The sequence below is a fragment of the Silene latifolia genome, chromosome X (genome assembly GCF_048544455.1).
Source record: "Silene latifolia isolate original U9 population chromosome X, ASM4854445v1, whole genome shotgun sequence".
Classification (NCBI taxonomy): domain Eukaryota; kingdom Viridiplantae; phylum Streptophyta; class Magnoliopsida; order Caryophyllales; family Caryophyllaceae; genus Silene; species Silene latifolia.
This window is the reverse complement of record NC_133537.1, coordinates 185,552,071-185,624,159: the sequence shown is the minus strand read 5'-3', so window position 1 is coordinate 185,624,159 and position 72,089 is coordinate 185,552,071. Positions and strand designations below refer to the sequence as shown.

Genomic DNA, 72,089 nt, shown 5'->3' with positions numbered 1-72,089 from the left:
TGGACCCACTTTTGGACACCTGGATTTTGTTTTGGGGCTCGAGCCCCCAGTTTGGTGTACATATCCCTTTTTGGTTGTATATATGATGGCCTGAGTGTCTTTGCTGCTGGGTTGCTTTGTTTGTACCTGCAGGTAGCTTTGGACAGGTTTGGTAGATGACGGTTTACGCCGTCATGCTGCCGAAATTTACACAAAAATCACACAGAACATGTATTTGTACATATGGCCTAAATTAGCGCAAAACAATGACTCGAAAATGCAAAAAAAATAACCAGAAATGCAAAAATTTGGTCGGAAATGGCAAAAAGGTGCAAAAATTTGGTCGGAAATGACCGGACGGTAGGGAGGGTTACCCCCTAAAAAAAAAAGAAAATAAAAACGTGTAAGTTTGAAGTGGAGAGTGAAATGATTTCCCCAAAAGGAAAAGAGGTAAAGTTCGAAAAATGATATAATGAATTTAAATACCAAAATGTAAAAAAAGAATAAATGAAATTAAATTGGTGAAATGATTCCCCAAAAAAGAAAATTAAAAAAGGAATGTATAAGTGTGCTAAAATGACGAAAATGTTGATATCGTCTCGAGATGCGTGCCCGCGAGATTAGGAAACACAAAATATGGTAACTTGACGCATTTACCAAAATAATAACCCGTATGAATAGGAAATTATTCGTTGAGGAATTTAGGAAAGATCCAACGCGGAAAATTACAGAAAAACAGCTGAGGAAGAGGCGCAGCAAGAGCTGCGTCCCTTCGAAGAGGCGCATCACCTGCTGCGCCTGTTCCCAGTGCGTCTGTTCTGACGGATTTTAGGAAACAGCTTTTAGTATAAATAGAGACGTCGAAGGAGGTTTTGTTCACATAATTCTTCCGTCTTTCTTCGTCTTATTACACAAAACTCCCAAAATAAGCCTACATCATGAATACTCTTGAAATTCGTCTAAAAGAATGGACAAATGAGTTCTCTAGTGTGGAGAAGTATGACATGGGTGCTTATAATTTTGGAGCCCTTTTGAGCTTGAAGTTGATCAAGGTAGTCAAACCGTTTCTGGATGCTTGTCTTGACTATTGGGACCCTAATCATCACGTATTTGCCTTCCCTGGAGGCGATATTTGCCCATTTCCCGAGGAGATTGATGCGATTGGTGGTTGGGATCCGAGACATTTGCCTGCTATTCCCTCCACTTCTCAAGGGTTTAAGAATAAGTTTAGAGACTTGTTTGGACTGGCCAGAGTTGATGTTGACCGTCTTGTGACTTCTAAAGGAGTGCGACTGTTGGATTTCATCGATCGCTTCATCAACAAGGTCGATCCTCATCATTCTTATGTTGCGAGGCGAAGGGCATTCGGATTACGCTGTTGCATGTATATGTCCTTCAAGGGCATGTTGATGAGGACATGAGGGGCGACCCTCGTCTTTTCGGCTGATTGAGCAAATGGAGTCACGCGGGAGCCCACTTGTCTGTGTTTAGGAGAGATCCTATTGGGCTTGGATAATCGGAAAGCCAATCGCGACCTACCTTATTTGGGAAGTCCCATTATTTTGCAGGTAAAAGAATATTTTTTTTTCTTTTTCTTTTCGTTTTTTTTTTCGTTTTTTGTTTTTTGTTTTTTGTTTTTTGTTTTCGTTTGTTTTTTTGTTTTTTTTCCTTTTTTTCCTTTTTTTTTTCTAATACCCGCTTTTGGTAGGTTTGGCTTATGGAGCATCTTCGATTGATCGAGCCCCCAGCTAATGTTCCTTCTTACCATGCTCGTTCGATTGCAATGAGGACCAGGCTTAACATGGTGGACTTCACTAGAGTGTGCAACTACTGGGAAAACAAGTTGAAAAGTGAAGATGGCCCCTTAATTAGATGGATCGTACCATGGTGAGACCTCAAATCTGTCACTAGAGTATCTTCCCTGGATCCTACCCGAGCTGTTCGCATTCCCGGTTTGGAGTTTATGATATGTATTTTCCTGGAGAGGTTGATGAAGTAGGTTGGATTGAAGCAGATGATCCCAAAGCTTGACACTGTCCCGCAGACTGCCATGGCGCTTACTACGGAGAGTCGAAGAGAATGGGCCATCAAATGGGCTCAGAGGAACATTAGGTTCTTGAATTCTTCTGTCAGTGCTCTATGGGTGTCAGATTCCTATATGCGGTGGAGGAAAGCTGCTACTCCGGAGGAACGCGAGAGACTGAGTAAGCGTGAACCTGTTGACTACAAGGTTTGCGAGGTGGAAAAGGAGAAGGAGAAGCATCTGACTGAGGGAGAGGAAGAAGCCGAGTTTCGAGTTGTTCATCCTTCGAAGAAACCGAAGACATCTCCTGCCATCGAGATGGTGGTTGGCAAGAATGGCAAAGCAAGACCACGAGAGAGACCATTGGTGATTAGGTCGGAAGTGGCGCAAGAGCGTCCGGCTCGAGGTCGCGACAAGAAGTATGATAAAAATGACAAAGGCAAAGGGTAAATGGAAGAGTAGCCTATGTCTTTTATTATTATTTATTATTATTATTATTGTAATAAGAAGGTGGGGTTTTTTTTAGAATCCTAGCCTATTTATTTTTTATTATGATTTTATTATGTAACGTATTATTATTATGAAATAAAAGAGGTTGATTGGTTATGAAACCATTGTGGTTTTCTTTTCATTATTCTTGTCGAATTTCAAATGCATTTGCAAATGTCCTTCTATTTATATTTAAAGCGATTCAGTGGGTTGTATCCCGTGAAGGATTGCCTACGTATTCATTAAAAAAATAAAATCAAACCCTTGCGTGTAGTTGTTCTAAGCAAGAGCTTGTAATGAACTTTAGAAAATAAGCATGTGCTTTACTTACTCCAAAAATGCAATTTAGTTTATTTGATGATATGAGAATGACAAATTGTCAAAATACAAGAGCAAGATGACATTATATTGATTCAGCTTGGCCAGGGGCTGTTTATTTCGTGCCACAAGAGCGACACGTGAGGTTACGCGAGGCGCTCTTTTGCTCCTATTCTAGGCATAATAACGTTTTAATTGGTCAAGGTTTTTTGGGTTGGTAAATTCATTCCCGTCTAGGTCTGTGATCCTAACCATACCCCCTGGAAGTATGGACTTGACTAGGAATGGCCTGGCCCAATTGGGTTTGAATTTTCCTCGTGGATCGACAGGTAAGAGAGTCCTAATGGATTTGAGGACCAATTCTCCTTCTTTGATGTTCCTTGGCTTAACCCTTTTGTTGAAGGCTCGTTTGATACGCACCTGATATGTCTGCACATTATGTAATGCACGTAACCTTCGTTCATCCAGGAGGATGAGCTCTTCATATCTGTCCCTCTTCCAATCGGCTTCGGGTATTTGACTTTCGAGTAAAATACGCAAGGATGGTATTTATAGCTCGACTGGTTGTACGGCTTCCATGCCGTAGGTCAAATAGAAAGGGGTAGCCCCAGTGGGCGTCCTAACAGATGTACGGTATCCCCATAAAGCAAAGGGTATCTTGCTTGACCAGTCTCTGTAGTTGTCAATCATTTTCTTGAGAATTGTGACAACGTTTTTATTCGCTGCCTCTACCGCGCCATTGGTTTGTGGTCTATATGGCGAGGAGTGGTGATGCTTGATTTTGTACTTTGCTAGAAATTGTTCAGTCTCAGCTTGGAAATGTGATCCATTGTCACTGATGATCTCATGTGGGCAACCATATCGACAGATGATATTGGTTTGTATGAACTTTGCCACGTTCTTGGCTGTAAGACTTGTGTAGGACGCCGCTTCTACCCACTTGGTGAAGTAATCGATTGCTACTAGGATGAAACAGTGACCTCTTATTCCGGCTGGAGTGATCTTGCCGATGATGTCAATTCCCCAAGCAGAAAATGGCCAGGGAGATGTCATGGTGTAAAGCAATGAGGGAGGGACATGTTGCACATTCCCGAAGATCTGGCAATTATGGTTATGTCTCACGTATTTGATGCAATCAGATTCCATCGTGGTCCAATAATATCCTAAACGTGTGATTTTCTTTGCCATCATGGGTCTACTCATGTGAGGGCCACATTCTCCATCATGGACTTCTTCCATCACTTTTCGTGCCTGTGAATGATCAAGACAACGTAGGATTACACCAAGAGGTGTTCTTTTGTATAGCTTTCCTTGCTTGAGGACGTATTGGGAAGCTAGCAAACGGATAGCGCGTTGTCCCCTTTTGTCCATTTCCGGTGGATAGGTGCCGTTGAGTTTGAAGTTTAGGATTGCTTGGAACCAAGGCTCCTCCGTAATTTCCTCTTCATCGGTGATTTGGTGCACATAAGCTGGCTCTGATCGTCGTTCGATGCATAAAGGCATTTCTACCATACTATCCGGCATGTTAATCAAAGATGCGAGTTTTGCAAGAGCATCCGCAAATTGATTTTCTTCTCGAGGTAGATGTAAGTAGGTTACTCGATCGAAGAATTAGGCTACTTGGTCTATTCTGGCTTGATAAGGTGCCAGGCTTTCGCTTCGGATTTTCCAAGATCCCGTAACTTGATTGATGATCAAAGAGGAATCCCCATGTATTCGAAGATTCTTGATGCCTAAACTTACTGCCGCTTGAAATCCAATGAGACAGGCTTCGTATTCTGCATCTTTATTTGTCACCTCGAAGTCGAGTTTGACAGAGATATGTGTATGCTCGGCTTCAGGAGAAATGAGCAACACCCCTATTCCAAATCCTCTTAAGTTCGATGCTCCATCAAAATAGAGGTCCCAGGAGTCTACATCTGTTTGGAGTATATCCTCATCCGGAAATGACCAAGTGTCTATCGTTTGTGTATCTTTGATGGGATTCTCTGCGAAGAATTCGGCAACGACGCGCCCCTTTATGACTTTCAAAGGCACATACTTAAGATCGAACTCAGAGAGCATCAATGTCCATCTCGCTAGACGTCCATTGAGAACGGGTTTCTCGAAGAGGTATTTGACATGATCCATTTTTGAGAATATTTTGACGGAGTAGCTAAGCATGTAGTGGCGTAGCTTATTCGTTGCCCACATAAGAGCGAGGCATGTCTTCTCGAGTGGTGTGTATTTGCACTCGTACTCCAAGAACTTCTTACTAAGGTAGTAGATGGCCCTTTCTTCTTTTCCTACGGTTTGAGCTAGCATGGCGCTCATGGCCGTTTCAGTTACCGTGAGATATAAACCAAGAGGTTGATCTCGTTGGGGTGGCATGAGCGCTGGCGGCTTGGCTAGTATTTCCTTGATTCGGTCGAAAGCCTTCTGACAGTCATCATCCCACATGGTGTGATCTGTTTTCTTTAACTTCTTGAATATGGGTTCGCAGATCATGGCGAGTTTCGATATGAATCGACTGATGTATTGTACCTTGCTTAGGAATCCCCTAACTTCTTTCTCTGTTTGAGGTTGCGGCATTTCGATTAAAGATTTGATCTTTGAAGGGTCTATTTCTATATCTCGTTGGCTAACCACGTATCCCAGGAGTTTGCCAGACGTCACTCCGAATACGCATTTCTGAGGATTGAGTCTCATGTTGTACTTCCGTAGCCTTGAGAAGAATTTGCGAAGGTTCGCAATATGTCCCTCTCTTTCCTTGGACTTGACAATCATGTCATCTACGTATACCCCAACTTCTTTATGCATCATGTCATGTAAGAGCGTAGTTGCGGTGCGTTGGTATGTAGCTCCGGCGTTGATTAACCCGAACGGCATGACCGTGTAACAGTAGGTCCCCCATTGAGTGACAAAGGCGGTCTTATGCATGTCCTCTAAGGCCATCTTGATCTGGTTATATCCCGCGTATCCATCCATGAAGGATTGCAACGCGTGATCTTCTGTATTATCCACTAATATGTCGATATGTGGTAGAGGGAAGTCATCCTTAGGGCTTGTTTTGTTTAAGTCTCTAAAGTCAGGGTCAGGGCCATCCTCATCATCATCGTAAACATAATTGCATTCAAGATAACACGAAGAGTAAGCAGAACCTGATTTATTCATATTAAGATTTGATAAAAGATGAAACAAAGAAGCCATCTGATCTGTGGTCAGCGGCGGTAAAGGGACAACAGTTGGGACATTTCCCGAACTACTGTTGCCATTAGACATTAGGCTTGGAGAAACGAGGGGAGTGGGAATGACGACAGGAGGAGACTCTCTAGGAACCTCTCTTGACTCCGACTCTGACTCTGACTCGAATTCATCGTCTTCTGGTTCTCTTTTGAACATCTCTTATTCTCCAGTAGTGAGCTTGAAGAGTCTTCCTTGATTGTTTGTCCACTTGATCGATTTTCTCCATCCTTTCTGCTGATTGGTGTTGATTTCTGTGATTAACGTGGTAGGGTTGAAGTGATCATCTTGAAGTATCCTAGTAATGATCTCGTCCTGCGCGGCTCTAACAAATCGATCTTCTCCAAATAGTAGACTCACGGCTTGTTCGTCTAGGCAAGGTGCTTGACGAGTCTTGACGGTAGGAACCATTTCTGGAGGAATGAAGTAGCAATCGTGAAAGATCTCGATTCCTGCTAACTTCCTTTCGAGATAATGCCAAGGTTCGGGAAATCCATGAAAGAGTTCTTGACTTCCTTCGCAAACTAAGTATCCATTTAGGGTAGGGAGAAAGGGTCGTATTTGGATTCCCACATTCTTACAGTTTTGAATTTGAGTGAGCATCTCGAGAACTTCCTCTTTGGTGGGTTTGTATCCTAATCTAAGGGGTATTCTTTGTGAATTACCCTCCTTGTAGGGGGAAATGGTGCTCATTCGGATAGGATTCAAAGGCATTCCCGGGAAGTATCCCTGGGTTTTGATTATGTGGTTGACCACTAGGTTAGAGTAGGGATTGAAGTATAATGGTGTCAATTCACTCTCTATGACGTTTATGATATGAAAGCCCCCCAAGCTCATGTACTGGATCTCTAAGGACTTGATTGCTTGACTTCTTTTCGATGATTGCCTTGATGGGCGACGAAGTGATCGTCACGACCTTATAATTTAGTGGGATTTTGATTTTCTGGTGGAGTGTGGATGTTATCGCTTTGGAAGCGTGAATCCAGGGGCTTCCCAGAAGTATGTTGAAGGATGCGTCAATGTCTACTATTTGGAAATTGGCCTTTCGCTCAATTGGCCCTGTGGCTTTGGTTAGGTTAACGAGTCCCACCACCTTTCGTCGTGTTCCATCATATGCGTGAACACCTTGATTGGTAGGAGTCCAATCTGATTCTTTCATGCCCAATTTGTATGCCGTTTTCAAGGGTATGACATTGACTGCGGAGCCATCATCTACTAAGGTCATTGGCACATTCTTCTTTAAGCAAATGACGGTGATATAAAGAGACAAGTTATGACTAGCGCCGAAGGGTGGCAAATACTCATCCGAGAAAGTAATAGGATTACTTAGCTTTGGTGATACTTGGAAGACCAATTTGGCCACGTCGTCGGGTGTGGAGTTATGTGCCACATTTAGTTTGGCCAAAGCTTGCAGTAAAGCTTAGCGATGTGGGAATGAGCTTGACACTAGTTGCCAGACTAAAAGATCAGCCTTTATCTTTTGTAGTTGCTTTAGTAGATGGTCGGTAGAGCCTTCTTCATTATCACTTGGTGTGACTACATTGGTTGGACCGTTAGCTATGGGACCATTTTGAGAAGTATTTTGGTATGGGCGTCCTGAACGAGTGAGGTGATCTACATCTTGATCTTCACAATTCTGGATTATTTCCTCACTGATTTTGACTAAGTAGTGTTCAGTGAGATACAGATCTTCGTCATCATCGACCCATATTCCATTGATATTAGCAAGCTCCCTCATTCTTATGATTTCAGCTTCTAATTGGATAATTTGGTCGACTAGTTCATCAACCATGGCTACTAGTTCTTGCATTGTAGTGTTTTGAGATAAAACTAGTGGTGCACATTCTCTAGGTGTGGCGTTGGGGCCACGTAAGGTTGCCACTGCACTCTCTAGTCCCGAGACTTGCCTATCCACACTTTTTGCCCATGCGATGAAATCAGTGATGTTTGTAGAAATGGTGGAGTAGTTCCCTTCATTTTCTATTGCATGAACTTCATCTTCGACTGGGGAAATGAGATGTGAACAATCTATGGTAGATTCTTCATTTGTAATCACTAGAACTCCAAGAGGATTCTAAGTGTTGTTAGGCTTACCTCCGGGCGGTATTGGTAGGCGACCGTCTTCAATCATGTCTTGAAATACATTTTTCAATTTGTAGCATTTCTCTGTATCATGTCCCTTACCTCTATGGTATTCGCAGTACGAATTCTCATCCCAGAACTTGGATTTCTTTCCTGGTTCAGGCGTAGGGCCTATGGGTTGAAGTATCCTGAGTTTCATCAATCTTTTCAGAGCGTTGGAATACGTGTCCCCTAGATTTGTGAATTTCCTTGGAGGGGTACTCTTCTCAGATGGCTCAAGGAAGTTAACTTCATCAGTCTTGCTAGTAGAGCCGTAAGAACGACTTGTTGAGCCTTGGTATCCACGACCTATCGTTTTGGACAAGAGCCCTTTACGAATGTCATCTTCGATCCTTGTCCCCAGTACGGTCAAATCTTTGAAAGTCTTGATGTTTTGATACCTCAAATGATTTGCATAGATGGGTTTTAGGTTGTCCACGAATTTCTCCACAAGGGTAGCCTCATCCGGACAGTCAATAAGTTGAGTACTAGTCTTCCTCCACCGACTTAGGAAATCGGTGAAACCTTCTTTGTCATTTTGGGTAAGAACCTCTAAAGTGTGCATGTTGACTTGGATTTCGGCATTATCCGCATATTGTTTAGCAAACTCGATTGCGGCATCGTCCCAAGTAGCGATTTTCTTGTGATCTAGTGAATCGAACCATTATTTTGGGATGGTGCCAAGAGATGAAGGAAAGATTCTTAAGAACATCTCGGGTTTAATGCCTTTGATAGACATGTAATCCTTGAAGGCACGGATATGGTTCAAAGGGTTTTCATGCCCCTTGAATTTAGGGATATCCGTCATGTTGAAGTTGGTTGGCAACTTGGAACATACAGCCTCATACTTGCGGTTATTCTCCCTATAAATGTCACCCCCTTTAAGATACATCAATTGCTCCTCTAAGTATTGGAGTCGTTTCTCAGCTGCAGTCATACCCATGGGAGGGTTTTCATCCCCGAAGTCATTCACGAAGTCATCAACGATTTCACTTTCTCGAGGAGGCATCCTCGTTTCCACGGCATATATTCGGCCCTCAATGGTGTCAAGGCGATCATACACTTGGTCTTGAGTAACTTGTAGATGAGCAAGCGCGGTTAGGATTTGATCATTACTATCCTGGAGTTGATTGAAGTTCACGTCGCTTGTTCCAGGCATCTTAGAAACTGAATAAGAGACCGACGATGAATCAAAACACGATCGACCACTCTAGCACGCTTACTTGAAAAGAAATATTTTGACTCGTGAAGTGGGTGTGTGCCACTTGTGTCAGTGAGTTTTGAGGAAATGACAAAGTTTGAAAAATGTTGGTCCTAGTCAACTTTAGTGTAGTTGTAGGAGTGGACTCGAAGTGAGGTTTTGAAATGGGTTTTGAGGCCCGAATTTTGACTCGACAATTGGACAGAGTTTCGGCTTGTTTTGCGCTAACATTAGGCCTGAGTTCAAAATATTACATGTTAAAGAAGGATTTTGAACTTTACAAAAATCGTCATGGTTTTGTTTAGAAAAGGGTGATCACGTATGGTACAAACAATATACAAGAATTATAACGGGATGCTGAGTGCAATTAAATGGGTTTTGGTTTAAAGGGTGGGTTGCGATACCGAACAATCAAACCCGAAGTCTGTGGAGAGGCTCGTACCAAACAAGAGTAAGGCCGATTCCTAGTCCATTTCCTCAAGTAGTGAAAGTCTTTGATACAAACAAGAGTAAGTACCATGGTATAGATGACGTCAGTCGCTATCCATCCTTAGGCCCAAATAAGAATTAGGACCGTTTAGACGGGACGATTGGTCGAATGGGTTGGGTTGGGCCTAGGAAGGCCAAATGAAACGATCTAGGAAGACCGAGTTATGAAAACCGATAATTGTCTTGTACAAAATATTCCCTAACCGTGTTCAAGTTTCACCCTTTTGGCTACACGTAAGTGTATTATCCCCAGCGGAGTCGCTAAACTGTGGACAATGGGCCACGGGGGCGCTTGGGAAACTAGCGTTTTCATTTGTGGAGTCGCCACCAATTTATTGTGGAAAATTGGAAACCGTTCGAATACCTCGTGCCATGTCAGGACACAAAGTAGTGACATGAACACCAAGAACTCGTTGCCCCCTTTTTTTTGATGACGAGGAGTTGAGTCCCCCCCCCCCCCCCCGGGCCCATGCGTTCCCGTACCACCACATGGACCATGTAAGCCACCCCTTCGGGGGCTGCAGTGGCCAAGTGATCATCGCCCCAGCTGGTAGTCGAACCTGGGACCTCTCAACTCCTGCATTTCTGCAAGCTTCAAGGTTTAACCCAGCTACCACTGGACTAACACCACTTGGTTAAACTCGTTACCCTTAGCATTCTATGTCTAGAATGACTCTCGTGGATGCCAATGAACACGAATGTTCACAGAGATTTGGAGTAAGGGGTGAGGGTACGTATTAGGAAGCTCTTTTGATCGAACACCTAATCCCGCCCGCCTCGATAGCGGCCTCTACTAATGATTAGGGAAATTGTGTATACTCGATATATTGTCGATTATATGCATGCAATGCAACATTCATTAGATTAATCCTAACATGTGAGAATTAATACTAAGTCGGTGAAACATGTAGTTTAGCATACAATTGGGTCGAATCGGGATTTAAGTTCAATTACATGTGAAAGGATACAAGTGATACAAAGGTACAATGATAAATACAATAAAGGGAATTACAATAATGAAAATTACAATAATTACATCGGGTTTGATGATTTATGTCGAAAATACTCCTAACACGGATAATTTGAGAAATTAGGGTGATAATACGATTAATAGTAGATTAATTACGTAATTATTAAACTAAGTCTAGGCAACACGGGAGTTCAGAGACAGAAGTCAGCCAGGAACAGGCGCAGCAGAGCTGCGCCCTCTGGAAGAGGCACATCAGTCGCTGCGTCTGTTCCTTGGCTCAGTTCTGGCTGTGAAGCCGGAATTGCAAGTCGTTAATGTTCGTTGGTGATTTTAATGATTGATTAATAATATTTACTCGGATGAAAGTGATTAACAGATTAGTTACATATGATTAACGGTCATAAAAAACGATAAAACACGGGTGAAGACTAATTAGGACGAATTATACAAGATTAAAGAGGATTAATTAACAAATTAAGGATTAAACCAATAAGTAGGTTAAATACGATGAATTAATGACGGACTAATAATGAACATGATAGTAAACATGTGAACATATATCAAAGATCGAATTCCAGAAACCCAATATGAATGAATCGAATTTCTACAACCCGGTTTGACTTTAATGACTAAAACTCGCAAATATTAATTACTTGGGATTTAAGTCGGGAATTAATGAGATGAACTAATTACTAATGGTGATGAACAATTTATATGTTGGAATTATTATGTTCAGATTGTTGTATTAAAACAAGGAACAAATGAAAACAAAAGAAAAAGAACGAACGAATTATCGAAAGACGAAGGAAGAAGAAAGGAAGCGAGGAACCGCGGCCCTCATGAAGAGCGCGGTGATCGCATCCCTTCAAGAGGCGCAACAGCTTCTTGCGTCCTTTCTCGACGGTTGTCCTCTGATAATCCGTAAAAAGGGTTTTAAACAAAGGGTTTTAGAAATCGGTTTTAATTGTATTTTCGACATAAATCTTACAATATGATTACAAAAAATGAATAACAATAAATAAAAGAGAGATTTACACCCTCAGACTTACATGTTTGACGAAACGAGATGAACTAAGTTAACGATTAGTGATGCTCGACTCGAATGTAACGAAAGTGCCCTCGTAAGAGGAAAACGATTAAGATTGATTAAAGTTGATTATGGTGGAGTTGGTCAAATTGGTCGGTCATGCAAAACGAGGCTGGTACTCAGAAGGATCCGAGCTTACGTGGTCGAAAGTTCAAGCACGTAGATGCCAAAAAGTAAGAACGTGGTCTAGAATGGAAAGGGAGAAGAGAAGGGCGGACACTCGCGTGAGAAATATGTTAGACCGAAGGTCTCTATTTATACTAATCACGTGGAGGAAGTAGGGTTTTTCGGAGAAACTTTGGAAGTGAATCTCGAAAAGATACGAAAAAATACGCAGAAAAGGACATGGGAAGAGGCGCAGCAGGCACTGCGTCTATTGGAAGAGGCGCAACACTTGCTGCGTCTATTCCCAAGTGGTTTCCTCCTGCGGAAGAAAGATTTTCGTGTTTAGTTTATGGAATAAGGGAATAATTTGATTTTCCTTAATATTTTGTGTGAATATTACGGGAAATTGTTTACCAAAGACTAAAAGATTTATAAAAGATTTATAAAATATGGAATAGAAATACCCGGAACATTCCAGAACATTCCGACTCGGCATTTTAATGGTTGTCAGAAAATGAAGACGGTTTTAGGCCCGGACTCCAAATGTACTCTAATTCCTGCCAAAACGACCGTATCGGCACGTAGATGACATTTACGAGGTAGACATAAATGTTTGAGCGAGCACTTGACGATAAACTTACGAACTGTCACAAATCGTTACGCGTACCAAACATGCGACCCAATCATCACCGGGTGGTTTGCGGGAGGTGCAGAAATGAGGTATCTACAGCGGCGTACCGAGAGGCACATACTGTCTTACACAACAACCAATCCAACTCGCAAAATACCCGACATTCTCACCATATGGCAGCCCCGTACCTTTATCCCTTTGTAAAGGATTAGGTATCTTTGAATTTATTGCTTCTAGGGAAACCCTGTGGCGCATTCGACATGCAGCGTGTTAAAAATTATTTTCATCACCTGAGTCGTCGCCTGACGCATTTCCATCATTTCTTTTCCGCTTTTCGACCATATCTAAAGCAGAAATTAATAAACAACTAATAACAATGCATACTTATAATAACAAACAAATCTCTAGAGAGGAGGGTTTATTACTTCTTTAAAGAGGAGAATCTGGGTTGAGCTGGGGGAGGGGAAGCTCAGAGTATATATGTGTGAGTAATACAATACTTGCAAGACCTTGTTTAATGGAAAGTAATAAACACGGTATAAGAAAAACCGTTGTATTTTATTTCCAATCAGACAACGATTTTGTAATAAACCGTTATTCATTAGTATTATCTACAACGGGTTAGAAATAACCGTTGTCCTAAAGCTTTTCATTTTGTTTGATTTTACTGCCAAGAAATAAAGCATCACTTTTTATAGATAACAATGGCCTGAACCGTTATAACTGTATACGTCCTGAACAACGGTTTAGGTATAACCGTTGTATTTTATATTTTATTTCGTTTGATTTTACCTCCAAGAAATAAAGCATCATTTGGTACGATTTTTCCCTAACCCGCTGCAACAGCAGAAAAAGTTTACAACATCAGTTTGATATATAAACAGCAAGACAATAATTACACATGACGTAAAATATCTTGTTTGGATTGCTGATATTTTCAGGGCTGTCGGGAACGGTTTTTGGATTTGCTAGTCTCTTCATTAACCCAAATACCTTAATCGTGATCATCTCATGTATATATGTTTGGAATGTTAACATTTTCAACATCATTACCAAATTGCGTTATAACACTGTGATCAAGTCCTTCAAATTCGACATCTTCGTCATCTGGAATTCGGCGATGGCAAGGTAGAACAACTGACCACTTCTTATCCATAGGAACGGTAATATAAAACATTCGTTTTGCTTGTGATCGTCCTTATTTCCAACCTTGTGAAAATTTACTAATGTGAATCCTAAATCATCCTTTCTAACACAATTTTTGTTATCAACCCATTTCCATCGAAATAGAGGTATCTCAAAATCAATATAGTCTAAAACTAATATCTCTTGAATAAGTCCATAATATTGCATTGTACCCAAAATAGGATTTTTATCCTTTGAACTAGCAAAGTATATTGCCTCAGAATCTACACAAACTACACTATTTTGCATTGTGCTCACCTCATCTTGAATGCAGGTGTATAAAGTGTACCCATTGATCGCAAACTGATACGGTTGTCGCAACCCTATCAAAAAATAAACTAACTGACTCTAACTAATGTAGTAGAGGTAAGTCGGGTATCGTATTCCACAGGGAGGCTGCTTGTAGTCTACTTGTCTATCTCGGTCTGTCGATGTCACTGGGTTGTTTGTTTAAAGTACTAAACTAAAACAAAAAGTGAAAGTAATAGATAAACTAAAATCGATGTAAAAGTAAGATGTGATCAAATAAGAGAGAGAAATGCTAGGATTGTCGGTTCACCATGGTTTTTTAGGGATCCAATCCAGGGGCAAAGGTTGGCATAGACTCGGTTTGCAGGGTAGTGAAAAGGTCCTTCCGGTCCGCTATTTACTAATTTAACTTCCGCCCTCATTAGATGGCCCTAATGTTCACTACAGGTCTTACCCCTTCCAATCTTCCGATCTAGGTCAAGGTGTACAAAATCAACCAGCTAAATGCGTCGACTCAAGCAGATAATTATTGTTAAACGCGGTGATTAACAACACAAACCTAATTTGGCCTAGCCTAATCACCTAATCTTAATCTCCCTAATTATCATGGCTCCCCTATGTCCTAGCACAAAGGAATTTAGCTACGTATAACGACAATAAAACTGACAACAATTGATAAAACGATACTAAACATGGTATGAAGATGAAATAACAGACAAGAGAATTAAATGTTTGCAATAGGAAATAATACTATGAATTAAAGAGAGAAAGGAATTACACAAATAGAGTTCCGTGAAATAGCAAAGCAACATTGAACCCTAGTCTCAGATTAATGGAAGATAAAAGGTGTCTAAACCAAATTAAATCTCTCCTATTTATAGGAAAGATATTTATTAACCTAAAAACGTAACTTAAAATATTAAGTAAATAAGTTCACGCATTAAAATCTCGCGTCAGGTCTAAAAGTGTTCGATCGAGCACTATGAAACCACTCGATCGAACATTCTCCAGCCAAAACCTCTCGATCGAGTATATAAACTACTCGATCAAGGACCACCAAAAAGGCACCTCTCGATCGAACACAACAGAGGTTCGATCAGGACTGTTCACCATCCAAAAGGTCTCGATCGAGCATATAGACCAGCAAAAGCTCTCGATCGAGTTAACTGCTACTGAATCAGCCATAGGACGTTTGATTTAGCCTCCAAGATGACTTCATGCATTCCAATGCAGTAGTATTCTCGCTCCAGTTCTTCCATCTCCATAAATGCAAGCTAAAGGAACTGTAAAAGGCTCAATTCTGCTCCTTCCAGGTCCATTCCTGCAATTAAAGCGAAACGAACCAAAGTAGACTATTCGGGGCATTTCGTAGCCTACAACTACGGGAATTGCATAGAAATGCGTGCAAATAAGACTTAAAAAGGTTACATAAAATGCACGCATCAACCCTCCCCAAGCCAAACCTTTGCTTGTCCCCAAGCAAACTATATGCAACTAACTAATGGAACGGAATAAAACTCAGAGCTAGCTACAAATCGTCCACTTAAACCAATTTAATGCAAGCAAACTAACACTTATAGCAAAAACTGTCAAAAGCAAACGAATTATAAGATGTTTATAATAAAGCTGAACCGTCGACCTTGCAAGACCTTTTATAATGGACTCTCACGGGTTGCTCACCTAACTACGACCTACATAAGCATGCATGCAATTTGGTATGATAGAAAATTCTAGCTACCGTACACATACATTCCAACCAAACAAGGTCCCGTCACAGCCGAGTGCTTACAAAAGTTTGAAAAAGTGAGGTAATGGGTAAGAAGGGGCAAAACATTTTGGGAATGTGAGGGTATAAGCCAAGCTAGTATCCTAACAAAACCAATGAACTATATCCGCTTCAAGACCATCAAACTTAAGCACAAATGCCTTTGATTTGCATAAAAACTCACTAAACCGAAACATAACAACTCCTCATAAGATAGAATAAAAACATAGGAGCAAAACCGACATCATTCAAACTTTATCCATTTTTTTTACTTTCTTTTTCTCGGTTTTTTCTGTTTTTTTTCTTCTTCTTTTTCTTTTTCTTTTTTTTCATTTCTCCTTCTCCATAACTACCAACTCCCAACTTCTCTATGCAAACCAAATTTGGCATGATAAATTATATACCCGCAAAAACAAACGAAACTAGCTTGACAAGGCAGGCTATGTTTGTATGTAGCTAAGGGGTCAAAAGGCAAATTTGGCTAAATGTGGAGTGAATGGATAAAATGGAAGAAAAGGGAATTTAAGCACCTCCCTGTATGTGACACCAACCACTAACCTAAATATAAGCAGGCAAAAAGAAATTAAATTTCATACTTATGCAAATTAATGTTATATGTTATGCAAGGAGTAACTACTCACAATCCAACATGAACTGGTCATGGGTGACACCAGTTTTAACGGCTCTAAATCTTAGAAAATATGAGTAGGTTGCCAAAATCTCAGGTCAAGTCTATTTGTTCAGCTAAATTTTAACATAAACTCGTGGACTATACAATAAGACAATGCTAAAGGATATTAGTTTATACAAGGCTTAAGCAAAAGGACTAAATGTAGTGCAATTTCATCATCGAAATACACCATTCCGACTCAACCTATATGCAAAAATAAAGGTGAAATTTTTGAATTTTCGATTTTTTTTATTTTTATAAAAGTAAATAACAATGCATACAAAAATTAAACGTGATAACATAAATGCAATAAGAACAATATGGAGACACAGCTATGGATGCATATACCCTCCCCAAACCAAACCGTACAATGCCCTCATTGTATCCAAAATAGGGAAAGGAAATGCAAACTGAAAAGAAGAGTGTAGCCTTGGAAAACTTACAAGATAACGCGAAGTAGGGACCTCCCCAAACCAGCCAGCAACAAGGGAGGTCGCAAATAGCCACATAACAATGTCACTGGACGCGAATCAAGACAAGCGAACTCGATCGAGAGAACAAAGTACTCGATCGAGTGGAATGGGACTGCGGAAGTGCTCGATCGAGAGCCCCTTGTGCACGAATTCCTAAGCGTCATCTGAAGCACCTGCAGATACGCAAATAGGGACCAAAATACTACCAAAAACCAAGTCAAAACCACGAGTTTAAATTGTTCCGCGGTCTATAGTCGTGAAAACCAAATATTAAACACGCAACAAAAACTGAAATGTTCGAAAATCAACTGAAAAGTTTTAAACTTCGGGTTGCCTCCCGGTCAGCGCTAGTTTCAGATAGGTCCCAGCTCGACCTTCTCCTCATCATCTTCCAAAGTAGATAAATTGTCCACAACAAGGCTTCTGACTGAATGAAGTCCCTTCGGCGTCCATGAACTTGACTTTAGGCCTCCACACCATCGCATCAACCGAAGAACAGCAGCTTCTCACAGCGTCATGGCCTCCACCTTTGGCTTCCTCGCGCGCTTTCTTCTTATGCGGCATAGCCTCTTCCAAACCTCCACCCGGGTCATCAATTCTTACCGTTCCAGTCTACAAATTTAACGTACCATGCCCGCCTCCTAGGTCTTTCAACCTGTCAAGACCTATAAAAGAAGTAACAAAGAGATATTCCTCTAACTTGCTCCCAAACGGGGGCGTAGGTGTCAAGTCAACAACAATATGTGTCGCAACAGAAGGATTTGAAGGAACCCCATCGGGTTCTACATAAGGGATAGCATTACAGGGCATGAGTTGCATGGGTGCCCTGCGTATACTAGACTGGGTAAAAACCAAGTCCTCTCCTCCTACCTGAAAGGTAAGTTTCCTAGCCTCGACATCTACAATTGCATCAGCAGTGTGCAAAAATGGTCTCCCCAAGATAATAGGGGTACGGGTGTCCTCGAGTATATCTAAAACAACAAAGTCGACGGGAATAAAGAACCTCCCGATCCTAACTAATACATCTTCTAAAACTCCTAAAGGCCGTGATAAAGAACGGTCGGCCATCTGAACGGTCATGCTAGTACACTGAAACTTGGTCAAACCTAATCTCTTAGCAAGCGATAAAGGTAAGACACTGACACTAGCACCTAAGTCACATAAAGCATTGTCGATCAGGTGGGTCCCTATATGATATGGTATAGAAAAACTACCCGGGTCAAAAAGCTTAGGAGGGGTTCTATTCTGAAGAAGTGCGCTGTATTCTTCAGTTAAAGCCACCATTTTAAATTCATCTATATTCCTCTTACGTAAAAGAATTTCTTTCATAAATTTTGAGTAAGAGGGTACCTGGGTGAGTAACTCGGCAAACGGCACGTTAACTTTAAGACTTCGCAAAAGATCGGCAAACCTACCAAATTATTGTTCCGTCTTTGTCCTCCGTAGCCTCCCTGGAAATGGAACTCGGGGCCTATAGGGATTACTTTATTCATAGATTTACCGTCCAAATTATATTTAGACGACAAATCATCACTCTTAGCAAGAACGTTGCTCGATCGAGTAACTCTACTACTCGATCGGGAGGTTTCTCAAATATTTTGCTCGATCGAGCAGTTTTGGACACTCAATCGAGAGACTCATTTTCCTCAGTGCTCGATCAAGCACTATTGTCCCCTCGATTGGACACTTCTTCAGCAAACATACTCGATCAACCATCAGAAACTGGTCGATCGAGTACATCACGTGAATCAATTTTTATTTCGTCAAAAGACGCCTTCCCCTGAACAGTAGCATCATCCTCCGAGTCTGAAAATTCAGGACTCTCAATAGGCAACTCAAGTCCTCCATAGGGAGGATCGCTCTCGGTATGAACAACATATACCATCTCAGGTTGCATAAAACTTCGCTTGGCAATTAATTGAGCCAAATGAGTCCCTAGTCTCTTAATAACATCATCTTTACCGTGCATAATCTCTTGCGCTTGCAGCGCAAGTATCTTCACTATAGACGTCAATTTAGCAATCTCTTGATTCTTTTTAGCAGGGGAAGGATTTTGTTGTTGCGTCGGCCAAACAAATGGAGGCTTATGATAGCCTTGTTGCAGAAACGGATGTGGCGGCACATATGTCGGTTATTGCGAAGGTGGGGTAAAGTTTGGTAAGCCCCACTGTGGTTGCCATAGGAATGTCTACCTTGTCTACACTACTTAAACGCATAGACTTCATCGTTCTCCGCCATACAAATAACAACATTGTGCCCCGCAACACGACATCTCACATAGTAGACCACCTGTTGTGCCATAGTATGGAACTGAGGTTGACCACCCCAAGATTGTCTACTCTCTATCTTGTCAGATCTTGCATTCTGAGCTTCAAATTGTGCTATAATTCTGGAGATGTTAGACATCTTGGTAGAAGAATCAAAGGTACTCAGCCTTCCCTTTGACGGTTTTCTCAAAAAATCCTGTCCAAGTAGGACCTGTAGGACCTATTAGAACAAAACTAGAAGAAAAGATAAGAACTGCCTCAAGGGATAAATTCCATGAGACTAAAACAGACTAAAATAAAATAAGTAAATAAACTGGTTGCCTCCCCGGCAACGGCGCTAAAATTCGACACGGCTGTCGCAACCCTATCAAAAATAAACCTAACTGGCTCTAACTAATGTAGTAGAGGTAAGTCGGGTATCGTATTCCACATGGAGGCTGCTTGTAGTCTACTTGTCTATCTCGGTTTGTCGATGTCACTGGGTTGTTTGTTTGTTTGAAGTACTAAACTAAAACATAATATAAAAGCAATAGATAAACTAAAATCGCTGTAAAAGTAGGATGTTATCAAAGAAGAGAGAGAAATGCTAGAATTGTCGGTTCACCATGGTTTTCTAGGGATCTAATCCAGGGTCAAAGGTTGGCATAGACTCGGTTTGCAGGGTAGTAAAAAGGTCCTTTCGGTACGCTATTCGCCCTACAACAATACTAACTTAACTTCCGCCCTCATTAGAATGCCCTAATGTTCACTGCAGGTCTTACCCCTTCCAATCTTCCGATCTAGATCAAGGTGTACCAAATCAACCAGCTAAATGTGTCGACTCAAGCATCTAATTGTTGTTAAACTCGGTGATTAACAAAAAAACCTAATTCAACCTAGCCTAATCACCTAATCTTAATCTCCTTAATTACCATGACTCCCTTATGTCCTAGCACAAAAGAATTTAGCTACGCATAACGACAATAAAACTGACAATAATAGATAAAACTATAAGAAATATGGTATGAAGATGAAATAACAGACAAGAGAATAAAATGTTTGCAAAAGGAAATAATACTATGAATTAAAGAGAGAAAGGAATTACACAAATCGAGTTCCAAGAAATAGCAAAGCAACGTTGAACCCTAGTCTCAGATTAATGGAAGATAAAAGGTGTCTAAACGTAATTAAGTCTCTCCTATTTATAGGAAAGATATTTATTAACCTAAACACGTAACTTAAAATATTAAGTAAATAAGTTCACGCATTAAAATCTCGCGTTAGATTTCAAAGTGGTTGATCGAGCACTATGAAACCACTCGATCGAACCTTCTCCAGCCAAAACCTCTCGATCGAGCATATAAACTACTCGATCGAGGACCACCAAAAAGGCACCTCTCAATCGAACACAGCAGGGGTTCGATCGAGGACTGTTCACCATCCAAAAGGTCTCGATCGAGCATATAGGCCAGCAAAAGCTCTCGATCGACTTAACTGCTACTGAATCAGCCATTGGACGTTTGATTTAGCCTCCAAGACGACTTCACGAATTCCAAAGCAGTAGTATTCTCGCTCCAATTCTTCCATCTCCATAAATGCAAGCTAAAAGGACAGTAAAAGGCACAATTCTGCTCCTTCCAGGTTCATTCCTGCAATTAAAGCCAAACGAACCAGAGTAGACTATTCGGGGCATTTCGTAGCCTACAACTACGGGAATTGCATATAAATCCGTGCAAATAAGACTTTAAAAGACTATATAAAATGCACGCATCACATACTCGCTATAAAAAGTTAAACGAGCATTAGGACCGAAAGTGAAATGTCGTAGGCTGGGTGAGCAATCATCAATTGCGTTCTCATCATCATAAATAGTATCCTTAAACCAGTCAATAAATTGCTTGTTATGCTCATTTGCATACCACCTTTCGTTCTTATGAAGGTGTTTTCCCCTAAGGTAACGCTGAGGTTCCATACTGTAAGGCAGGACATAATCATCGTTAAAAAGAACGTATGTTTGAGCTCTATGTCGCATGTCAGGTGACATATCCTTAGAAACACAACCCCTTACACCTTTTGCATTCATCGAGTCCCTATGACGATTCGTAGGAGCTCCAATTAACTCATCCAAGGAGAAGTACGCGTAACAATATGAAAGAGCTTCATCGATAATTGTTCGCTCAACAATACACCTCTTTGCACGATACCTATTAGATGTGTTATCATTGTAAACTTTCATCAATCGTTCGAACGGGTACTGATATCTCAAATACACTGGCCCGAGATACAAAACCTCCCGGACTAGGTGGACAGTCAAATGAACCATGATAGTTAAAAATGACGGAGGAAAATACATTTCAAACTGACAAAGACTGGTGAAGAGGATGTCCTACAAAGTTTCCGCTTCATCGGGATCAATGACTTTACTCTAGATTGATTTGAAGAAATAGCAAAATCTAATTATAGCATGTCAAACCTTTGGAGGTAGAATGGTACGAACGGCCACGGCTAGTAGTTGTTGCATCAATGTATGATAGTCATGTGACTTTAAACCAATAAGTTTTCGGTCTTGCAACGAAACAAGGCTTCTAATATTAGACGAATAGCCCTCTGGCATTTTAATACCATGCAAGCATTCACAAAGCTCTTTTTTCTCCTTTTTTGAAAGAGTATGAGCTGCAGGCGGCAAAAATGTCCCATTTCCTTTTGTTTTAGCTGCCAACTCGGGCCTAATACCCATATCAACCATATCATCCCTAGTTGCTTGTTGTCTTTTGTCCTACCCGGAACATTCAGCAGACTATTGATTATAATATCAAAAACATTCTTTTCAATGTGCATAAAATATAGGCAATGTCTAACCAGGAGTAGACAACTTAGGCCCCTTCTTCCCATACGTTATCTCAATATCTATTACTTTCTCATACACTTCATGACCATTCAAAATCTTAGGACTCCCATGCTGCTTAGGACACCCATTAAAAGCCTTGTGAAGCTTACAATAATGATGATCATGTTAGAAATCTATATCTCATTTTACAACATATTCATATATATGTTACAATTTAATTTAGTCATAAATTAATTTAGATCTTATGCATGCAAACATAAATAAATATAGAGAAGAAATCGTTTTCCTTACTATAAAATTTCGGATCAAAGGGCACAAGTAAGATCTCCTTCTTACTTGTTCTTGAGCTCTCCTAATATGGATGAACAAATATTCAAGGATAGAATCTCTCCCAAAGATGAATACCCAAAGTAACCCCTTAATAGATTAATATTACTTGATCTAGAATAATAATAATATTACTAAAAATGACCCAAAATATTGTTGGTACTCTTTTTTATTCGGCCAAGAATAAGGAGGAATTTTTGGAGTTTTTCTCTCTTTTGTTTTTCTTAAGATGTTTAGAGAGAAAAGCTATTTCTTACACTAGAAATTAGAAGAGTATGAATGAATAATAAAAACAACCCATTTGATTCTCATAGAAGGAGAAAACCGGTGGGTATGGGAAGGGTGCCCTATGCATGGGCTTGATTCTCTAACCAAGGATATAGGCATGCAAGGCTAGGTGTAGGTTTCATAATTATGTTTTCCACTTATAAATAATCAACATAATTTTTAACCTAATACACTCTCCATTTCGGTAATCACACATAAAATGGATGAGTCCATTTTATTTGTGATTTTGTCAATATGTCACATGTGACACATTACATGATATCTTATAATTAAAATGTATTTTTAACAATTAAAAATCAACATATTAATAAAATATGTCATTTATAAAAATAACATTGTAATTCACAATTACTTGTACCAAAATAGTTTACCAATTTATAAGTCACAACATCTTGTATTTATAATAAATTATTCATTTAGTTTCAATTGTTTCCGTAAACAATAATTTCATCTAAGTAATAAAACAATTCGATCACTTAGACCGTATCTTACATAATCAAATTATAATGAGACACGTAAATATTACTTCCAAAATCATCCGTCAATTTTAAGTAATTTAATTAACTCGTATCGTCATACGATCAATTAAATATTCAATTAAGAGTGTTACCCTTTAGGTATGACCTAAGGGGATCAACTGATCACCACCGTTGCACGACAGTAATGTCAAACTCTAGTCAGCCAATCATTACCGATATTTGTGGACCAGTTAACTGTAAAATATTACATCCCACATGTATTCTTAAAACGAGATTTAAATATGTGATCATCATGATCAACAGTTGTGATCGCATTATTGTCGGAGGACACATACTCCAACAATCTCCCACTTGTCCTCGACAAGTGTGCGTCACCAATTCTCTTGTCCTATTACTATCTCCCACTCAATGCAAGGTGTCTTTCAGGTCGTACTTGCAAGTGATCATATCGAGAGTGGTTTCCTCGATCTGGAGAATAACTGATTGACCGGAATTATCTACCATAGATGCCTTCCGAGCGTGGCCACGCATTTCCAGTTCATTACTCCTCGAGTGGCCCTGAGATATTGTTATAACCCTGACAAGGGGTGGACAATTCCTATTGCACTTATTCCCTTCGACTAGCCACAACCATCATAACCCAAAATATGCCCATTTGACCCCATTTACGAAGGTCGTAGTAACACAAATCAAAGTTAATCAAAATCGTGTCATCTTAGGCGAACAGTCTTTAGTCAAAAGAATCGACTCATTAGAATACTATAGTAGCTCTCGCCACGACCAGGCTATATAAATTTGCCAGAACTCTATAAGCGGTCATAAGGCCCGACAAAGTGTTCCTAACAGTCTGCCTATGTGATCGACTAGTCATCTCACATGACTTCATGGCACTTGAACTTGCCATCAATCGCATCACACTCTAGTCACTTCGAGACGTCACCTCATACAAGTGATTATGGGCGAATACTATGTTAATCCGTGTTCACTTTAACGGGGTTCAATTTGTCACTACAACTCGTTTGGATATAATAATGTATATAAAGAAAAGATAAAAGACAAATGCGATTATGAACATGAACAAAAACAACACTTTTATTTCATTTCAAAATCTAACACAAACTAGGTACACGTTTAAGTCCCATGGACGCAACATGTCCATCATGCTTGGCCTGCGATAAAGGCTTGGTGAGCGGATCGGTTATGTTGTCATCCGTCCAACCTTACATATCGCAATTTCCTTTCTTTCAATGAAATCTCTAATTACATGATATTTTCTAAGTACATGTCTAGATCTATTACTAGACTCTGGCTCTTTAGCTTGGAAGATCGTCCCACTATTATCACAATAAAGAGTGATGGGATCATTGGCGGTAGGTACTACTCTTATACCTTCCGTGAATTGCCTGATCCACACAGCTTCCTTGGCAGCTTCTGATGCTGCAATATACTCAGCTTCCGTTGTTGAATCCGCAGTCACAGCTTCCTTGAAGCTTCTCCAGCTAACGGCACCACCATTGAGCATGAAAACGAAACCAGCTTGTGATTTCATGTCATCTCTATCCGTTTGGAAACTTGAGTCCGTGTAACCATTAACACGGAGCTCGGTGTCTCCTCCAAACACTAAGATAGAATCCTTAGTCCTTCTCAAGTACTTAAGGATGTTCTTGACGGCTATCCAGTGACTCTCACCTGGATTTCCTTGATATCTACTCATCATGCTCAAGGCATACGAGACATCAGGACGTGTGCATATCATGGCGTACATGATTGATCCAACAGCAGAAGCATAAGGGATCATCTTCATGCGTTCAACATCATGGGGTTCGGAGGGAGATTGAGACTTGCTCAATATTGTCCCAGTTACCATAGGTACCAATCCCCTTTTTGATTTGTCCATGCTGAACCGTCGAAGAATCTTATCAACATAAGACTCTTGACTTAGTGCCAATATCCTCTTGAATCTATCTCTATGGATCCGGATACCTAATATGCGTTGTGCCTCTCCTAAATCTTTCATTTGGAAGTGGTTACCTAACCATTTCTTAACAGAAGACAACATCGGAATATCATTTCCAATGAGTAATATGTCATCGACATACAAGATTAGGAACACAACATTGCTCCCACTAAATTTCATGTATAAACATAGTTCCTCAACACTTCAAGTGAAACCATTCTCTTTTATCAGATGATCAAATCGATGATTCCAACTTCAAGATGCTTGCTTAAGACCATAAATGGATCTCTTAAGCTTGCACACTTTGTTAGGATTCTTAGAATCAACAAAACCTTCGGGTTGTATCATGTACATCTCCTCTTCTAAATGCCCATTTAGAAAAGCGGTTTTGACATCCATTTCCCATATTTCATAATCATGAAATGCGGCAATCGCTAACAAAATCCGTATGGATCTTAGCATAGCTACGGGGGCGAAGGTTTCATCATAATGGAGACCTTGGACTTGGGTAAATCCTTTTGCCACTAGCCTAGCTTTGTAGACATCATCATGTCCTTCTATGCCATTCTTGACTTTGGGCTTGCCCCTTTAGGCAAATCCACCAAGTTCCAAACTTGGTTTTCATGCATAGAATCCATTTCGGACTTCATGGCTTCAAGCCATAAGGAGGAATTTGGACTAGAGATTGCGGCCTTGTAGGTGGCGGGCTCGTCACTTTCTAAAAGCAACACATCGATTGTTCCATCTTCTTCGATAAGTCCCACATATTGATCGGGATGGCGAATAACACGGCCCGTTCTTCTAAGTGGAGGAGAGACAACCGCGTTTGATGACGAAGGAACATCTTCTTGCGTCTCTACATCGGTTTGTGGCTCTTGAACTTCATCAAGTTCAAAATTTCTCCCACACTGTCTCTTAGAAATAAATTAACTTTCTAAGAAGACAGCCTCGCAAGACACAAACACTTTGTTCTCTTGAGGTTTGTAGAAGTAGTATCCTCGAGAGGTCAAGGGGTAACCTACAAAGATGCATTTTTTGGATTTTGGGGCAAGCTTGTTGTCGGTCTTTGCCTTGACGTAAGCGTCACATCCCCAAATTTTCATGTAGGATATATTAGGAACTCTTCCCTTCCACATCTCATATGGAGTCTTTTCGGTTGTCTTTGTGGGACTATTATTCAAGGATCTAATTGCGGTTTGAATCGCAAATCCCCAAAACGAGTTTGGTAGCTCGGTTTGACTCATCATTGATCGAACCATATCAAGTAGGGTTCGATTTCTCCTTTCGGCAACACCATTGAATTGTGGTGTTCTTGGTGGAGTTTGTGATATAATACCACAACCTTTCAAGTGTGAATCGAATTCAAGGCTAAGATATTCTCTACCACGATCGGATCGTAGTGCCTTAATCCTTTTGTTCAATTGGTTCTCTACTTTATTTTGAAATTCCTTGAATTTCTCAAAAGTATCACTTTTATGCTTCATTAAATAGATATAGCCATATCTACTCAAGTCATCGGTGAAGGTTATGAAGTAGTCATATTTTCCACGAGCGGTGATACTCATTGGTCCACACACATCGGTATGTATGAGTCCCAATAGTTCACTTGCTCATGTCCCTTTACCACTAAAAGGATTTTGAGTCATTTTGCCAAGAAGGCAATATTCGCATATTCCATATGATTGAAAATCAAATGGTGTAATCACATTAGTCGAAATTAATCTTTTGATGCGATTCTCGTTTATGTGACCTAATCGACAATGCCAAATGAACGATTCATTTGGATCACTTGATTTGAGTTTCTTTGAATGAATGTTGTAGATGTCATTAGTCGGATTCGAGGTTTCTAAAATGTAAATGCCATTAATGGAAGAAGCTTGGCCTATAACCAAAATAGTACAACGATTGTTCTTAATGACAAAACAAAAACCGTCCATGTCTAACATAGCGATTGAAATAATGTTTTTAGAAAGTGTAGGCACATAAAAACAATTATTTAAATACAACTCAAGCCCATTAGGCAAAGCTAATACATAAGTTCCCTTGGATTCGGCCGCTACTCGAGCTCCATTTCCAAGGTGTAGATCCACATCTCCTTTGCTAAGCCTCTTCACGTCTCTTAACCCATGTAAATGATTACAAAGGTGAGAACCACAACCGGTATCCAATACCCATGTTGTAGTGGAAGTATAATTTACATCAATAACATAAATTTCTTTAGGAATTTTACCTTTTGGAACGATGATTCCTTCCCTTATATTTTGCAAATATACGGGACAATTCCTAAGCCAATGTCCCATGCCATAGCAATTATGGCACTCATCTTCAACTTGCTTTAAGTTTTTCCCTTTCTTTCCCTTCTTCTTAAACTTTTTGCCCTTTGAAGCAAGAACTTGATTGCTTGAGCTCCCACTAGTTTTGGCATCTTTCTCTTCCAAAGACAAAGATCCTATAGATTTTATGAGGTGGTCTTCCTAAGACCGGCTCACAAGAGAACTTGTAGGAGGTTTAGAAGAAGTGATAAAGTTTAGGTTTCCATACGAACCTGTCCCAAAATGAAGTTCTCTAGAGTGTCAAAATCATTGTTGAAGCAAACGTCGTCAAAAACATTGTGGCAAGACTCAATAGTTATCGGTGTAGTAGCATTTGATGGATTCATTGTAATGAACTACAAGTTTGGAGGAAAAGGAAATATTAACATATGTCTTTTTAATATCATACTTGTAAATAAATTAACAAGATATGAGCATTTATATAGTGACCTCTACCCAACTATTATAAATGATTCCAAGATCCAAATTCATATCAACTTGGGCACGGTGTGGCCGATGAGTCCCTTATTAATATAACTCGGTGGATTAACTCTTTAATCGATTCTAATTTTAGAACTCTTGGTCGATAAAATTACATTAACATTTATCTTTAGCCCGGAACACATGCAACTACGGTTACGAATACTTCCGTTGAGCTCAAACCAAATTTCGAATAAATGTGTCCATGATCCAAACCCACATTAACTTGGGCACGGTGTGGCCGATGAAACCCTCATCAACATGAATTCGGTGGATAGACATTTATCACCCACTTCCCCTACGTAACAAGGTTTGTACCCCGGTGTGGCCGAGTGCACTCCCTCACGAAATAGGTTTTCATGGTTTCTACTTTTTGGTAAGTCTAAGTCTCAATTGTTTATTTTTAGCGAGAGGTCATGTCAATTTATTATCTATCACGTTTTAAGTGAACTAAAGCGGTGAACTACGATAATTGTAACTGACACGGTCGATAAACTCGATTAAAATGATAATGCATGTTTTAGTTATGACGATTTAGCGATGCCTGCAACATGTAAATAAAAAGCAAAGCATAAATAAAATCCTAGTATGGCCTTCCTAGAATAGTAAATCTAATAAACTATTACAAATTTGGAAACCAACTCCTTTGGTCCCTTGAAGTTCGGTCTTGGCACGCATCTCGAGGTAACACCGTCTTTAATGGATCGCCTTCTCGAGTGGCACCGTCTTCAAGGATCTCCGCAATAAATAAATTACATAACAAATTACATAATTTCCTATTATACATTTGTAATTAAAATAAAAATAAATCTATTGAATTACAAAACGGTGATACGAGATCACAATAAATTACAACCAAATCGATATTCCCATACATTTCGGGTAATATCAATTTAAAACTAAAGCCATACTAACTAAAATTACATAATTCAAAAATTACATAAACTTAAAATATGACAATCATAAATAAAATGCAGCATTATGATATGTATGAACATGCCCAATTTTGTGCTAAATCGCCTTTAATTAAGGAGCCAATATCGTATATTAATCGGTTTTTATGGATTTGCGTGATTTAACCTTTTAAAATCACAATAATTACATAAATTCATATTTATGTACAAGTTAATTACCCTAACCAACTTAGGACTCAAAATTAGTCTCCACTAACATATTGACAGTAATTAACTTATATTTCATATTGTTGTTCATAAATGGACTCAAAATACAAAAATTTGCCATAAACTTCAAATTAAATCATAAAATTTTAAATAAATTCAAAATTCAAAATTTAAACTTATGAACATTCTGTAAAAATACCATGACACTCATAATGTTCAAAAACTTAGGTTAAAAATTTCGAAAATTATCGAGGAAAAACAATGTTGCGGTTTATCGGATTTATCAATAATAACCATAAAAATATGAGAAAAATTAATTTTACTTACTTTTCACATTTAGATATTAAATAGGTGATAAAATGCAACATGTGATATTTTTCCTTAGTCATGAAGTATGTTTTAGCAATTTATATTAATTAAAGTCACTATTTATGTGATTTTTCATCAAAAATTCATAAATCATGCATAAAGACTTCATTATAGCCAAATATTTTACACACATCTTGTAAAATCTCATGTGACAACATACTAAATTTCTATGACCAGAATCGAAAAATAACTCATATTAACCTATTTTTCCATTTAAATTCGATTTTATCTTGAAAAATCCATATTTCGAGCATAAGAACTCATAAAATTATGAAAATTTACAGGTAATCAAGAGATAATATATATGAAAACATATCCAAAAACCACTGTAAAAATCGAAGTTTAGCTAATTTAGTCCAAAAATGACATTTTTATCATAAAATCACATTTTAATGCCATTATTATATAAAATGAACAATAAAAATCCATAAATTAACCAAAATATCCTAAATACATTTTAGGACCAGAAACTTTAACACGCATAATAAATTTCGTGATATATCATAATAAACACAAATTTGTAAGTTTTGTTTGTTAATCGTATAACTCGGAAAAATAATAACCGATTTGCATGCAAACAACCTAAGGCTCATGATACCACTTGTTAGAAACCTATATCTCATTTTACAACATATTCATATATATGTTACAATTTAATTTAGTCATAAAATTAATTTAGATCTTATGCATGCAAACATAAGTAAATATAAAGAAGAAACCGTTTTCCTTACTATAAAATTTCGGATCAAAGGGCACAAGTAAGATCTCCTTCTTACTTGTTCTTGAGCTCTCCTAATATGGATGAATAAAGATTTAAGGATAGAATCTCTCCCAAAGATGAATACCGAAAGTAACCCCTTAATAGACTAATATTACTTGATCTAGAATAATAATAATCTTACTAAAAATTGACCCAAAATATTGTTGGTACTCTTGTTTATTCGGCCAAGAGTAAGGAGGAATTTTTGGAGTTTTTCTCTCTTTTCTTTTTCTTAAGATGTTTAGAGAGAAAGGCTATTTCTTACACTAGAAATTAGAAGAGTATGGATGAATAATAAAAACAACCCATTTGATTCTCATAGAGGGGGAAAACCGGTGGGTGTGGGAAGGGTGCCCTATGCATGGACTTGATTATCTATCGAAGAATATAGGAATGCAAGGCTAGGTGTAGGTTTCATAATTATGTTTTCCACTTATAAATAATCAACATAATTTTTAACCTAATACACTCTCTATTTCGGTATACACATATAAAATGGACGAGTCCATTTTATTTGTGATTTTGTCAATATGTCACATGTGACACATTACATGATATCTTATAATTAAAATGTATTTTTAAAAATTAAAAATCAACATATTAATACAATATGTCATTTATAAAAATAACATTGTAATTCACAATTACTTGTACCAAAATGGTTTACCAATTTATAAATCACAACATCTTGTATTTATAATAAATTATTCATTTAGTTTCAATTGTTTCCGTAAACAATAATTTCATCTAAGTAATAAAACAATTCGATCACTTAGACCGTATCTTACTTAATCAAATTATAATGAGACACGTAAATATTACTTCCAAAATCATCCGTTAATTTTAAGTAATTTAATTAACTCGTATCGTCATACGATCAATTAAATATTCAATTAAGAGTGTTACCCTTTAGGTATGACCTAAGGGGATCAACTGATCACCACCGTCGCACGACAGTAATGTCAAACTCTAGTAAGCCAATCATTACCGATATGTGTGGACCAATTGACTGGAAAATATTACATCCCAAATGTATTCTTAAAACGAGATTTAAACGTGATCATCATGATCAACAGTTGTGATCGCATTATTGTCGAAGGACACATACTCCAACAGATCAGGGCATAACCATCGACGATTTCCCCTGTACACATGCTTGCGAGAATGCTTCAAATATTCTGATTCAACATCTCCCCCTCCCCCCATACACACACTGGGCAAGCCTCTTTCCCATGTAAAGTATGTCCAGAAAGATCGTCGTATGCCAGAAAGTCAGTTATTGTACACAATAACATAACTCTCAGATTGAAACTTTCCTTCCTATAACCATCAAACACTGGTATCCCTCTTTCCCACAGAATCTTCAGATCATCTAGAAGTTGTTCCAAATACACATCTATGTCATTTCCAGGTTGTCGAGGGCCAGATATCAACAAAGACAATATCAGATACTTCCGTTTTATGCAGACCCATGGGGGCAAATTATAGGTGGCCAACACCACTGGCCAAGTACTGTGTTGGGTACTCATGTTTTCATGAGGATTTATTCCATCTGTGGAGAGCGCTAGAAGCAAGTTCCTTGCTTCTTTGGCGAAGTCAGGATATTTAGCGTCAAACTGTTTCCACTGTTCACCATCCGCTGGGTGTCTTAACTTTCCATCTTCAATCCTTCAACTACTATGCCAAGTCAACATTCTTGCATCTTCTTCATTCAAATAAATCCTTATGAATCTTGGTATTATTGAAAAATACCACAACACCTTAGCTGGGATCCCTTCCTTACTCTTATAACGCCATAAAGAGCAGCGCGGATAATTTGATAATTTCTCATAATCATTACGGTACAATATGAAGTCATTGGGACAAGCATGTATTTTTTCATATTCCCTCCCAATTCTCTAATCATTTTTTCAGCCTCATATGTCCGACTCGGAAGAACATTACCGTCAAGAAGCATGTCACATAGCAAAGCTAGAAGATCGGTAAAACTCTTATCACTCCACCCATTTGACCCCTTCAAGTTATATAACTTTACCACCGTGGAGAATTTGGTATACTTCTTACAACCAGTAAATAAAGACATTTTAGATTGACTCAACTTCTCAATTAAATCATCACCATTTATTTCCCCATCACCGGTAACATCAAAATCATCGAATCCATCATCTTCAACAAACTTATCATCTAAAAAAATTTCAGGTGTAGGTGAACGATTGTTTACATACACATCATATCCCCCATCCCCTATATCTAAACCAGTAGCTTTAGGTGTATGATTATTTACCTCTATATCAGATTCCATATCCTTATCCTCTAATTCACCATGAAAAATCCAACGCCTATAATCTCTATTGAAACTATTCTTTTCTAAGTGTATTTTGACATCTGGGATAGGCAAAACCCTAATATTACCACATCTACTACAAGGGCAGAGGATTGATGAGTGGATATGAAAATTTTCACTAACGAAATTGTAAAATTCAGCAATTCCATCATTATAAATGGGATCACCTATTTCACCATCAATCATCCAAGTACGACCCATATATAAGCCATTAGCTATGAAAATGAGATTACCTTTTTTAAGCTATAAAGATTAATGACGGCGACGATGACAAAGATGACTTGTTCACCATCATTCATTCTATTATTAATATCTTTCAAATTTCATTTATTTTTAGAGTTGCATAATCTAACACGGTTCTTATAAGAACCGTTGTAATTGTGCATGCATGCATGAGGTGAATGATGGTCAAACAACTAATAATAATAGGGCATGGCATTGGTAAAATCACAAACGTTTCAGTTTTTAAGTGTATCTGTGTTTACAACGGTTTTAAGAAAAACCGTTGTTTATTGGTGTAATATGACAACGCCTTTGAAATAACCGTTGTTGAAATATGTAATATGATAACGGCTTAACAAAGAACCGTTATTATTTTGTCTTATTATTATTATTATTATTATTATTATTATACCGGTTCCAATTCTTATTATCTTATTATACCGTTATCATTTTGTCTTAACAAAGAACCGTTATCATTTTTTCTTATTATTATTATATCGGTTCCAATTCTTATTATCCATTCTTTTTATTATTATAAGTAGAAAGTCAGTCATTATAATATTTTATTTGGTGGATTTCCTTTGAGTGTAAGGAGTACCGTACTCCCAAAGGACACAAGAATTTTTCTGGTGATATTGTCTCTGAATTCCGGAGGATGGAGTAACAAAAAACGTAACAAATAACATTAATAATTAAACTTTGATTCAAAGAACCACCATAATACAAATACAACTTATAATGCCAGATAATAATTAAAGACTTAATTATTAGAATCTGATGAAGTATTAGGATACTCTTCATGAATTTCGGTATAGATCAAGTCGTAAATCGACTCTTCATCACCAGCGGGCAGCGCAGGTGGAATGGCCTCTTTCTCCCATGACATAGGCACGGTGGCAAGAATGTGATGCCTCCTGTAATGTCTCAGCAGATGATGATCAAGATGGGTCACAACCCATAGATAAGGGCCCTTTTGTCTAGCATCCAAATAAAAGTCCTCTTTTCCCGCATCTTCCCCCGCAAATCTAGCCCCTAATTTTCTTGCCTGACGAAAACTATCATGGCAGTTGGCTTTGTCAAACTCGATAAAAGCGAAGCCTACAAAACCTTGCTTGTTTGTAGACACAGGGTACAGTTTTTTAACCGGAATGAAACCGGGGTCATGAAGCAATTGCGTCAACCACCCAAAATCAGGGTTTAAACCCTTTCCTTTCTCATCATAATGAACCGGGAGATTATGGAGAATGCAAGTAAAAGGTTGTGCGTAACGAGAATGTGATTGTAGCTCCGATACACCAGCCATATTTTATTTAGAGAGAAATTAAAAAGTAAATGTTTGATAATTTAGATTTTGACCTAAAACATTGGGAAGACATATTTATAGAATTATTTTGGTCAAATTGAATATTATTGGTCAAATTGAATATTTATTAAAGTTCTGATAAAGTTTTGCATGAAGTGGTCAAACTGAGAAATCTAATAAATAGTTACGGTTGAATTGAAAAACCGTTCTTTCATAATAGCAAATGATAACGGTTACAAGAAACCCTTAACTATAACATAACAACGGGTACCACAAACCGTTGCTGGTGTTAATTTAGTAACGGTTTTCGAAATGCCGTTTTCTTAAACTGGTAACGGTTGTCTAACAACCGTTTATAAGAGTGATTCTATAATGAGTTTTTGGAAACCGTTAAACGTTTTTTATAACGGGTTGTTATGGAGCCGTTGTCACATAATAATAACAACGGTTTTCGAGGGAAACCGTTATTCTTATTAGCGTGGTCTAGGTTTCCGCCAATATTTGGAAAACGGTAATCTAAGTGTCGTTATTATATGCATTAAACCGTTGTGATACGCTCGTTATTGATGGCCAGATTTGGCGTAGTGATTAGTTGTTTATATATAGGTTGCATCATGGCAAATAGTTGCATTTAGGAATAAAATTTGGATAATGCCTAATTGAGAAACTTGACAAGTGTGCATAGGCCATTGTAGATACTCTTTCTACTTAACACTTTGTTTGCTAGAATTGTAATATCCCAAATATTTTATGTTTAAAGTAATTTATTTACTCTTAAATTTTTACACTCTTTTACCTTAAGGAAAATAAAAAGAATCTTAGAATCTACTTATGTATTTAATTGGGTTTAACTCTTATATTTTTCTTTTATAAACTCAAATAGATTGTTCTCATCAGCCGTCAAACCTAATTCTCCGTTCCCTTGTTTATTGCTAACTTGCCAAGCTTTTCAATCCTTCTCTGCCTACTTTCCTCTAAGATAATAATTATACACCAATTCTCATTGAAGACGGACACTTTTCGTCACAAGTTAAAAACGGGCTAAATGTCGCCATTTTAACGACAAAATGTGACCATTTTAATAACAAATTATTATAGCTTAGGAAATTGTTCTGGTAACTTTTTAGGTAACATGGTTACATTTTCGTCTTAAATGGATCACATTTTACCCGTCTTCAACTTGTGATGAAATGTACCCGTCACAAGCAAGATGCTTTGATAATTATATCATATTCCACTATGACCATCATATCAAATTCTGAACGAAAGCTTTGCCAATTACTACTACGTACTCAAATACTCGTTTTACTGCTCCTTGTCCGTGTATTGCTTTCGCCTTATATTCTTCCCATTCATCTTCTCTAATTTCTTATGGGAAAATGTACGATTTTACCTATCCTAATAATTTTATTATTGTTCAGGGTTATATAAATTGTATGTTAATTGTAATTAACGTGTGGTAATTTATGGGCTGATTCAATTAAGGTGATAAATTATGTGGATTCTTGTATATAGTAGTAATTATGTACTATTATTTATTTTGGTAAATTGGTTGTATGTGTGAGATGGGTGAGTCGTGGAGTATTAAAATATGAAGTAAGGTTACGAGAACGTATTTTGGTATAGCCTTATGCACGATTGAAAGTTGATCAGATAATAATACTCGTCTTTTGGCTAAGGTTAGCATGGACGTAGGATTGATTGTTCAAATGAGGTTGTGAGGAAGATCCTATGTTTATATATGAATTAATGATGATGATACATAACTTAGTATTGCAGTTTAAGTTTGTCAATGGTTCATGGTTGTATACTAAACATGGAGATTTGGCTGTTCTTGTTTTAGTATTGTGTTTTAATTGTCGTATTCTTCGACCTTATAAGTGGGTGAGTAGCTTAGAGTTTTACTCTAAGAGTTGAGCACGGTTCTTTGAACCTTTAACGATATTGATATTGAGATTGAGATTTGTTACTGGTATTGAGTTATGGGGCCTTTGAGCCAAGTTGTGTTTACGGTCCAGTGTGACCATGGTTACTGAGATATTATTTGAGTTTGATATCGATATTGAGATGGAAATATTGTTTCGCAGTTTTGTCCGCCAGTTCACTCACCTCTTATCTTTGGCTTAGGGTCGACGATGAGAATACGATATCTGGTTACCTTGGAGTATTATATTATGAAACAGAGTAATGAGTGTGATGGAGTATTGAGTAGAGATTTGGTTAATTCTCCGGTTGAGAGAGTATATATATATTATATTATGGAAATAAGATGGAGTAGAATAGAGAGCTTGAGTAGTTGAAATTAGTTAACGGGGAGTGTTTTTATTATTCTGGTTGTTTATTTTTATTTTTACTTGTGTATGTTTGAACGCCATGACCATAATTAAGCTGCTTCTATTGAGGTATTATCTGTTACTCGGCTTTCCGGCTGACGTGTTTTCTGCCTTCTGGGCTACTCGTCATGGAGGTAGTTCCTTTTTGTCTTCTGGTTTATTTTCAGGTGACTTCCGCTGCTGTTTAAAAGGATTTTATTTTAAGACAAGATTTTATTTAAAACTTAGTAAAAGTTTTAGGTCATTTTGTATATTTTATTTCAAGAGACATTTTGTACGAAATACTTTGTATTTTGATTATAATATCTCTGTACTTTGGCCAGTTTAATATGTAAAGTTGGTTTTTAATTTAGCCGAAAATCAGGGGTGTTACAATAATAGTCTTAAAACACCCTTTTTAGTGTCATTCTAGTATTGTTCGACCCATGCATAAGAGCCTAGTCAAGAGTAATACCTTGTGGTGTGATAATTCCTTGGCTACCGTTTATTCTAAGGTGACCCTTGATACCATGCAATCGTTCCTTCACTTCTACCATCATCATTTTGTCAACCAAAGGGAATGGGCACTATAATCATCACAAATTGAGTTCGAAATTCAAATCAAAGTCAAAAGTTTTCAATTTTGTCAAAGAAATAAGGAGCACAAAATGGACTCCTATGCTTTTCTATAGTACCCTTGCTACATATGGGGTTACTCTCAATATTCAAATGATAAATCAAAAGCAAAAAGTCAAAGGCCAAGTACCAAATGCCAATCATAAAAAATGGCAAAAAATGTTCTTTAATGTCAAATGCTATGAAAATGGGGGAAAAATAACCCAAATGCAAACTACTATCATGAAACTCATGTATTTCGAAACCCTTTTATCCATTAATAGTCCTATCTTTGTTGCATGGTGGAAAGGGGACGACCCTTCCTTTTGTCTAGGCAAGAGGGGGAATTCCACGATCCTCTAGTGTTTTCTAACGCGATAATTACCTTGCTCTTGACGAAAGCATCTAGTAATTGTGGACGAACATAACTTAGTTTAACACTACTTGGAGGTGATTTATTTCTATCCTTTTAAAACTAGTAGTTTGTAGAAGTAGTATCAAAGATGGAGTATGTGCCCTTAGATCATTTCTCTTTTAGTGCTTCCGCCACTTAGACGAGGAGAGTGTGTATTCCTTTATAGATGCTTGGATGCATCGCCATTTTGGCAAGACCCCACTTGCCTTGCAAAAAGGCATTCTACCTCATGGATGCCTTGTTGTGAGTTAAAGGGGCAGATTGAGACCCTCTAATTGTCTCATGTCGGATATGCTATTTTAGTTTAAATAAAGGTCTTAGTTCTAGTCACCTGTTTACTGGGGACGACTAAAGGTTCGATTTGGGGATATTTGATGTGGCTCATATTTACGCACATTTAGTCCCCTAACTGACCTTATTTTGCATGTTATTACAGTTTTTCATATTCATTTTATTAGTCAATTGCTTCCTATTTGCTTTCCAAGTGCATTTCATATGTCTTGTAGGGAAGAAGGTAAATGAGGCGGAATTCCAGTCTCTCACACACACAACCATAGAGGGATAGCATAAAGAGGAGGCAAGAATGATGACCAAGGATGATGGGTACGAGGGTTAGAACAAAGAAGTGGAAGCCTTGATGTGACACCCCCTTACTCTAAGTGCCTTACCAGGACTACTTAGGTATAAGAACGTCACCATCTCGGTTACCCGAGGCAATGATAATCATAAGACAATGAAGAAACATAATTTAAAAGTAGAGACGGTTTAAGCGATTACACGTTCAAATCCCAAAATTGTTAACTGACATACATCAATTCCAAGACTGTCTACTAATAAAATTGTCACAACTAAAAGACATCGTCTGACACAGCGGAAGACACTTCTAACTACCACATGATGACTCATCCTAGCTATACCATATGCGTCATATCATACCTGCTCAATAACTGTTCACCATCCCCGAATGGATCACCACAGTTTTTAAAACAATTAAACGGGGTCAGTACTAATTACACGATACAAACCACAGTGAAATAAATGCCAAACAGCTCAATCAACACATTAGTCTCCGGTCTCCATAATCAATCTCCACACAACTGACTACACACTAAAGTGTGTAGTCCTGCCAGAGTACCCATCGCAACAAGTACTGCACACCTCCAGTGGGGGACCGCAGTCGTACCCACCAAATCCCCACTCATCAACCACTGAGCGAATAACCCTAGTTTCCTTAATGTGTACATCCCTCCTGTGGCGGGTTCCACAGGAGGCGAACCAAGGGCGTAAAGCCACTCCCGCATGTGACTCCACTCAACTAGGGACGCGCCCCGATTATCACAGACAGTTATACAACAACAATAATCAACGATATAAACCAACAACCGTCACAATCACCAGCAATATAATTAATCAATAATCACAATACAACCACCACACACATCATGTAATTAATACCGATTAGGGAAACCCTACCTGGAAAGCAATCACGAAATCAGACGATCTATGCAGCTACTCAGAATCTCTCCTCAACAAAGCCTCCTTCTATATACACACATATAATCACTACCTTAACCATATAATCATAAAAACCCCCAAATACTCAAGTTAAGGTTTAACCACCATGATACGTGCATTTTATATAGCCTTTTTAGTCTTATTTTGCACGTATTTCTATGCATTTTTAGACCGCTTTGTATTGCAATATGCGCCGAATTGGCTACTTTGGTTTGTTTTGCAGAAATGAACCTGAAAGTGGTGGAACCGTACTATGTTCGTCCTATTTTGCATGCATTTTGAGGATACGGGAATGTTAGAGCGAGAGTTATGCATTGGGATGCGTGAAGGGTGGTCAACAGAGCAGTCAAAGACGATTTTGAAGCTGATTTGGAGGAAGAACAATCGATCGAGAAGCATTCTGGTTCGATCGAGTGGTTTGGGAAGTTGAAGAGGTCGATCGAGTGCTTTGCTGTGCTCGATCGAAATGCTGTTTAGTGGGTTTCCTCGATCGAGTGATCTTTTTACTCGATCGAGAGGATTAGCTGCTAAAGACCTCGATTGAGTGGTTTTATATCACTCGATCGAGAGGTTTTGGATTTTAGACGGGCTTAATTAACCCGTGTTATGTTATTTCGTGATGGACTTAGTTTTCCTATTTAAGCATTCAATAATTAGGTTATTAGGGACGCTGTTTTCTACGCTACTTACACATTATTCATCTCTGAAACTCTTAATCTCTCTTTTACACTTTCTACTGTAAACTCTCTTCTCCTTAATCTTTTGTTTAGTGGATTTGACCTTTACGCCGGAATCGCTTGAGATTGTAATCTCTTTTTTCCTTTTAATCTTAATCTCATTATTTCCTTGCTTTAATCCTTGTTTTATTGTCTTAATTATTCTGCCCTAATTTATTTTATGCATTATTATTGTTATTTCATCACGCCTTCAATTAGTTTATTCATTATTATTCTTATTGACAACATTAGTAATATGAGTAGCTAAATTCTTTCATGTTGGGATTAGGGAATCCATGGTAGGATTGTGATGATGTAGCGAATAGACTAGATTGTTTACTTGTGAGAATCTGTACCCATGGAAATTTAATTATAATACCGACTTAGTTGAGTGCACGCTTCTAAGTTACCTTTAATCTGGTTAAATTTACTCCTGGATGAGAAGATTGGACTAAATAGACCTGCTATGAACAGTAGACTACCCTGACGAGGACAGAAGTTAAGTTAGTGGAAATCTAGGATAGAAAGTGGACCGGAAGGACCTTTCCTGTATCCGTATCATAGTAGATTATCTAGGGTATTTGCAGTTGAGTCGATGGACTACCGTGGTGAACCGAAATCCTGACATGTTCTCTCTCATTTGATCACCTCTATTATATTTTTTGTCTTTTATGGCTCTTTCTTTACTGCTCTTTCCTTTAAGCCTTTATTAGTTTAGAAACCAAATTTAAACCCCCCATTTAGTGACCTAAATAGATGGACCTTAACAGATATCTTGCCTCCCTGTGGAGATCGACCCTGCTTATCACTAGCTTCTCTGTTAGTTTTAATTAGGTTTTTTTTTTGGTACAAAACGACAGTATCAAATTTTGGCGCCGTTGCCGGGGAGGCAATAGCCCTAGCTGTTCTTGTTTTCGTTTATTTTTATCCGTCTCAGGGAATTTTTATTCCATGAGGCAATTCTCATTTATCTCTTTCAGTGATGTGTATGCCCAGGTTGAACAGGTCGGAGTTAGTTCTTGTTAATCCTGAGCCAGAAAGACTATTTCGGCATAGACTCCGTCTGCAAAGAGAACTTCGAAAGGAAGACTTGAGTACTTTCGAGCCCGAGCTACAACACTTTTTATTTGCAGAAAACCAGTCTTTTGAAGAAGATAATCTCATTTCTGCCAACAAGCCTGTAAAGATGCCTAACATTGCAAGTCACTCGGAGCCCAAAGAATCCTCTATTCCTAAAAGTTTCAACTTCCAAACTGAGGACGGTAACACTTTCCATATCCGTCCATCTTACATAAATTTGGTGGAGAGAAATCTGTACTGAGGTGTGGCGGGTGAAGATCCGCGAAAGCATATTGAAGTCTTTACTGATTATTGCTCCACTATTCCCGCTACCAAGGGAGTAACACAAGACAAGATAAAGGAAGTGCCTTTTCCTTTTCTCTCATGACTCACCGTGAATGGTCGATCGATCTTGACCGATGCACATTCTTTGGTATCACCAACTGGGAGACTCTCGCACTTGCCTTCTACAAAAGATACTTCCCTCCACAACGCACTAATCAGCTGAGAGGTAAGATTACTAGTTTCAAGCAGGCACCTGATGAGACTTTCTATGAATCTTAGTGTCGGTTCAAGAAGTTGGTGAGGTCTCTTCCTCACCATGGTTTTGATCTGTGGTTCTTGTGCAACCAGTTGTACAATGGGTTGTACGATGACCACAGAGCTATACTTGATGCCTCATCCAACGGAAGATTTCAAAAGAATATTGATGATGGTAAGGGATGAGGCATTATTGAGGAGACGGGGACCCATTGTGCTGAATATGGGAACCCACAGGATGGTATTCGAACGGTCCATTCGGTTGATAAGGCAGTCGTGGCTCAGCTGGAAGCCATGAATGCTCGGTTTGATAGATTGGAGCTGCAATCTGCTGGAGATCAACAGACGGTTCATCTGTTGACTAGACAGGAAACTGTCATTTGTGAGAGATGTGGAAGCGATGACGGTCATACTGCTATTGACTGTCTTACTGAGAAAGAACAAGTCCTTGCCCTTCAGCAATATAGGCAAGGAGGAGATTCTTATTACAACAATCAAGGGGCAGTCCATCCCAATTTGAGGTGGACAAGTCAAAATGTTCTTAATCCCACTCCTCCACCGTAGCAGCAACAGCAATATGTCCCTCCTCCCAAAGCTCAACAAGGCTTCCAAAAGCCTCCTTCTTTTCCTCCACCGAATCAAGAAGCATCATCTTCAAGTGAGGTATGTGAGCTAGCTTAGTTAAAGACAATGCTTCAGTCATTGACAAAGCAATGGCAACTAATTGACCAACAGAAAGAAGCATCCATCAAGTCACTTGAAACTCAAGTTGCGCAACTCGCCGCCAACCAGGCCACGAGGAAAGCGGGTCATTTACCGTCCCAATCTGAGAAGAATCCACACGAGACGCTAACCTTGATAAATTTGCGTAGTGGTCGTTATTATGAAGGACCAAAATTGTCTGCTGATAAGGACATTTCAGACCTGAGGAAGGCTAATAATGATGACGAGCAGTCAATTGACGCTGAAAATATGCTTACCACGAAGAATATACTCGATCGACTGATCTCTGGTGGTCGATCGAGTAGAATTGATGAAGAAAGCAGAAGGGAAATTCTACTCGATCTAGTGAACTGGATAATCATGGGATCGTTCGAGAGGTGCAAATAACTCGATCGAGTGAAAAATTTGAAGAAACTGTTCGATCGAGTGAAAATTTGCCTCGATCGAATACTGTTGCTATTGAGGAACTTGATCGAGAGCCTGCTATTGCTCGATCGAGTGAAATTTCACCTGGAAAGACTCGATCGAGAGGCAAAAAGTCTCGATCGAGTGAAAAAGAGCTTGAACCTGCTGAGACGTTGGAAGAGAGAAATAAAGGGCTCGAGATTCCCATTACCATGCCCTTCCCGAGGCGATTACAGAGCACGAAAGCCAATCAACAGTTCGGTAAATTTGCCGAGCTCCTGAAAAGCTTACAGGTCACTGTTCCGTTCTCCGAGTTGCTGACACAGGTACCCTCTCATTTAAAGTTTATGAAAGAAATTTTATCACGTAAGAGGCATATCAATGATCATGAGACGGTAGCTTTGACTGAGGTAGGGACCGCCCTAGTTCAAAATAAGCTGCCTCCTAAACAGTCAGACCCGGGTAGTTTCTCAATTCCATGTCACATAGGTACCCATTTGATTGATAATGCGCTATGCGATATTGGTGCTAGCGTGAGCGTCTTACCTTTGTCTCATGCTAAGAGACTTGGTTTGACTAAATTTAATTGCACAAACATGATCGTACTGATGACCGACCATTGTATATCACGGCCGTTAGGAGTAATAGAGGACATACCTGTCAAAATCGGGAGATTCTTTATTCCCGTTGACTTCGTAGTGCTTGATATTCCCGAGAACACCCACACCCCTATTATTTTAGGGAGACTATTTTTATTCACTGCTCGCGCAGTGATAGATGTCAGAGGCAAGACACTAACGTTTTAGGTAGGAGACGAAGAATTAATTTTCCATCAGTCTAAATCTCGTAGGGCTCCCATGCAAGCTCAACCTTGCAATGCCCTTTCCTCTACTGACTCCCATATTGACACTCCAGCTGGAAATGTGGATTTTTGTGCTGCAATTGTGACCCCTCCGCCTCAAACTGAGAGCGAAAAGGAGGAACATTCGTCTGTTTTCCTTGCCACAGGTACAGATAGAATAGATGCAGGAGCTGTCAAAGGTCGTTGTGCAATTAAAGTCAATAAAAAAGGGGATCCTAACGTCAAAGATGATGGGAAAGATAAAGGGACGAGAAAAGTTCGTGCATACGTGGATTTTAACTATTCTCCCCCTACTGGTTCAAATTCAAGCTCGTGGAGAACGAAGAGGGCGGTCAAGGATGCTGAAGGGACCTCCTACAGTCAGAAGCCCTCCGCTGGGCTACTGAATTATTTTGGGAATTGAGCGGGGAATGCCCCGTTGTAACAAATTGTAAAAATTAATTTTAAATTTCCGTTGAATTTCTTTATTGCGTTTTTAAGACTGTTAGAATTTAGACTATTTTTAGCGTAGTTAGAAAGACTATAGACGGTTACTTTGTGATTTGGTATGTTCGGGATATGTTTGCAAGTGTTTTTATATAGGTTTGGGGAAATAATGACGCACTTGGATGAATTACACGAAGAAAAGAACTCGATCGAGTACTTTTTGTACTCGATCGAGAGGAATGCACAGAAAAGGGTTCGATCGAGCAGTTTCCAATTACTCGGTCGAAATGGCTAAAATGAGAAGTTCTCGATCGAGTAGATTTTCACTCGGTTGAGTGAAATGGAGGTTAGACTTCTCGATCGAGTGATTTAAAATCACTCGATCGAGTGAAATTTCATATCACACGTAGGAAGTAACCTTTAAACTTCATCTTTTTCATTATTTTCAATTCTTATTCATTTGTTCTTCTCTTTTGCGATAAAACACCCCAAATCCTTTCTAATTTTTGCCCTTTACCAAATCCAACACCCACAATTTGTTCCTTGTTAATATTTCGACTTTTGCCCTTTAATTTACCTTTCAATCGAGCTCATTTTCACGGTCAATTAAGGATTTAGGGTTTGCGGTTTTTTGTTCAAAATTCCGCCAATTGCTCTTGTTTTGTCGATTATATTTGCTTCTTCTTGTGGGTTTCGTCATCAAGTAAGTTTCCCCTTTACTTTATTGTTGATTAATTGTTTTATTTCGAATGTATGGAGTAATTAGGGGTTAGGGTTTATGTGAAAGTCGAAAATTTCGACTGGAATTTAGGGGTTTTATGCTTAATTTGCTTAATTAATTGTTTCCCCCATTGCTTACTTGATTAGAATGCATAGTAGTTCAATGCCTTCGTCTAGTTCGACTGTAGTTCCGTCCTCTGCTGAGACGGTGGTCCCTGCTGCCACCACCGTCACCACGACTGTTAGTACCGCTGCTACTACCCCCGTGTTACTTGTTACTACTGCTGGTATTGTTGTTACTGCTGCTAGCTCTGTTGCTAGCTCCGCTTACGCTTCCACCTCTGTTTCAGCTACTGTTCTTGCTAGCTCTGCTGCTAGCTTGACTTCTATTTCAGTCTTTGCTGCCTCTACTGTTGCAGCCACAGCTAGCACCTCTGGTACGGTGACCACCCTTGCTGCGTGGTCACCAGCTATCACAGCTGCCTACAGGGCCGCTCTAGTACCTCGTCCCGCTACTGGATTGGCTTCTTCTTCGGGTACTAGAGGGCGGGGTCGCGGACGAGCTACACCCTCTGCTGACCGGTCTGCGCCGTGTCACCATCCACCTGGACGATTCACTTGACTCGCACCCCGATTATCCTGAGGTAATCTTTGTTAATGCTATGCATCGCACTCGATTCTTTGCTTTAGCTAGTTGTGATTTTCTGTCTACTAAGTTTTTGTGCCGTCAGTCACTTGATAGGCTTGGTATTTACGAGCCAGTTGTTGAGATTTTACGGGGTACGGGGATGTCTTGACTAGTCACCATGAGTGCCTTGACCTTCAAGGAGCTGACCCTTGAGTTTTTCAGCTCCTTTACCTTCTCTTCGGGCGCTCACGACACTGACCCGACTTTTGCTTCCGTGTCTTTCCGGTTATTTAACCGAACTTTTTCTTGGACTTTAGAGGAGTTTGGTACTAGGTTAGGTCTTTCCATTACGCGTCCCACTGCCGCCCCTAGGAAGGTCATCCGCATGTTGTGGAAGACCTTGGCACATACTACTTACGAGGAGCGCAAGCTCGCTCAGGTCCACCTTCCCCCGGCCCGTTATTTCTTGCGTCTTATGGGTAGTACCACCTTTTGCCGTAAAGAACCAAACAATGTGAACAACATTGAACTTTCTATTCTGGGCGGGTACCTGAACATTGACAGTGAGGGACCCTTTGTCCTTAACATTGCTTACCTGACCGCCCAGTACTTTCACACTGTGGGGGAGAAGACCACGGGCACCATTGTCTACGGTGGCATAGCCACCTTCCTTGCCCATTCCTCTTCCCCAACTTCCCTCGTGAGTTACCGTACTTAGACACTGATAAGTACCTAGGCATTCCTGCTATGCCGTCCATGTTTTGGCTTGCTTCTGACCACCAGACTTGGAAGATTTCTGGTTCCATGTCTGAGAACTTTCCTTGCACCACCCTACCTCGTCTCGTTCCCCTGCCCACTATTAGGGGCAGGTTACCTCCACCATTGCCCATGTACCACCTACCGCTTAGACCACCTCCTACCATGTCCGCTTCTAGGAAACGGAGGAGACCTCAGACCAGAGAGGGATCCACACCTGCTACGGGTGGCCAGACTTCCACGGCCATTCCTACCCCGATCCCTACTCCTACTCCTGCGCCCGACCAGACACAAACACAGCCGGTTTACCCGGTTAATTTTGTACCTCCTCTACCTTTTGAGGCGTCCACGGTCATGGACCAAGGACGTCGTGGCAGTTTGTTGCATGAGCTTATAGAGAGGTAGGCTCGTATGGAGCGGGACATAGCCCTTACTTTGTTCCCTATATACGAGTACCACATGATGCGACACCGTCCCGTCATTGAGGGTTGGCCACACCCATCTTTCAACCGGTACCCAGCTGAGGGGTACCTAGAGCCACCAAAGGATGACGAGGGAGGAGGACACACGGGAGGCGGCGAGGACTCGGGGCGAGGAGGCGAGGAGGAGAGAGCGCGAGTGGACCGGACTACACGGTCACGGTGGAGGACGAGGAGGCTGACGAGTAGCTACTGGTCTACTCACTTCCCCAGTTTTCAGGCTGGTTTGGGGAAGTTCGTGTTTCGTATGTACATTCTTGCTCTTTTATTTCTTTTGTCTCCATTTTATTTATTGTTTTTCATTCATTTATTGGTTGTATTTTTCCCGTTCCCCCGTATATATCTGCTGGTGTATGCTGGAGGACAACGAGGGCGTTGTCCGTTTTGGTTTGGGGAGAGTAATGCATCCTTTTGAGTCTGCATTTGCATTTGTTTTTGCATTCACGTTTCTATTTTCTGCTTGCATTGTTTTCATTTATTTCAAAAAAATCATAAAAACAAAAAATTAGAAATTTCAAAAATTAATAAAATATTCACGTTTATTTTGCATATAGGTTGAGTCGGAACGGTTGATTTCCGTGATGATATTGCATTGTAACTTGTCATTTTTACTTGAGCCTTGCATCTAATTGACAGTTATTAGCTGAGTCTTACGAATGTCTACGCGTTTTTGTTCAAATTTAGCTAACCGTGTAGACTTGACCTGATAAATTGGCATCCTACTTTACAATTTCTAAGTTTTAGAGCCATATAACTGGTGACATTCATGACCGGTTCATGTAGGAATTGAGAGTAGTACTCCTTGCATAGCATGTTCATCGTTTTGCGCATTTATGACATTCGATTTCTTGTCAATTGCATACATTCGGGTTTGTGGTCGGTGGCACATGCATGGAGGTGCTTGCAAAATTCCCTTTCTTACATCTCTCACCCATTTAGCTCCACTTAAGCCAAATTTTGCCTTTTTGACCCATTAGCTACATCCAAAACTTAGCCTGCCCAGTCAAGCTAGTTTAGTATGTCTTTTGTGGTATGTCGATCCGTTACGAGTTTGTCCCGTCTCTATTGTTTGGAGTTGGTAGAGGAATGAGAAAGGAAGAAGGACAAAAAAAACTTGAAAAAAAAAGAGGAAAACGTGTGATGAAAAAAAAAAGAAAAAAAATGAAAATATTGGAAATCATACGTGAGTGCAGAAGAAGAAGAAAAAGAAAGAAAAGTTTGAAAAATTGAAAAAGTTGATTGGAATTGAAAATTGAGACCGTTTTAAAAAAGGGAATTTTGTGACCGTCTCACTCCTCTGTTCTTATTAATATATTTTTGAGGAGATAGTGTCTTTGGTTAGTGAGATAAGTGCCAAATGAATGGCACTTGTGCTTTATTTTCAGTCGGTTGAAATTGGGACGGTTTTATACGGTCTTGTTTAGGAACTAGCTTGGCGCTTTTACCTCCACATTTCCATAATTTATTTTGCCTTTTCTCACCTGAACCTCACCCACTTTCCATTACTTTTTGTAAGCCCTCGGCTGTGACGGACATTGTCGGTTGTAGTGTATGCATAGTACTTGAATCGTCTATCATTTTTGTTACATGCATGTTATGTAGGTCGCAGTTTAGGTGAGGGACTGTTTCTCTTTCTCTCTTATACATATATAATTCACCCTTTCCTTCATAAGAGAAGAGTGACCACGTGGGAGTCCGATTTTGTTGGTCTTGCAAGGTCGATTGGTCAGCTTTATTTATGGACATCGTATAAATCGTTTGCGTATTGACTGCTGTAGCCGTGACTATTGATTTCTGTTGCATTAAATTGGTTCAAGTAGACAGGTTATAGCTAGCTCTGAGTTTTCATTTCCGTTCCATTAGTTTGCATTTAGTTTACTCGAGGACGAGTAAAAGTTCGGTTTGGGGAGATTTGATACGTGCATTTTATATAGCCTTTTTAGTCTTATTTTGCACGTATTTCTATGCATTTTTATACCGCTTTGTATTGCAATATGCCTCGAATTGGCTACTTTAGTTTGTTTTGTTTGTTTTGCAGAAATGAACCTGAAAGTGGTGGAACCGTACTATTTTCGTTCTATTTTGCATGCATTTTGAGGAGACGGGAATCTTAGAGCGAGAGTTATGCATTGGGATGCGAAAAAGGGTGGTCAACAGAGCAGTCAAAGACGATTTTGAAGCTGACTTGGAGGAAGAACACTCGATCGAGAAGCATTATGGTTCGATCGAGTGGTTTGGGAAGTTGTAGAGGTCGATCGAGTGCTTTGCTGTGCATGATCGAAATGATGTTTAGTGGGTTTCCTCGATCGAGTGATCTTTTTACTCGATCGAGAGGATTAGATGCTGTTTTGTGTGGATTTTGCGCAGGGTGAAATCAGGTCAGGGTGATACTGTGTAGGGTTAACTAGCTCTAGTTAGTCTATTGGTCAGGTTGTCAGGCTTTGATATTGAGCTGTAAATGAAATAATCAACAATAATAAGACAAACAATTTTGTACGTGAAAAACCCTTGAATGGGAAAAAACCACGGGCACCAAGCCAGGAGAGGATTCCACTATGTAATTTGGGAGAATAATTATATGGTAATAACAATGTTTGTATTTCTCTAAGTAATGTGTATATTTCTTCTTGCGTATCAATGGTGTGTTTCCAATATCTTCAAAGTGTCTCTTATATATTTTTCCCATCTTGAACGACTGCATGATCAAGCATTGATGGCTGAATATTCTCCATAATTTCTGGTAATAATTGTTGAATATCTCCCTCTTAATTACCGTATTTACTGCATAATCTTTATACTTAATGCTGCGTATTTATTTCCATTAATATACGCGGATATGATCAAATATCATCCTGATATTTTGACCGTTGTCCTCTCCATGGCCTGGCGCCTATATTCATGTGCCCTGAGAGCCTGGCATCCTGACAGCATGGCAATCATGTTTAGATGAAATGCTGATCAGGGCGGTCTGCGGATTTCCAGGCCTAACAATTGCCCCTTATCTCCTTATTGGTAGTGCCAGGACGAAAAAATGAGGAGATAACTTCAATTTTGATAAGATCACCCAACACTTAAATTTTCCCTGATCAGTTTCCTGTAACGGCTCTTTTACTGCAATTGCTGACGCGTGGTTTATTTACTGCAACTTCCTTAATGATTTTGCGGCTGAAACCCTAATCTTCCTTACTATAAATACTTGTGTGCTTCATTAAGTTGAACTCATCAACGCAATTTCTTCTCATCTTCTTTCTTTAACTTTCTTTTTCTTCAGTTTTCTTAATTCCTAACTTCCCAAATCTTTAATCAATCTTCCATAATTCTTCAAATAATGGCCGCAAAGAAAAAATATACCAGGACAGCGGTTCCTACAACTCCTCCTCCTCAAAATCCTGAGGAAGTTTCTTCTGAAACTTTGCCTGCTTCTTCTGCTGCTCCATCTCCCAGAGTAAATAAGCCGAGTGATCCTCCATTGGAGATGATCTCAATATCTCATGGTGCTTTTCAATTCAAGCCTACCAAGGCTTTAAATGAGGATCAGTCTCCTGCAAACCCTTTGAAGTCTGAGTTTGAGAAGATTTTAAAGGATAAGGGGATTATCCATGCTGATGCTGAAGTCTGGATTCCTGAGGATTCTCCTATCAGGGCTGACTGGGCTTGTCCTGGTTGGTTCTGCATCCACGACTGGGCTTTCAGGGCAAGCTGTAAGCTTCCTTTTTCTCCTCTTATGGCTGAGGTTATTAAGGAGATCAGTGTTCCATCTTATCAATTGACGCCGATGGTGTGGAAGGTTGTATGTTCTATTGAGAACCTCTGTAAAAAACATAATATTTCTTTTTCTCTTGATGATTTAAAGACCTGTTATGCTGTTAAAACAAACAGTCCTGGCCGTATAAGTTTTAAGGTCAGGGCGTTTACTACTCCTCTTCTGAGTAACTTGGACAGCGGCCATGATAAGGGTTGGGTTGCTGGCTATATGTTTGTCTGGACCAATTCTGTGGGTCCTGACCTGGCGTATTTAAATCATGAGGCCTGTGTGGCTGGTGAGTCTTTTGATTTCTTTCTTTAACCTGCATGTTTTTTTCTGTTAGTGAAAAAAAATGAAATGAAAATAATAAGTCATACCTCTTATGTGTGCAGTTGATGACTGGGTTACTGAAACTGAGTATCCTACTCCTAATGTTTTTGCTTTCCTTGCTATTCCTCCTTTGGAGAGGTCCTGGCCTCTTTGTCGTGGGGTTGGTCACCTTCCTCGCTGTTTGAAGGCTGACGGTGTTCCCAGGGCGGCCAAAGCTTCAGGGGCTGCTAGTGCTACTACTTCAGGCAGTGAGTCCATTTTAAACTTTCTTTTCTTTTTATCCGGGCTTCCCGATGATGCTTGGTTTATATTCTTTGATATAGCATTTCGTGTTGCGCTACCGGTCGTCTATTCGGCTTGCCAGGTTTGGTATGGTGACCTCTCGGCCAGTCAAGCTTAGATTAATGAGGAAGGTCCTCAGGGAAGCGGGGATATCGAGCCTGTTATTGACTTGACCGAGCGACTGATGTTGCCAAGGTCAACTGCTGCACTCTTTGTCCTGCTGAAACAAGTTCAGCAGCCCAAAAAAGGAAAATTGAAGATGTTGATATCTCTGCCCCGGTCAGGGAGGTGAGAGCCAGGTTGGATAATATGGAGGCTGCTAGGGTGAAAATCAGGGACTATGCAGCCTCTAAATCGGATGTCATGCTTACCCTTGACCTGCTGAGACCGCTATTCGAGCGATTGCTTGATGAGATCACTCGGTCGACCTCTTGGCTGGTGCCCTGCTGGGCCTTTGTGAGGGAGGTAAGCTGGAATAATTTCTATGTGTGTTTTGTTTTGGTAATTTTCTATTGTCGGTATAAGTTACTCATACTTTTCTTGTTTTTTAATCAGGGTTCTGCGAACTGTCTCCATAATGCCTATCAGGCTACTTCTTTGGTGGCCAAAATTGATCTGATGAGATCAGATTATGATAGGTCAAGTCCGAGGAATTTGCAAGGGCCGACTTGGTCACTAAAATAGCCGACTTGACAAGGGTGAAGGCTGAGAGGGATGCTGCTAAGACTGAGGCAGCTTCAAGCAGGCGGCTGTTGCAGGAGGCCTTGGATAGGAATGAAGAGCTTACCTAGGAGAGGGATGACTTGAAGTTCAAGCTGGATGATGCCTCCCTCTATTTCTATATCAAGGGAAGGGCGGCTGCTATGTCGGAGCCTGTTGAGGCCAGGGCCAAATGGGACCCTGCAGCTGAGATGGCTTTTGCTGCTTCAAAGTATCGTGACCTGCACAATTTGGAGAATGAACAGGAGGTTGACTCTCCAGGGGAGCAGGACGTTGAAGCTGAGCCGGCTAAGAGTGGGGAGCAGGTTGCTGATGCTGCTGCTTCTAAGGAGAAGCAGTAATATATTTTAGTTGGTATTTTGGCCCATCCAGGGGGGATGTTCCTGGACAAACATTTTTTATTTTCCTGTTTTTGGTCAGGGGGACTCTCCCTGGCCTTTATGAATATTTTGGCACCTTTGCCCCAGGGGGTAAAGGTTTATTAATATAGGCATGATGGCCTTCTTTTGGCTGATTTCACTTTTGTCTTTGCTTGATTTGTGAGTTTCATCCTGTTGGACCTGTCAAATGTTTCGTTTGCATGATCTGCACATTATTTTTGTTTCAATTTGTCATGAGTATTTCAACCAAGTATAGTGTTTTGCTATAATGGTTGAAGGGGTGGGAAATCCGGCCTGTCAGGAGGGCATATGTCCCCTGCCTAGCTGGAGGGCTTGGTATTCGGCCTGTCTGTCAGGGGCATTTAGACGATGGTCGGGATAAAACACCCTTGCACTGTCTTGCTGCGTCCAGCCGGTTGTAATAAGTGGCGAACCCTAATCGTCGGCAATTATTTCATGCCTGATTGGTCCTGACTTTTTACTGTATCCGGTGGTGGTTACCAACTCGTTAGGCACGATTAAGTGCGAATTTTTGTTTCAGGAATGTATAATAGAGTAGCCCTCAATCCTGAATATTTATGCATATAATCTTTTATTATGTATAATTGTTCAGGATTCAAAAAGTAAATAGATGGGTTAGTTGAACGGGTATAAAATACAGACAAGGCATGTAAAACATATAGTTCATCACATAGCATGTTGGGTTGAGTAGTGATTGAATTTATACCTGATTGTAGCCTGATCTTTACATATGGAATAGTTTTAAATGAGTTACATTCCAGGATCTTGGGATCATTTCCCCTTCTAGCGTTTGGAGCCTGTATGCTCCTTGTCCAACAATTGAATCAAATAAGTAAGGGCCTTCCCATGTGGGAGCCAGTTTGCCTGCTGATTTTTCTTTTTTATTTGGAAATACTTTGCGTAGGACAAGGTCTCCTTCTTTAAAGACCCCGACCCCCGACGTTTTTATTGTAAGTCCTGGCAACCGCTTGTTGATATGATGACATCCTGATTTTGGCAAAGCGTCTCTTAGTTCTTCTTCCGTCAGGACTAAGTTATCTTGCATCGGTCTTTGTTTGTTTCCAACGTGGTTAGGCGCATCTGGATGTTGGTACTCGTACTTCCGCAGGGAATGACAGCTTCACCAGGCATATACCAGGGAGTAAGGTGTTTGGCCTGTTGCAGTCTTTGGAGTTGTCTGTCTGCCCATAGTACTAATGGAAGTTCTTGACCCATCCGCCTCGTCTTCTTTTCACTTCTTTTTTTAGGGCGACTTATGACTACCTTGTTGCTTGACTCTCGCTGACCATTAGCTTTTGGGTATCCAGGGGTCGATGTTACCAGGTTGATATTCCATTCTTGGCAGAATGCTTGGGTCCTTTTCCCCACGAACTGAGTTCCGTTGTCACATACTATTTCTGATGGGACTCCATATCTGCAAATAATGTTTGTCCTGATGAAGGATATTACTTCTTTTTCAGTTACTTGCATGTAAGAGTCAGCCTCAATCCATTTGGAGAAGTAATCAGTCATGGCTAACATGAAGACTTTTTGTCCTGGAGCTACAGGCAATTTTCCCACAATATCCATGCCTCACTTTATAAATGGCCAGGGCGCGGAAATTGAATAAAGGAGTTCAAATGGCTGATGTATGATTGGTGCATGAATTTGGCAGGCTTCACATTTTGAAGAGTATTCCAGGCGGTCAGCCCTCAGTGTAGGCCAGCAGTAGCCTGTCCTGAGAACTTTGCTTGCCAGGCTCTTTCCTCTTTTATGGTTGCCACAATGTCCATCATGTATCTCTTGAAGTACTAGGTTGGCTTCGTCAGGCTCCAAGCATCTCAAGTAGGGTCCAGCCTGCGATCTCTTGAATAAGGTGTTATTGATGATAGCATAAGTTGAAGCTCTAATTTTAAAGGCCCTTGCCTCATGCCTACCCTGAGGTAGTATTCCTTGGAGAAACCAGTCGTAATAGGGTTTAGTCCAAGACTTATTGTCCTGTTTGACAGGATTGATCTGTTCAGGTCTGCTGATGGTTGGCTCTAAGAAGTGCGCAATTGGTATTTTATCGAAAACAACGAGGGTAAAATTTGAACCTAGGCTGGCCAGAGCATCAGCCTGGGTATTCAGGTCTCTTGATATTTGATCTATATCAAATAAAGCAAATTTAGCGGTAAGGTTTTTTGCATATTCTAAATACGAAATCATTTTTGCATCCTTAGCCGTATAAATTTCCTTTATTTGATTGGCAATTAAGAGTGAATCAGTTTTTACCTTTAGGTTTTGAACACCGAGGTCTAGACATACCTTTAAGCCTGCTATCAGGGCTTCATATTCTACTTCATTGTTGGTAGCTTTGAACTCACAGCTTACAACCTGAGCTATCACATCTCCCTGTGGTGATTTAAGTACTATTCCTAACCCTGTCCCCCTGGCGTTGGATGCCCCATCTATGAATAGGGTCCATTCCTGGTCTGGGGTTTTATTCTCTAGCTGATTGACCTCTTTTATCGTGTCCGTTCTAGGTTAGGGCTAAAATCAGCCACAATGTCCGCTAGGGCTGCGATTTGATTGCCGCTCGGTTCAAAAGAGATGTCATATGTGCTAATCTGTACCGACCATTTGGCCATCCCGCTGAAAGTTCAGCTTACGCAGATGATTTTATGGGTAAGTTGGTCCTGACTATAATTAGGTGACTTTCAAAATAAGGTCTCAGCTTGGTACATGACATAATTAAAGCTAAAACATATTTTTCACGTAGTTCATACCTTAACTCAGCATCTAGCAGGCTTTTACTTACATAGTAGACTGGATGTTGCTGTTCGTCCTGTTCTTTCACCAGATCGCATTTGCCGTGTTAGTGATGAGATAGGTATCTGACAAAGGTTCTCCCTTTTCTAGTTTAGCTTGATGAGGTGGAGATGACAAATAGGATTTTAGGTCCTAAAAGCTGCCTCATGCTCATCCGTCCACTGGAATTGTTTATTTTTTCTGAGGAGGTTATAGAATGTTTTGCATCTTTTAGAAGATCTTGATATAAAGGGGTTCAGGGCAGCTACCCGGCCTGTCAATTTTTGGATATCTTTGACAGAATTGGGTGATTGTAGTTCCAGGATAGCCTTTATCTGTTTAGGGCTTGCTTCTATGCCTCTCTTTGTGACCATATATCCAAGAAATTTGCCTGCAGAGACTCCAAAGTGGCACTTTGCAGGGTTCAGCTTCATGTTATACTTTTCTAATATCTCAAATGCTATTTCTAGGTGCTTCACATGATCTTCTGCATTCTTGGATTTCACCACCATGTCATCTATGTATACTTCCATGATGTCACCTATCTGGTCTTTAAACATCATGTTGACCGGTATTTGGTACGTTGCCCCGCATTCTTCGAGCCGAAAGGCATGGCGATGTAACAAAGATATGCCTCGATCCGTAATAAATGCGATACTCTCCTGGTCGGCGGGGTGCATTTTTATCGATTGAATCCGCCGGAAGCATCCATGAATGTTAGCATCTCGTGGCCTCTTTGTGGCGTCTACCATGGCATCAATATGAGGCGGGGGAATGGATCTTTAGGGCAAGCTTTGTTCGGTCGGTGTAGTCTACACAGACTCTCCACTTCCCATTCTTTTTCTGCACAACAACTACGTTAGCCACCACTCAGGGGTACATTACTTCCCCGATCATCCCCATATCCAAGAGTTTTTCTACTTCTTCATTTATTATGGTGTTTCTTTCAATTTGAAAATTTGCGCCTTTTCTCACTGCATAGGCTTAAAAGATGGGTCAACATTGAGCTTATGAGTAATAATATCAGCGCTAATTCCAGTCATATCAAAATGTGACCAAGCAAACCAAGATGACTTATTTTTAAGGAATTTTACCGATTCGGCCGACACTATCCGGTGCGTCGATCCTATTAAAACATACCTATCAGGGTACTCAGGGTCTAGAATTACCTGATCTGTTTCCATTCTGGGAGGTGCTACATAAGTGTTCCTGACAGGATACTGTAATTGCTATTCCAGGGACTTACCTGCCGTGGAAGGCTTCAAGGCTGTTGTGTAGCACTTCCGGGCTGTCTTGTGATTCCCTTTGATTGTGGCTACGCCCCAGTCTGTTGGTATCTTGATGCACTGGTGATAGGTTGATGGTACGGCCTTGACATTGTGAATCCAGGGTCTGCCCAGGATGGCGTTGTAGGATGACAAGCAGTCAAGGACCCCAAACTTTTCATAGGATGAGACTCCTTCCACATAGGTTGGGAGGTGGATCTCTCCTAAAGTGCTCCTGGTTTCACCACTGAATCCTACTAGGACGCTGGATTTTTTAATAATTTGATCCTCGTTTATCTTCATGGCTTTCAGTACGTCAAGCATGATCAGGTTTACTGAGCTGCCTCCATCTACCAGGATCCTTCTTACTGTGGCTGTTCCAATCTGCATAGAAATGACCAGGCCATCATGATGAACATCAGGGATGCCCACCAGGTCACAATCATTGAAAGTGATTATTGGGACAGGATCCAGCTTGCAGGTTGATACAGTCCTCGGTGTCCTGGCTATCTTTTTTGCTGCTGAACTTGTCAGGCCGCAAATCTCTGAACCGCCAGATATAAATTTTACTTCATAGAGTGGTGGTGGTGGAGGGAGATTACGATCCTGCCTCTGCTCCTGATTTTCCTTATCCTGGTTTGCATTCCTGCCCTTCGTCTTGATCAGGTCTTTCAAGTATCCTGACTTTAGCCGGTAGGCTACTTCCTTCCTCAGGGTGAAACAGTCATCTGTGGTGTGTCCAATATCCATGTGAAATTCGCACCATTTTGATTTGCCTCTCCTGGGATTTGGATTTTCTGATTTCTTGGGCAATCTAACAACTGTTCCCATGTTGTCAAGCCTCTGGATCAATCCTGCAATATCAACACTGAAGTTATGTTTGAAGATAGGTGGATAAACCTTAACCTTACCTTGATATTCACGAGCCAGGTTGACTTCTGACTGATCTGGCCTGGAATATGGAGTAGGCCTATAGTTGTTCCCTTTGTTGCTTTTCCTATTTCTTCTTTTATGATCCCTTGGTCCACTGGGTGATCCAAGTTTGTAGCTTTTATCTTCTTCCAGCCTAATGAAGGCAAGGGTCTTGGCCAGAACATCTTCGAAGGTGTGGCAGGGATACTTAGTGAGTTCACTGTATAAGTCACTATGTGGTAGTAACCCCTGTCTGAATGCCTCCAATGCTGTTCCAACGTCACACCTGGGTATAGATACTTTCTCTTTGTTGAACCTTGCAAGGAATGTCCTGAGAGTTTCATCAGGCTTCTGTGTAACTCGGTAAAGGTCACTGGATCGTTTCTCCAACTCCCTGCTACTTGAAAACTGCTGGTTGAAACTGTTGATCAGGTTGGCAAAGAAATGGATACTGCCAGTAGGCAGGTTGATGTACCATTGCAGAGCAGGAGCAGTCAGGGTCGTTCCAAATCCCTTGTACATGCAAATTGTCTGAACTCGCTGGGAATAGATGCAGCCAACATTTTCTGCTTGTAAAGAGCCACGTGATTTTGTGGATCCGTGGTTCCATCATAGACCCTCATGGATGGTATTGTAAATTTCTTTGGTAGGTCTAGTTTGGCTATTTCGTCTATGAAGGTTGAATCAGCATAGCTGTTAGGGGCAGCTTCTTCCATGCTGGCAGGTACTCCTGGTATTTTATCGAATTTTTCGTCGAGTTTCTTGATCTCTTGAACTACTGCCATCATGATGGCTGCTGCAGATACATCAGGTTTATCATCTTCTTTTGGTTCATCATCACCATCTACGTTAGTGATTTTAGGAGTACTTGGGCTACCAAAGCTGGAAAAATCAATGTTCTTAATGATTGATGAAAACGGGGTTCCTGGTTGAAATCTAGAGCCTGCCCCTTGGGTTTTGTCCAATTTTTGTTTCAGGGCTGACTCAGATTCTTTCAGTTGTAGGATTTCTGCTTCAGTTTGAGCTACTTTTTCTTTCAGGCTTTTTAATTCAGTGATTTTTTGGAGAGCTATATTCAATTGTTCTTCAACGGTGGGTTGGACCATTTTTGTAGGTTTTTGAGTTTTTTTGTAAGATAAGAAAAAAGGATTTAGAGAGCTAGATGCCCCACGGTGGGCGCCAATTGTTTTGTGTGGATTTTGCGCAGGGCGATATCAGGTCAGGGTGATACTGTGTAGGGTTAACTAGCTCTAGTTAGTCTATTGGTCAGGTTGTCAGGCTATGATATTGAGCTGTAAATGAAATAATCAACAATAATAAGACAAACAATTTTGTACGTGGAAAACCCTTGAATGGGAAAAAACCACGGGCACCAAGCCAGGAGAGGATTTCACTATGTAATTTGGGAGAATAATTATATGGTAGTAACAATGTTTGTATTTCTCTAAGTAAAGTGTATATTTCTTCTTGCGTATCAATGATGTGTTTCCAATATCTTCAAAGTGTCTCTTATATAGTTTTCCCATCTTGAACGGCTGCATGATCAAGCATTGAAGGCTGAATATTCTCCATAATTGCTGGTAATAATTGCTGAATATCTCCCTCTTAATTACCGTATTTACTGCATAATCTTTATACTTAATGCTGCGTATTTATTTCCATTAATATACGCGGATATGATCAAATATCATCCTGATATTTTGACCGTTGTCCTCTCTATCGTCTGGCGTCTATCTTCATGTGCCCTGAGAGCCTGGCATCCTGACAGCCTGACAATCATGTTTAGAAGAAATGCTGATCAGGGCGGTCTGCGGATTTACAGGCCTAACAGATGCCGAAGACCTCGATCGAGTTGTTTTATATCACTCGATCGAGAGGTTTTGGATTTTAACCGGGCTTAATTAACCCGTGTTATGTTATTTCGTGATGGACTTAGTTTTCCTATTTAAGCATTCAATAATTAGGTTATTAGGGACGCTGTTTCTACGCTACTTACACATATTCATCTCTGAAATTGTTAATCTCTCTTTTACACTGTCTACTTTAAACTCTCTTCTCCTTAATCTTTTGCTTAGTGGATTTCATCTTTACGCCGGAATCGCTTGAGATTGTTGTGACACCCTCATTTTTAGCGTTAAATAAACACGTAAATTCTACAGAAAAACTGATAGGATATGTTTGTAATTGGTTCAACTAGATAAAACCTGTAATTTTAAAATCTTTTCTAAACCATTCACAAACATTTCCAAAAGAAGAGTGCCAACACCTGCAAATACTAACAAACTAATTTACATAACATCGCTAAAGTCGCGAGAATAAAGTGATACAAACCAAAGTAAAAGAGGGAGACATATGTCCCTCCAAAATATAACACAACCATATGTTTAAAGGTTTACTAAAAAATATAACCAAACTAGGTCCAAGGTTCTTTTGCTCGCTAGCTCGTCCATGTACCCCATCTAAACATCATCAACCTGTCAATCGCATTTTATACAAACACGAAAGCCACAATTCAGTGGGGAGTAACTTCGAGTCCTCCTAGCCACGAAATGTCATGTTTAATGTAACATATAAACAACATCATAAATAATCCAATTATCGAGTATTCTAACATATGAACACTAAACTGACCAATTTATACTATCATGTGAAACATATAACAAACAGTAATCCAAACTTTATCAATTGTAACAGGCTTGCATCTCACCTATTACAATTCATAAAATCACCATACAAGAAAGGACAATATATCAAAGACAGGCATAAGTTCTTAGCACGGTCAATAGTCACTCAGAATCGAGTCTATACCACGAGGTAGGGAAGGTAATCGAACCGGTATCCTGGCTCAGAGGTTCTATCAAAACATGGCCAAGACACAACACAACCCTAGTCCTAAATCACAAGCAGACCTAGACATGCGGATACACACCACCGCACCCAAGACCCACAATTTTATAAAACCATGTGAGTACCCTAAGGAGTCCACCAAAGGGTTGGCTAGTACTTAAGATGGCCACTTACTCTCAAAATAAGTAACGAGGTCATGCCCCAACTTGGATATAAACCCACCAAGTCAGGAACACAAAGGCTATTAAGCAGTGAACATACACTCGTCAAAGACTATAAAGACCTATCTATGACAAACACAACAATACCATACGTATAAGCAGCTGACCAACAACACAATCCCCAATATTAATGGTACTCATAACCTTTATATATTCTATTACCCAAATTACATGAATGAGAAACCAACCTGCAAGAAGTATTCAATACCAGTTCCATTTCAAGCAATATTAACAATATTAAAGGTTTCAGGGAATCTAGGGCCGTTTTTACAATATAAGAAACCATCCAAATCAACCAACAACACATGTGAAATAAAAACATAATAAATGGCCTAAAACAAGAATAAGGCCAATTATCCAATTCACACAATAATTTCATCCAACCGAATTTTTACCCGCAACCCCAACCCTGCGACAAGTACGGGTTAAATCGCGGCTGACCAATCACACAATTGACTGACATCGACTAAGGGCTCAGTTTTCGGCATAATCATCCAAACATTGCAATTATTGCTATAAAATTCTTTTCAAGCATATTCATTACAATTTCATATCATAACCTATCCTAACATGTGCAAACTACCAATATAAGCATAATTTTACCATCAACATTATATTTACTACTAACATTATTCATTTCAAAAGATTGCCCATATGTTACTTATACTAAATATAACATTAATAAACCCGAAACGACGAACAACGCATGAAAAATCGCGGAAACAAGCAACGGGCCGACCCGGGCCAACACAGGGCTGCCGTAGGCCTGCACGGGCCTGCCGGGCAACTGGGCCGCCACCCCAATCCCTCCGTTTCTCCATTTTTGTTCATTTTAACATCGTTTTAAGCATCAATTAATCATTCCCATTTCATTTCCATACTAATATGTGAACTTATACTTACAAAAGACGTGAATTCAACCCATATTTTTATGTGAAATAAACCACTCAAATAACATTCACAAAATCATACAAAAAGCAAAGAATGTGACATTTATTCGTCGAGTAACTCGAAATATGTTACCTTACGCTAGCAAAGAGACAAGTAATAACTTGAGAAAGCTTCTAAAACCCAAAATTACTCTTCATCTTCAACCACATATGAGTCACCTAAAATAATTATGTGAAAGGACGATATTAACGAATTATCGTTATATAAAATATGAGACGTAAATTAATTTAATAATTTTTTTTTAAATAAACCAAACTAGCGTCAAAACAATTTATAGATACGGCCCAAACTCGCGACTTAGCCAGGCCACTGCCTAGGCCACGGCCAGGCCACGGCCAAAGCCACGGCTAGGCCACACGCCCGATCAAGCTAGGCTACAACAGGCCACGGCCAGCTACGAAGAAAGCCACGGCCAGGCCGCTGCTAGGCCAACATCCCAACGACAACAACCCATATAAGTGAATGTACATGTATTTGTATAAGAATGAGACGGACATTCAAATAATTTCAATGACCGAAATTGCGCCATGGGCAAACTAATACTATGACTCAAGACCCAAAACACGGCCCAACCAACCATCATACGGGGTTAACACAACCACAAACACGTACCTAAACTAACTCCCCATACCCGCTCAACACAACCCGAACAACCGTGATATCATGATTATACGCTCAAAGTCGACGCCAACATTATAATAGTCACTCTCGTCCCAATAATTAATTCAATCTCAACTCTCTACTCCATCTCTCTCATTACTCCGTCCTACTCATTACTCCGTCTCATAATATAATACTCCATAGTAACCAGATTTCCATCTCAATTTCAATATCGATATTGTCAAATATTCCATTAAAGGAATTGCTCAACACTTAGAGTATAACTCTAAGCTACTCACTCACGAGTCAAGGTCGAATGAAACGACGATAAGAATAAGAACAGGGTACAACACCATATTTCTATACCATTCCAATAATGAACCACGTAGTACTTCTTACCATGATCATACTCCAAAGTAATAATGATGATGCTACATTTCATCATGTATATGTTATACCATCCCGCATTAACTAAGCATAATACCAACCATATCCAATCATCCGCCCGTATGATTTGTTTGCCAGCAATTTCTTATTCTAATCACAACCTTCAAAGCCTTAAATTCAATACTAGCAGACCCAAAATCCGTAAAACACACAAATAATAAAATTATCTTATCAATAGAAAATATTAAATATCAATACAAATAACAATTACTAGTAGTACAACTCAAATAAGCATACAAAATGAGGAAAAGTATAAAGACTCGAGCTGTCTTTTAAGACGACCTTTTTGAAAATTCAATAAAAACTCAAACTTTATTACCTTAAAAGAACGAGGAAAGGACGAGGAAGCTAATGGTACAAAAATAATAGAGTTTGGTTGAGAAATGAAGGCGGGATCTGGGTTTTTAGATCGGACAGAATGGCGTACTGATGTTGTTGCTGTTGTTGCTGCAGGTAGAAACGAAAAAAGAGAAGGGGAAAAGAAGGGGATGCGTGAGAAAATGAGGGAGCAGCTAGATAGCTAGCTATTAATTATATGTACGTTTCTTCATCGTTAAGTAATTTCGCTCGTTTTTAAAACCGTCTCGAGTTATTAAAATCGGTTTTAGTAAAAGTTTCAGTAATAAAACGGAATCAATAATAAATAAATTTAATGAGTGAAAATAAAATAAACTCAGCTAGTTAACGTAAATAATACAATATCAGCTTGAATCGGAATTATTAGCGATTTTTACAAAACTAACGGATATTAATAAAAATTGCTAATTTAGTGAAATAAGCTCAAAATAGCTAATTGGACGGTTTTGTTCCCAAAATCCATCTCGGGTTCACTTAAAACAACTTTCATAAGGACTCGTAAAGAAACGGAAATTATTAAATAAATAAACTCGAACTAACTTCAATAAACTCGAACTAACTTTAAATAAACTTATTAATGATTATTAAAATTAACGTATCGAATTATGATGAAATTAATTAATTAGCTAAGCATATATATATAAATCGTTAAATGATGTAATTAAATTCAAAATAGCAATTAAAAGAATTTTATCCAACTTAATAAAATACGGGTGTTACAATCACCCCATCTTTTAAAAAGTTTCGTCCTCGAAACTTGAAAGTATAAATGAAAGGTTATAAAAATAAAACCTGAATTGGAATCGGTAACCAAAACATTTTAAAGGTTATTTATCGTAAGAATCAAAATTCTTTCAAAAGTTTCAAATAAAATTTTCCGACGAACCGATTCTCATCAAGGGAACGAAAGTGTTCTCGTTACGTATTCAAGAACATCACATTCCAAATCAAAGATAAGGTCAAAAGGCAAATCATTTGTATAAATCAAAAATCAAAAGACCTTCAAAAACATTAATGAAGAGTTTTCAAAAATATAAGTCTCATTCATGGAACGGAATTGCTCTTGTCGTGCACACAAGAACGCTAACTTTCCAAGTCAGAGACAAATTTAAAACAAAAACTATTCGCCGACAAGCGTAGAACAAGTTATCAAACGTCTCCAATAACTAGTTCTAACATCCGATCAACGTTAAAATCACAATAAGAGAAAGGTAATCTACTCAAATTTTCTTTTGCAAAAAGCCAAAATAGAAATAAAGGTTTCACTTTTAAACCCAAATGGGGGTCAAATCCCTGAAAATGTAACATTAAACTTTGACAAAGAAGTCATAAATAGATCAAAGTTAACAGAAATTGGATAAAATTTAAAGAAATCTCGGGTTTAGCGATTAAAATCATGATAAAGAAGTCTATACTCAAGGAACAAATATGGAATTAAATCAAATTTTCATTTTCAAATCTTTAAAAATAGGTTAGGTTTGCAGAAGTGACATAAACTTTTAAGAATGAATCGAAACTGGTAGCTTGAAAGTTTAGAAATTGTACAAAAAGGAAAGTAACTTAGATAGCATAAAAACAAAGTATGTTAAGAGAGCTCAAACTTAACCAACAAGAGAGCTATAATGACTTTCATAGGGTAAAAATTGAAGTCAAAATTACAAGGATGTCAAAGATAGAGTTTCACAAGATACGAGTGTCAAACTTAAAGGAGGATCAAGATGAAGCGAGGAAATGAGGTATGAACGGTAACGCTTATGATCAAGGAGAAAGGGAAATTAGACAACAAGGAAACGTCAGATACTCAAATCTCAAACAACAATGTCATCACCCCACTAAGGAAACAAAGGGTAATAACCAGGTCAGGAAATGATAGGAAATTTAAAAAGGGATATATGAACATGTCAAGATGTGAGACTAAAAGAGTCGATTCATAAAGATAACTAGTTAACAACCAGTAAGAGATATTAGAATTAGGGAGGTATTCAAGACAAGGAAATAACGAGTAAACTTTTATACTTAAAAATCAAATCCAACCAAGGTCAACATTCCTCAAAAGAAAGTGTTCTATCAAATGGCGTTAAGGGAGGATAACTGGATAAGCAAGGAACAAAGGACAAGTTAGGAGTACAAGCGTAGCTTTTAAAGTAAAACAAAAGGGAGTTTAGAAGAAGGATAAGCACCAAGAGATTAAGAATAAGGCGAGATACAAAAAGAACGAGAAACATCTTCAAGGAAGTAGAAACATTCTTCAAAGGTTGAACAAATCTTCAATCCTCAACAATAGGCACTAAATCTTGATCTTCTTAAAATATAAGTGTCCTTTCAATGGAACGGAGATACTCTTGGCGATCACTCAAGAACATCAATATTCCAATTCAAAGACATAAAAAAATACATTTTTATACCAACAAATGATAAAACTAATTATCAGACGTCTCCAATAAAAAGCTTTAACACTAATTGACGTTAAAACCAGTGAAAAACATTAAAATATTTTCAAAACCTTTAGTTCAAATTTTTTTTTTTTATAATAAGGGTAATAACTCCATTAGCTATAGATAAGCTCACGGTCATTGATCCAAGAACGCAACAATTATTAAATGACAATCAACAAACATGTTAGTACCTAACAAAGAGCAAACACAAAGAGACTACAACATAAGGTCCTAAGTCTACCCATCTTACCCATCTCTCAAGTTTATTATTTTAAGGTCAAGTTATTTATATTGGGGTGCACAAACGTGCGTCGGGAGCAAATATGCTCTGATACCAACTGTGACACCCTCATTTTTAGCGTTAAATAAACACGTAAATTCTACAGAAAAACTGACAGGATATGTTTGTAATTGGTTCAACTAGATAAAACCTGTAATTTTAAAAACTTTTCTAAACCATTCACAAACATTTCCAAAAGAAGAGTGCCAACACCTGCAAATACTAACAAACTAATTTACATAACATCGCTAAAGTCGCGAGAATAAAGTGATACAAACCAAAGTAAACGAGGGAGACATATGTCCCTCCAAAATATAACACAACCATATGTTTAAAGGTTTACTACAAAATATAACCAAACTAGGTCCAAGGTTCTTTTGCTCGCTAGCTCGTCCATGTACCCCATCTGTACCCCATCTAAACATCATCAACCTGTCAATCGCATTTTATACAAACACGAAAGCCACAATTCAGTGGGGAGTAACTTCGAGTCCTCCTAGCCACGAAATGTCATGTTTAATGTAACATGTAAACAACATCATAAATAATCTAATTATCGAGTATTCTAACATATGAACACTAAACTGACCAATTTATACTATCATATGAAATATATAACAAACAGTAATCCAAACTTTATCAATTGTAACAGGCTTGCATCTCACCTATTACAATTCATAAAATCACCATACAAGAAAGGACAATATATCAAAGACAGGCATAAGTTCTTAGCACGGTCAATAGTCACTCTGTAACTCGAGTCTATACCACGAGGTAGGGAAGGTAATCGAACCGGTATCCTGGCTCAGAGGTTCTATCAAAACATGGCCAAGACACAACACAACCCTAGTCCTAAATCTGCGCAGACCTAGACATGCGGATACACACCACCGCACCCAAGACCCACAATTTTATAAAACCATGTGAGTACCCTAAGGAGTCCACCAAAGGGTTGGCTAGTACTTAAGCTGACCACTTACTCTCAAAATAAGTAACGAGGTCATGCCCCAACTTGGATATAAACCCACCAAGTCAGGAACACAAAGGCTATTAAGCAGTGAACATACACTCGTCAAAGACTATAAAGACCTATCTATGACAAACACAACAATACCATACGTATAAGCAGCTGACCAACAACACAATCCCCAATATTAATGGTACTCATAACCTTTATATATTCTATTACCCAAATTACCAGAATGAGAAACCAACCTACAGGAAGTATTCAATACCAGTTCCATTTCAAGCAATATTAACAATATTAAAGGTTTCAGGGAATCTTGGGCCGTTTTTACAATATAAGAAACCATCCAAGTCATCCAACAACACATGTGAAATAAAAACATAATAAATGGCCTAAAACAAGAATAAGGCCAATTATCCAATTCACACAATAATTTCATCCAACCGAATTTTTACCCGCAACCCCAGCCCTGCGACAGGTATGGGTTAAATCGCGGCTGACCAATCACACAATTGACTGAAATCGATTCAGTCAAAGGGACTAAGGGCTCAGTTTTCGGCATAATCATCCAAACATTGCAATTATTGCTATAAAATTCTTTTCAAGCATATTCATTACAATTTCATATCATAACCTATCCTAACATGTGCAAACTACCAATATAAGCATAATTTTACCATCAACATTATATTTACTACTAACATTATTCATTTCAAAAGATTACCCATATGTTACTTATACTAAATATAACATTAATAAACCCGAAACGACGAACAACGCATGAAAAATCGCGGAAACAAGCAACGGGCCGACCCGGCCAACCCGTACGCTGTGGCTCGCACGGCTGCTTGGGCCAATCTGGGCCGCCACCCCAATCCCTCCGTTTCTCCATTTTTGTTCATTTTAACATCGTTTTAAGCATCAATTAATCATTCCCATTTCATTTCCATACTAATATGTGAACTTATACTTACAAAAGACATGAATTCAACCCATATTTTCATGTGAAATAAACCACTCAAATAACATTCACAAAATCATACAAAAAGCAAAGAATGTGACATTTATTCGTCGAGTAACTCGAAATATGTTACCTTACGCTAGCAAAGAGACAAGTAATAACTTGAGAAAGCTTCTAAAACCCAAAATTACTCTTCATCTTCAACCACATATGAGTCACCTAAAATAATTATGTGAAAGGACGATATTAACGAATTATCGTTATATAAAATATGAGACGTAAATTAATTTAATTATTTTTTTTTAAATAAACCAAACTAGCGTCAAAACAATTTATAGATACGGCCCAAACTCGCGACTTAGCCAAGGCATCGCCTTAGGCCACGGCCAAAGCCACGGCCAAAGCACAATAGGCCACGCCACAACGCTTCTAGGCTACAACAGGCCACGGCCAGGCTACGAAAGACCACGGCCAGGCCGCTGCTAGGCCAACATCCCAACGACAACAACCAATATAAGTGAATGTACATGTATTTGTATAAGAATGAGACGGACATTCAAATAATTTCAATGACCGAATTTGCGCCATGGGCAAACTAATACTATGACTCAAGACCCAAAACACGGCCCAACCAACCATCATACGGGGTTAACACAACCACAAACACGTACCTAAACTAACTCCCCATACCCGCTCAACACAACCCGAACAACCAGATATCATGATTATACGCTCAAAGCTGACGCCAACATTATAATAGTCACTCTCGTCCCAATAATTAATTCAATCTCAACTCTCTACTCCATCTCTCTCATTACTCCGTCCTACTAATTACTCCGTCTCATAATATAATGCTCCATAGTAACCAGATTTCCATCTCAATTTCAATATCGATATTGTCAAATATTCCATTAAAGGAATTGCTCAACACTTAGAGTATAACTCTAAGCTACTCACTCACGAGTCAAGGTCGAAGGAAACGACGATAAGAATAAGAACAGGGTACAACACCATATTTCTATACCATTCCAATAATGAACCACGTAGTACTTCTTACCATGATCATACTCCAAAGTAATAATGATGATGCTACTTTTCATCATGTATATGTTATACCATCCGGCATTAACTAAGCATAATACCAACCATATCCAATCATCCGCCCGTATGGTTTGTTTGCCAGCAATTTCTTATTCTAATCACAACCTTTAAAGCCTTAATTTCAATACTAGCAGACCCAAAATCCGTAAAACACACAAATAATAAAATTATCTTATCAATAGAAAATATTAAATATCAATACAAATAACAATTACTAGTAGTACAACTCAAATAAGCATACAAAATGAGGAAAAGTATAAAGACTCGAGCTGTCTTTTAAGACGACCTTTTTGAAAATTCAATCAAAACTCAAACTTTATTACCTTAAAAGAACGAGGAAGGGACGAGGAAGCTAATGGTACAAAAATAATAGAGTTTGGTTGAGAAATGAAGGCGGGATCTGGGTTTTTAGATCGGACAGAATGGCGGACTGATGTTGTTGCTGTTGTTGTTGCAGGTAGAAACGAAAAAAGAGAAGGGGAAAAGAAGGGGATGCGTGAGAAAATGAGGGAGCGGCTAGCTAGCTAGCTATTAATTATACGTACGTTTCTTCATCGTTAAGTAATTTCGCTCGTTTTTAAAACCGTCTCGAGTTAATAAAATCGGTTTTAGTAAAAGTTTCAGTAATAAAACGGAATCAATAATAAATAAATTAAATGAGTGAAAATAAATTAAACTCAGCTAGTTAACGTAAATAATACAATATCAGCTTGAATCGGAATTATTAGCGATTTTTACAAAACTAACGGATATTAATAAAAATTGCTAATTTAGTGAAATAAGCTCAAAATAGCTAATTGGACGGTTTTGTTCCCAAAATCCATCTCGGGTTCACTTAAAACAACTTTCATAAGGACTCGTAAAGAAACGGAAATTATTAAATAAATAAACTCGAACTAACTTCAATAAACTCGAACTAACTTTAAATAAACTTATTAATGATTATTAAAATTAACGTATCGAATTATGATGAAATTAATTAATTAGCTAAGCATATATATATATAAATCGTTAAATGATGTAATTAAATTCAAAATAGCAATTAAAAGAATTTTATCCAACTTAATAAAATACGGGGTGTTACAATTGTAATCTCTCTTCTCCTTTTAATCTTAATCTCATTATTTCCTTGCTTTAATCCTGATTTTATTGTCTTAATTATTCTGCCCTAATTTTGTTTATGCATTATTATTGTTATTTCATCATGCCTTCAGTTAGTTTATTCATTATTATTATTATTGACAACATTAGTAATATGAGTAGCTAAATTCTTTCATGTTGGGATTAGGGAATCCATGGTAGGATTGTGACGATGTAGCGAATAGACTAGATTCTTTACTTGTGAGAATCTATATCCATGGAGATTTAATTATAATACCGACTTAGTTGAGTGCACGCTTCTAAGTTACCTTTAATCTGGTTAAATTTACTCCTGGATGGGAAGATTGGACTAAATAGACCTGCTTTGAACAGTAGACTACCTTGACGAGGACGGAAGTTAAGTTAGTGGAAATCAAGGATAGAAAGTGAACCGGAAGGACCTTTCCTGTATCCGTCTCATAGTAGATTATCTAGGCTATTTACAGTTGAGTCGCTGGACTACCGTGGTGAACCGAAATCCTGACACGTTCTCTCTCATTTGATCACCTCTATTATATTTTCTGTCTTTTATTACTCTTTCTTTACTGCTCTTTCCTTTAAGCCTTTATTAGTTTAGAAACCAAATTTAAACCCCTCATTTAGTGACCTAAATAGACGGACCTTAACAGATATCTTGCCTCTCTGTGGAGATCGACCCTGCTTATCACTAGCTTCTCTGTTACTTTTAATTAGGTTTATTTTTGGTACAAAATGACAGTATCACAACATTAACCAAATGTTATAGAAATGATATGTAGAACTTACCCACGACGCAAGGATCACAACGGTGTAAAGAACAATGAAAACCGATACCTCTAGCTCCGGGATTTTCTAATAATGCGATGAGATGAAGCAACGTAACTTAGATCTTCTCCTTTTTGTGCTTTAGGTTTGTAAAAGTGTTTTAGGAAAAAGATGACGGAACATTATATATTAATCCGCATTATTAACAAACCTGTCGCAAATCACCCGATAACCGACTTACTCGATCGAGTAAGTCACTTACTCGATCGAGTGCCACACTTACTCGATCGAGTAGCCTACAGGCAGACTACTGTTTTGTGTAAAAACCAACTTACTCGACAGAGTATGCCCCGCTCGATAGAGAACCCTAAGACTCATAAAACCGTAATATTACAGTCTTCCCTCCTTAAAAAGAACTTTGTCCCCGAAGTTCAAACCACAACCAAAACAAAGGCACACTAACATCCTCCCGACACAACAACATGAACAAAACTCAACATAAAACTCCAAAACATACTTTCCAAACCAACACAACCCGACTCAAAACAACTCTATGCGACTCAAAACCAACAAAAAACATGTAAAAACTCTATGCGACCATCTCCTACACCCTAAAAGAAACAAGGTTACATCCCCGTAACCATACATACCTGATTAAAAAGAGACGGATACCGCTCCCTCATTGCCTCCTCCGCCTCCCATGTAGCCTCCTCAACCTTATGGTTAGACCAAAGAACCTTAAGCAACATTGTCTCCCCATGTCTAGTTTTCCTAACCTTTCGATCAAGAATCAGCTTAGGCACCTCAAGATAAGAAAAAGAATCATCCAGCACTATGTTCTCTACGTCTAACACATGTGACGGATCACTAACATACTTTCGCAGTTGCGACACATGAAACACATTATGTACCTTATCCAAAGTAGACGGTAAAGCCAACCGATAAGCAACCCCACCCACACGGTCTAAGATCTCATACAGTCCTATGAACTTCTGGCTCAACTTCCCTCTCTTACCAAATCTTATGACCCCACGCATAGGAGACATTTCAAAAGAACCTTGTCCCCAACCTGAAACTCTATATCCCGTTGATGTAGATCAGCATAACTCTTTTGTCGATCCTGGGCCGCTCTCATCCTCTGTCTGATCAGCTTAATCTGTTCCACCATCTCATGTACCATCTCTGGTCCTAAAACCACTGCCTCAGCACTATCGTCCCAAAAAATCGGACTCCTACATCTCCTCCTATATAAAGCCGCAAATGGCGCCATGCCAATACTGGTGTGATAGCTATTGTTGTAAGAAAACTTAATCAGATCTAACCTCTGTTCGCAGCTACCACCAAAATCCATAACACAAGCTCGCAACATATCCTCTAGAGTCTTGATGATCCTCTCCGTCTGGCCATCTGTCGTAGGATGAAATGATGTACTCATCTTTAAGGTAGTTCCCAAAGACTCCTGCAACTCTTTCCAAAACCGTGAGATGAATATCGAATCTCTATCAGATACTATGTCCTTAGGCACCCCATGCAGTCGAACCACATTCTTCCGATAAGCCATAGCTAACTGTGTCTTAGTCCATGTATCTTTCATTGGCACAAAATGAGCTGACTTGGTCAGTCGATCCACTATAACCCATATCATGTTATTATCCTGTTGACTCTTCGGTAAACCCACGATAAAATCCATATAAATGGACTCCCACTTCCACTCAGGTACCTCAAGAGACTGAATCTTACCTTGTGGTCGTTGCTGCTCCCCTTTCACTCTCTGACATGTCAAACAACGAGCCACGAACCCGGCTGTTTCTTTCTTCATCCCAGGCCACCAGAAAGTCTTCTTCAAATCTTTGTATAGCTTGTCACCGCCTGGATGTACCGAGTATGGTGTGCAATGAGCCTCTGTCATGATCATCTTTTTCAACTGCTCATCATTAGGGACACACCATTTCCCATCAAATCTCATACTACCATCTGTATGAATAGAGAATCTAGACACTGTCCCTTTCTCTACTCCATCTCTCCACTCCACAATCTTGGGATCCAACGCCTGTTTACTACGAGTTTCCTCATAAAGGTTTGGCTGCGCTGTCAAATCTCCCATAGTATCCCCTTTCTGGATCATATGTATCCCGAACTTCCCCGCCTCATCTCTCAATCTCATCAAAGATATAGCTGTGCATAAGGAATGCACACTCTTCCTGCTCAAAGCATCTGCAACCACATTGGCTTTCCCTTCATGGTATATAATATCTATGTCATAATCCCCAATCAATTCCATCCACCTCCTCTGTCTCATGTTCAACACCTTTTGAGTGAAGATGTACTTGAGAATCTTCTGATCATAAAATACCTTAAAGGTCGCCCAATATAGATAATGCCTCCAAATCTTAAGGGTAAACACAACTGC

At 39.3% G+C, this 72,089-nt stretch overlaps 1 non-coding gene across 1 annotated transcript; it reads right to left on the bottom strand.

The window, feature by feature from the left end:
* Positions 1 to 41,167: 41,167 nt before the first annotated feature.
* LOC141625457 (small nucleolar RNA R71) lies at positions 41,168 to 41,273 on the bottom strand. Its single transcript, XR_012535236.1, has one exon. It is a non-coding gene; the product is annotated as a small nucleolar RNA R71 (small nucleolar RNA).
* Positions 41,274 to 72,089: the final 30,816 nt, after the last annotated feature.